General features: G+C 40.5%; 1 protein-coding gene across 4 annotated transcripts; it reads right to left on the bottom strand.

The window, feature by feature from the left end:
• Nucleotides 1-51,658: 51,658 nt before the first annotated feature.
• Nucleotides 51,659-55,882, bottom strand: LOC147605659 (pentatricopeptide repeat-containing protein At4g14050, mitochondrial-like). 4 transcript variants are annotated; one of them, XM_086793352.1, is made up of 3 exons: nt 55,332-55,882; nt 55,142-55,218; nt 51,659-54,984 (listed from the first exon to the last, which is right to left on the bottom strand). In XM_086793352.1, exons 1-3 carry the CDS (start codon nt 55,486-55,488, stop codon nt 52,663-52,665), a joined length of 2,556 nt encoding a protein of 851 aa, XP_086649478.1. In that variant the 5' UTR covers nt 55,489-55,882; the 3' UTR covers nt 51,659-52,662. The 4 variants fall into 4 exon arrangements, with proteins under 4 accessions (XP_086649478.1, XP_086649479.1, XP_086649480.1 ...); XM_086793353.1 differs by having other exon boundaries at nt 51,659-54,986; nt 55,150-55,218; nt 55,332-55,864; XM_086793354.1 differs by having other exon boundaries at nt 55,142-55,206; nt 55,332-55,864.
• Nucleotides 55,883-72,089: the final 16,207 nt, after the last annotated feature.

Genomic DNA, 72,089 nt, shown 5'->3' with positions numbered 1-72,089 from the left:
AATTCCTCATTATTAAACTTTACTTTATGCATGAGGGTTTATATGTGTGTGTGTGTGCGCCTTTTACATTCTCAGAGCATAGGAGCACATCTTTTTGTTAGGGACCCATTGGGTGGGACCTGCCTTTTTCCTTGTATATTGAATCTTGAAGTGGGTAAATTAGACCAACATTGGATTCTCTACAACAAAAAATAGCTTTTAGTGACATCTTCAAAAATAGCTTTTGGATTCTCTACAAAAATAGCTTCTAAACTAATGGCTTCCACAATTCACTAACCCTCTTTTGCACTGCTTTCATACACCACTTTGGTCTCCCATTAGCACCCCTTTCACCTTACCTTCACACCATAGAACTCCATCATGCCTTGTTTAGTTCTCCCATATCCCCCCATAGAACTCCATCATGCCTTGTTTAGTTCTCCCATATCCCCCCATGATACTTATGTGTAGCCTTCCCATATTTTGCACACTTTTGCACACTCTTTCACACATTTAAGCCATTGATTGTAATTGATAGCCTAGCATCTCTTGAGAAACATAAGCACTTGCATAGAAAGAATCAAGCATGGCCTTTGTAAATTGATAGCCTAGCATTTCTCAAGAAACATGAGCACTTGCATCAAAAGAATCTATGGATAGGTTATTTGTCACGTAGTCTAGGTAGACAAGGATGAGTGCTAGTTCACATCATTAGGAGTAGGAGAGTGAGTAATGTTTTGGTGAGTTGTACCCTTCGTGTGTGGTCACCTAGCTTTTGTCTCACATTGAATGCATCCAACCACACCACATGTGTGGGCCCTTGGGTGCTTGTGCATATTCTCCACCGCTATGAATGCATGCATGCCACACAACCTTGTCATGTGTGCTTCTAGTTTTGCACATGAGCCCTTTGTATGTGTCATTCCACATCCCTAACTCTAAGCATTCCACCTTCACCAACACCCCCTTGTAACATCATCTACAAAGGGTGTCATATCACCCACATGAAACTTACCTACGCCTCTGTATGTTAAGCCAAAACTCCATGCCCCACTAAAACACAGCCCCATGGTGCAAACCTTAGCTCCTATCATGTGACCCATCATGTGAAAACACTATTGCAACCAACTCATGCACCACCCCATGGTTACTCCATCTTGCATATATGCTTTGCAACCAGTATTCCATGCAAGACACATAGGATCCCATGACCCCACATTTTGCTTTCATTGTGCACTGCTACCCTATGGTTCCGCACATGCTATGCATTGCCCTCTGCCATCACCCTTGGCCACTCTCAACCACCACAACCTACTAATTAGCATAATATGTAGGCAACAAGAGGTAGGTACCCAACATGACAAAAATCAAGTGCTTGGAGAACTCAGGGGGATTTGGTGCAAGGTCTGTGGGGACACTCTGCAATACGATGATGTGGGCCTTTGCATTAGAAGCGTTGCATTAGTGGTGGGGTGGCTAACATACTGTATTGTTGGGGTCTCTCGCTCTTTGTTGCACCATGACTTCGAACATAGAGGCATAGTCTATGGGTGAAGCTTGGTCATGGTACCCACAGAGATCATACTTTTGTTATTCATAAGACTCATAGCTCTCTTGTTTGTGTGTTTCTATCTTTGATGGCAAAGTCACTGAGTATTGTTGTGTTGGTGTGGTTCTTAGAGGAGGAAATGGTGGAGGTGGTAGTATCAAAGTTGGATAAGGCAACTGTGTTAGTCTATACATACCTCTCGGTAATAAAGGGTTTCGATATGTAGGGACTGGAGCTTGTGTTTATTGAGGAGTGACAGTGGCGCTAGCAAGGCTAATGGTTGGCCTTGGCATGTGAAGCATATATCGTGGTGTCAAAGTCCACCTTGTTGGGTTTCCTTGGTACTAACAATGAGCCGGGTCATGGTTCCCATGGCATTGGGCAACGAGAACAAAAAAATGTTGCTTTCTTGACCTTAGCACTAGACACGCTTGTATGATTTCGGTAGAAAATTGCACATTAAACCACATCTCTAAGAGCTGGTTTGGGGCTGGCCTTAAGGTTTCCCTTGGGGCTATTGCTAGCCTAAATGGAGATTTTCTACTCTTGGTTCAGGTGGACAACTTCTATATCCTTATCTTGAATATTATCTACTAGGTCTATTTCCTTATAGTGGTGGCAACACGTATTGATAATGTAGACTCTAGACCTATAGAGATAGTCATGAAGCCTCTTACCCTTGAGATTAACCATAAATTGATCGATGAGATATAAGTCATCTAGTCTTTTATGGGGGTTGTATCTCATTGAGGATGTAGTTTATAGACCTATAAAGATGGTTGTGAATCCTCTTTCTCTTAAGACCAATCATAAATTGATCGATGAAAGATAAGTCATCTAGTCTTTCATGGGGGCTACATGTCATGTGGAGATATACTTGGTTCTAGTGTTACAGTCTCGCATATTATCTCTCCCTCCTCTTGCTTGACATTATAGATTTGTGTAATGGGGCTCCTTTTGGCTCCACTGAGCAAGAATCTTGGGCAAGAATCTTAAAACACCATATTGGGGAATATGGGAATTTCCCATAAGTTTGGGACACGTGGTCAAAACTTTGGATTTGCCATAACTTGAACACCATTACTCCAAATTGTGCGCTTTAAAGCTTAATAGATCCCTCTTTTCAAGCGCTTTCCAATGATAGGTCACATGATAGGGTTTTGAGAAACTTATAAACATGTTAATCGGGTCCCACCTTTTTAGTATTACAAAAATGGGACTTGGGAGATTCCCAAACTCACGAATATGGTGTTTTAAATGAATATGTGTCTCAAGACCTCGTGGCTAGCCTTTTTGAGTGGGTTTAGAGACCTAAACCACTAGTTTGCTGAATAAATCTTTGTGGGATCATCAATCCTTCCCATGGCCTCACAAATTTGATCGAGCTTCTTTAAGTACTAAATAGGATCTCCAATTCCATAAAATTTGCTCATCATTCTTGAGATATGGATTGGCTTGGTTTTTCCCAACTTTGAGCCTCAAGGTGTTATGTTTATCATAGCCCCCCTTCCCATTTCAAATGTCATCCTAAGCATGTCTCTTCATATTCACGTGGTGGTGGAGTGTAAGGGAGTGGTTGCACAAAACTCTCTATTTCATGGTTTGGGATATCTTACCCCATAGGGTTGGCTATGAGGTTTCCAACCTTATGAATCCCTTGGGTTTGAGGTAGTCCCAAACATTAGCTCTTTACCCTTACCCATATTTTCCTCATGTTTCTTGTTCGGACGAAGAAGAACTAGATCTTGGCTCCGTGGTGAAGAAGCTTCTATTGAGCTCCTTTAATAAGAAGGTGGGACTTCTACTTGTAGTATGTGTGCTTGCTATTGGGTGTTCTATGGAATACTTGTCCCTAATGGTATAATAAAAGAAACATGTCTTGATTGCTATAAAACGTGGTTATTGCTTGAATTTGAGGTAATCCTAGACATTAGCTCTTTACACTTCCCCGTTTTCCTCGTCATGTTCCTTGCCTGAACAAAGAAGAATTGGAACTTATAGTTCCATGGTGAAGAAGCCTATTGAGCTCCTTAACAAGGTGGGACTCTTACTTGTAGTGTGTGTGCTTGCTGTTGGGTGTTTCATGGAATACTTGTCCTCCCCAATGGTACAATAAAAGAGATATGTCTCGATTGCAGTATATGTGGTTCTTAGGATGCTTGGCTGTGGTCAGCCTTATGATAAACCTAGCTCAAGATCGACACCAAATGTTTAAAACATTGTGGTGTCTAACATGGTTTGATCACTTATAGAGGGAGAAAACCTTGAGGTTATTGGTCTTGCTCCCACTTCTTCATCATTGGAGCTTCCCAAATAGAGTTGTTTAATGCTCTTTTATCATGAACTTTATGGTGTTGATTATAGAGCCAATTGGAGAATCTGGAGCTATGGCGGCTCCTATTTCTAGGTGTTTTGATTGACGTATGTGTTCAGGTGGCTCATGTATTCCAAAAGCTCCTCGCGTGAGAGTTAGATCCAAAGGAGTTTTGCCTTTTTAACATGGGATCACTCTATTGAGTGACTCATCATTTGTTGGTACTATGAAGACTTGGTGGGACTAAGGAAGTGTGGTTTGATATGCTATAGTCCACTATAATATCATTTTCAATAATATCACAAGTCTCTAGTGCTCCTGAAGCACGTCTGAAACTGATTTCAGATGTGTTTCTTCTACTTAAGCTACAAAAAATAAGTCCTTTTTTTAAGTGAGTTTTTTAATTTTAAAAACTTTTTTCTTAAAACTAGGCTCATGTCTTTAGGTTCACGTCTCTATAATAACATATATAGGCCCATGTCTTTAGGTTCACGTCTATATACTAAGGTCTGCAAGCTCATGTATGTAGGCTTACATCTCTATACTAATGCCTGCAGGCTTATGTATATAGGCTTATACATGTTGGCTCACGTTGTGATAGGATTTTTGTGCTCTATGCAATCATGATGAACAGGAAGATGTAATGTACATATGTTGGTTTATAATGGGCTTTTGTTGGCCAAGGTAGTCGATGTAGTTTGAAATTAATCCAATCCACCTAGATGAGTGGGTAGTCATACAAGGCCATACACCTGCTAAAAAGGGAAGCTATTCGTGATGCATGGAATGATCCAAAAGAGCAAGGGTGTTGAAAAAAGGAAAGAGAAGGGATAAGATCAAACATATCGGGCAACAATCCTTTTTGAAGAAAGAAGGTAGGAAAAAGTCATCGCTTTGGTTTTTTCTATAAAATAGGCTTTAGCTGAGGGTCACAGAGGATACAAGGAGACCTAGAGAAAAAAAACAGAGTGAGAATCATGTCAGAGCAGTGTGAGTAGGAGAGAGAGTGAGTGAGTTAGAGGGTCAGCTAAAGGCTGCAAGAGTTAAGCTCAAGATCTCTATTTGAATCTCTATTGGAACTTGGTGCCACCTGGGACATACTCAACTGCAGGCTGTGTTTGAAGAAGAAGACTGAGAGAGTGAGGAAAAGAGAGGCAAAAATCTGCAGAAGTTGGCTATAGGATACGACAAAAAGATTTGAGGATGTGGAGATGAAGATGAATATTTGAAGCGCTGCTCTACATAGAGTTATATGTATAGGTTCCCTTAGTTTTTATGTTTTTTCTTGTTTGAGCCTAGAGTCTCAGGGATGTTGAGATTGGTTTTCATTTTGCAAATATGAAAAATACAGAGTGCTTAGATTTGAACTTGTTGTGAATGGAGTGCTGAGTTCTGGAATATGGTGTTTTGGTTATGTTGTTTTGATTGAGATTGTTGAGAAGATCATCTATGAGTGATGTCGAAGTTAGTGTTGAGAGCTGGCTAGCTAGGGACATGGTCAGCTCTAAGGGTAAAGATAAGTCAACTGAAAGTAAAGAAGGGTAGTAGGGTCAAGTCTGACAGCCAGAAGACTATAAGATTTAGATAGAGTTTTGGTGAGTTGGAAGTCAAATGTCAAATAAGGAGTTGTAGTGCTAAATCATTGTGGGATCTAAGTGTTTGAGGGTTTGTATGAGTCAAAGGACACAGAAATAGGAAGGTCTGAAGTGAATGCTGAATCAGATAGTTAGTTAAGTCAGCTGGAATCAGACAAGGAGTCAGTAAAATAGTCAATATCACTTATGTTCAGCTTTTGTAGCTAAATTCTAGCATGAGACAATGGCACAAGCTTGCAAGTGTTAAGAGAGTTAGATTTAAAATACATGAGGCTAATGCAGTTCAATTGAGAAAGGTTTCTAATGTATTGCCTATTGTGGATGTTTGGGTTCATGGTAGGAAAATGATCAAGGTTTACATTGATGGGGGATCCCAGGTGTGTGTCATAACCAAAGAGGCTATGTATGATCTTGGATCATAGAAGTCTATTTTTAGTGTGAATATGGCCAATAGTTCAAAGGTGAAGTGTCTTAGTGTGGTCAAAGATATGGAGATGAATGTTCTTGGGCAAAAAGTAGTTAATATGCATGTGATGCCAGCAGCAAGGGTTGGGGCATATCCCATCATTTTGGGAAGGCCCTAGCTAATTGCTATGAAGTCAAGATAAGATTGGTATAGGGGTTGTATTGACTTGTTTGTTGATAGGCCTAAAGAGAAGATGATAAGGTATGATTGAAAGACATGCAAGATTTTGGAGCTCAGAGAGAAGTTGGAAATGGATACACGTGCTGATTCAACCTCTTTTGATAGTTATGATGCTTATTCTATAAGATCTTCATATGAATCTAATGATGACATAGAATTGGATCAGAGCTTGCTGGAGCTGGAAGGGGACATGTGTGGGATGCATGTAGGTGAGATTAAAGGAGCTAGTATAGCTAGTCATATGGCTGAGAAAGATTATGTTCAAGATATAGAGACCAATGTACCGAAAGCTAAGCTCATGGAGTTCCATGATAGTAACCTGAATAGTAAGGAAAAAGAGCAGTATGGGGATTTATTTGACAGGTATCCAAAGCTATTTGCCAAGGATTACAATCAAATGAGGGGGACTTCAAGTGTGGTTCATGAGATAAAGCTGAAAGAAGTGTTGGGGAAAACATGCGGTGCTCTATGTAGTCATGATAGATAGGAAGATGTAATGTACATATGTTGGTTTATAATGGGTTTTTGTTGGCCAAGGTGGTTGATGTAGTTTGAAATCAATCCAATCCATCTGGATGAGCAGGTAGTCATATAAGGCCATACACCTACTAAAAAGGGAAGCTATTCGTGAAGCACAGGGAATGATCCAGAAGAGCAATAGTGTCGAAAAAAGGAAAGATTAGGGGAAAGATCAAAGATATCGGGCGGTAATCCTTTTTTGAAGGAAATAAGGTAGGAAAAAGTCATTGCTTTGGTTTTTTCTATAAAAGAGGCTTTAGTTGAGAGTCACGGGGATACATCAAGGAGACCTAGAGAAAAAAAACAGAGTGAGAAGTCTGTCATAGCAGTGTGAGTAAGTGTCGGCGGCAGGGCCAGAGCAGAGAGAGAGGGTCAGTTTTAAAGGTTGTAGGAGGCAAACTTAGGATCTCTATCTGAATCTCTATTGGAACTTGGTGCCACCTAGTACATACTCAACTACAGCTTGTGTTTAAAGAAGAGTACTGAGAGAGTGAGTAAAAGAGAGATAGAAATCTGCAGAAGTTGGCTGCAAGATAGGCAAAAAGATTTACGGCTGTGGAGATGAAGATGAAGATTTGAAGAGCTGCTGCTCTCTGCAGAGAGCTATCTATATAGGTTCCCTTTGTTTTTATGTTTTTTTCTTGTTTGAGCCCAAAGTCTCAGGGATTTTGAAACTGGTTTTCATTTTGCAGATCATCTATGAGTGATGTCTAAGTTAATGTTGAGAGCTGGCTACTAGGGACAAGGTCAATTGAGGGTTATGATAAGTCAGCTAAAAGTGAAGAAGGGTAGAATCAATATCTTTGGGATGAGAGGAAGTCAATTAGGGTTAATTCTGATAGCCAAAAGATTGTCAAATCTAGACATAGTTTTGGTGAGCTGGAAGTCAGCTGATGTCAGATAAGGAGCTGTAGTGTTGAATCATTGTGAGATCTAAGGTGTTTGAGGGTTCGTACGCGTCAGAGGACATAGAAATAGGAAGGTATGAAGTTAGATGAGTTAGTGATGAATCAAATAATTAGTTAAGTCAATCAGAATCAGACAAGAGTCAACAACAATCAGTTGGGTCAGCTGGGTCAGATAAGGTGAGCGAGCAGATTATAGGAGGTCAGCTGAGGTGTTGGGGCAGAAGATCAGGGTGGTTGAGAGTAATCTAATGGTGGCATATTAGCTATAAGTTCAACTTCCACTTCTAATCAGGCCACCATCTAGACCATTAGTGTGCAGTCTGGAAATATCACACCACTCAATGTCATGACACGATCCCAGGCCCAATTGGGGGACAAGGAAAAGAATCGAGCAAATGTGACCATTTCTAGAACTGGCCGGAGAAGAAGAGTGAAAAAAATGGGTAAGGGTGACACCAGGGTCACAATCCAAGATGGATCCGAAGAAGATACGATTGACATCGGAGATTGACATCGGATCCACCCAATCAAGAGAAGAAGGAGATCAAGAGATCAACCAAAAAGAGCATGACCTAGAGGAGCAAAGGGAAAGACCATCAACCCCTAAAGGATTCGGTGAGTACCCAAATGTCAAAGAGGAGATAAGGAAGCTCAAAGACGCCAGGGCCTTAGTAGAAGAATGTCAATGGCTTCATGAAGCCAAGCTAAGGGCTAACCGGGTCAGGGGTACAATGTATCCAAGAAACGAGCCAAAAAGAAAAAGAGGATTGGACGTACCTACTCCAATTCCAGAAGAAACGGAAGAGGGATCTCAAGCAAACACAATGTCCAAGATGTTTGAGGAAAATGTGCAGGGTGAGTCCATCCATTCATTCCCTAGGGATGGATACGAGACACACACATGGAGGGACCCCTCAATTGCTAGAGAACCCTCAATTGCTAGGGACCCCTCAATTGCTAGAGAACCCAGAGACATAGGACGCCTCGTGGCTATACTGTCCACGTCTGTGCAAATTCCATTGGGGCACCTGCTACGTAAATCACCAACACTATGGACAGACATAAAGGAATGGGTAGATGGTGGACTAAGGCCAGTCGACACTATAGAGGATGTTATGCCACCTTTGGCAGAAAGAACCCTAAAACACATAAGGGAAACCAGAGTCGTTCAAGATACCACTTAATCAATTGGGATGCTATTACGAAAGTGACGACACAAATGCTACAATTCCGATTCATCATAAAACGGGTACCAAGCAGCACTGGCTATCCTGGATGGTAGGGTGGGAGTTAGCATCATCACAAAACATTGTTGGGAAAATTGGGGAAAACCCAATGTAAAAAGAGCAAATCTAATCATTAAAATGGCAGACGGAACATCTTCAAGACCCATTGGACTTTTGGAGAATGTGAAACTCAAACTCTTTACGTTTCGCTACCATCATACATTTGTGTCTCAAAGAATGGTATATCCAAGCAAGGTCTTGATCTCTTGGAGCTACCACCACCCACTAATTACAAAGGTGTGCAAAGATTTATGGACCACGTTGGGTATTACCACTGCTTCATAATTTGCTATGCTGAAATCGCTAGGCCATTGTACAAGCTACTCATTGTCTTTGAATGGACTGAGGAATGCCAGGAAGCATATGATCGATTGAAGTAGGCACTGTCTAGCGTGCCAATTCTAAGACCCCCCAATTGGGACCTCATATTTCATGTGCATATCGATGCATCAAACTTTGCTATTAGGATGCGTACTAGCACAGCCTGACGAGTTCGAATTGGACTATCCAATCTGCTTTGCTAGTCGTCAATTGAATGATACAGAGGTGAATTACACCACCACAGAGCGAGAAGACTTGGCCATGGTTTACGTTGTCAAGAAGTATTGACATTACCTATTGGCCAAAAAATTCGTATTCTTCGTGGACCATCAGGCCTTATTATACGTAGTGAACAAGCCTTGCACCATGGGAAGAATCACATGCTGGTTGCTATTACTATTGGAATTTGACTTTACAGTTTACGGTAAGGAAAGGGACACAACATGTGTTGGCAGATCATATGTCAAGGATTCCAAATGGGTAACCAGCAAAACTGGTGGTAATGATGACCTCCCTGATGCTTGTTCGTTCAAACTGGACATGCTGCCCAAATGGAGCGAGGAGATATCAGATTATCTAGCTTATGGTTTTTCGTAGGAAACACCCTTGAACAAAGATAAAATGCGATAGCTTATCAAGCTTGCTCTGCACCTTATCAATTAATTGCGAGAGAACTATATAAGCTAGGTAAGGACAATGTCCTAAGAAGATGTGTGAGAGAAGATAAGTTCGTCATAATACTGGATGAAGCTACAGCCGAAGGGAATTTTGCTGGAGAGATTATGGCTCGCAAGGTACTTCAAGCAGGATTATGGTGGCCTACATTGTTCGGGGATGCCATAGAGTTTGTCAAAAGGTGCGAAGAATGTCAGAGATTTGCTATCCCACAACAAAGGAGCAGGATGCCGCTCACCCCTGTTATTGTAAGACAACCTTTTGAAAAATGGGAGATTAATTTTGTTGGGCCCATTAGTCCAGCAGCACATCCACGATATGTAATCATGGCCACGGACTATTTCACCAAATGGGTAAAAGCTAGAGCCTCAAGGCGAGTTGATGCACGAACAACATCAAAATTCTTATATGAGCAAATTATCTCAAGATTCGGCTGTTAGTTAGTGATCGCAGTTTACTTTCATTTATGAGGTGATTGATCATTTACTTGCCGGATTCTTAGTAGTTCATCAAGTCATCACCTTATTGTCCACAGGCTAATGGTCAAGCAGAGAGTAAAAATAAAATTTTGTGTACTATCTTGACGAAAACTTTGGAAGCAAGTCGAACGGACTGGGAGCATAAGCTGATAGTAGCCTTATGGGCATACAGAACATCATATAAGGTAGCGACGGGATGCACTCCCTTCCGTCTAGCTTATGGTGTTGAGGCAAAAATGCCTATGGAATACCTAGTTATGAGCTTAAGGATTGTAGTGCAAGGACTTGAAACTAGGGTTTGGGCATGGAAAGAAGAGATATGGTGGGTGAAATGTGAAGAAAGCCATAGATTAGAGTGTGGAAATGTTGCTAATGACAAGGATGATGGATGATTAGTGTAAAGCAAGATGATCACGACTTGGATAGGGTAGAATGCACACTCTTCTCATTACTTGAGGCTCTAATATAGCCAAATGGTTACATATCATGTGGACTCCATTGATGCCACCTCATCCAAGCAATATCTCAAATATCTCATCTCCACTAGAGGCTATTCACACACCCCCCCCCCTTGATACATATTCCTTGTGCATCTAGGCACCACATTTTTAACACCCCCCCTGGTGCCATCTAGGACACATCTAGGTGTGAGGTACACATCATAGGCATCTTGACCTAACATACAACTAGGCATCTTGGCCTTTACATCATTCTACCATGGCTACATCATTGGTGCTAACAGCGGGTAGAAACAATACAAAAAGATACAAGGGGTAGTGAAAACTCCATAGCTTCAAAAAAGTGCTTCTATATCCTCCTTTGGAAAGGAGGCCTCCATCACCTTCACTTATTGAGGTTGATTCTTTGACTAGCAGTTGCTTTCCGTGTGTCCGAGTTTCCCATACACCATACATCAAGCTTTGGTTTATCTTTGAACCTGCATGTGTTGAATGTGTGGCCTAACTTGCCACACAATGATTGCATCTAGGCTTGAATTCCCTTTTACCAGCATAAAGTGCCAAGTTCTTTTGATGAGGACGCTCCATTTTCATATTTTCTTTTCATCTTTTGCTCATGTTCAAGCAATGAGGCTTGTACATCATTCAAGGTTAGAGTAGAGTTGTTAGATAAGATTTCAACTATATTGGCATACTCTTCTTTCCTTTCACAGCTAGGAAGAAAAATAGCCTTAGATTCATCATCATCAAGTGTTTTACCAATGGTGGCAAGCTATTGCTTAATGCATTTATACTTGTTGATGTGACTTGCTAGATCATGGCTAGCACGTAGGTTGAGTTGATACAATTGCATGAGTAAATGAACTTTGGAGTGTTTTGCCTGTGTACCAAACAACTTGTTTAACTCTTCCCATGCATCCTTGGCCTTCTCAATCCCAGTGATATGATGAATGACCTCATCATCCAATGCAAGTGCTATGAGTCCCAAGGCCCTCTCATTCTTCTCATTCCATGTAGTTCCTAGGCTTGCTTGAGTGTCCCTCCCTTGAATTATGCCCCATATATTTTTCTTCATGAGTGCATACATGATCTTTGATTGCCATGTGTGGAATCCAATACCACTAAACTTGATGATTTCATCATGTGCCATGATGAGTAGGGGGTCTTACCAAAGTCCCTGTCTATGCAGTGGTACTTGGCAATGTCTACCCTTTACACTCAAGAAGACTTATGACCACTTTGCCTTAGCATGGAGGATGCTTACATACATGCCACATTCATTACTAATTTTCAGAATGCCTCAACTCATGTACATCAATGATGGAATGCATACACACATCAATGAAGGTTTCACTAGTGAGATCTAGGCATTTCAAGGTAACTTGGACATGATTTCTCATGAGTTCATGGGTGCAAGAGGGTATTTAAGCAAACCTTCCACCAAACAACTCAGAATAGCTCAAAATATCACTTGTACTTGTGCCTAGATTAAACCTGAAGTACTATGATTAAGATTTTAATTAAGTTTCTTCACAATACCTCAAGCTTTTGGCTATGGTAGCTAGGGTACCCTCTGCTCTTTCAGCCAGTGTGGATAGCTCCTTGCCTTGTTTGAGAATCCCTATGGTGAGCTTCTAGAGGTCCCCTAGGCGCAGCCTCCCCTCAATGGAATGGTTGTGAAAGTTGCCGTGCTGGCCACGCTGAAGATTTCCCCCAAATCGTGTGGTTTTGACTTCTCTGCTAATGCCGTCGGCTACAGGTGTCCATCGTCTAATTGCTCTAAGTTGTGGAGTTGCCCTGAGGTCTGCTAGCTCCCTCTAAGAGGGTTTGAAGAGAGATGCCTTGTGGAGGGAGAATCGATAGAAAAACCAGTGCGTAGTCAGGCTGCCATGAGAGCTTGAAAGGGATAAGATGGAGATTAAAGCTAGATTAATGAGGAGATTAGTGTGAAACCTCAAGTGAATGATTTTGGGGAAATGATGAAGGGGATGCAAGGATTATAAGTGCTTTGATACCAACTTGGGCCTGGAAAGAAGAGCTGTGGTGGGTGAAATGTGAAGAAAGCCATAGATTAGAGTGTGGAAATGTGGCTAATGACAAGGATGATGGATGATTAGTGTAAAGCAAGATGATCACGACTTGGATAGGGTAGAATGCACACTCTTCTCACAGTACTTGAGGCTCTTAATATAGCCAAACAGTTACATATCATGTGGACTCCATTGATGCCACCTCATCCAAGCAATATCTCAAATATCTCATCTCCACTAGAGTCTATTCACACACCTTCACACACCCCCCCTTGATACATATTCCTTGTGTATCTAGGCACCACATTTTCAACACAAGAACGTCTGACTGAGAATGTATTAGCTGAAAGGCTAATCGATTTAGAGAATCTTGATGAGACTAGACTAATTGCATTGCATGGACTCATGGTCGAGAAACTACGTAGAAAGCATTGGTTCGACAAAAACTTGAAACAAAAAAAAACTAGAAACAGGGGACCTTGTCCTCATGTATGGTGTAGGAAGCACCAAGAAAAAGAAACTCAAGTACAGAGGCCTAGGACCCTTTCGAGTGTTGAGATCACACCTCAAGGGTCGGTTAGAATTGAGATAATTGACGGCGTATATAGATGGAGGGTTACGTCAATGGGAGCAAACTCAAAAAATATTAAGAGATACTCTGGCAAGAACATCTCTTATAACAACAAAAGCAGCTCGTAAAGGAAAAAATCCAACAAGCTCAAGAAGAGGCTACGGCAAGGGAGGCCAAAGCCAGACAATTACTCCAGAAGAGAATGTTACACGTGAACATGGCTTCCGTAACTCCCCTGGACGAAGAGGAATTGAACATTGAGTTAGACTCAGGGTGGAACTCTCTATGGCTAAATGCCATGCAACCAGCATTGCATTAATAGATACGGGATCAAGTCATAACCTGATCTCATATGAAACATGGGTAGCCTTAGATAAACAGCACCTTGAACCCAGCAATGCACAAGTACGCAAGTACGTAGTGTGCACTTGAAAACTACAAAAGCTGAGGGATTTTTAAGTATTGATATTTCCATAAAAAATAATTCCTTGGTTGGAAAGGTGTTTGTCATGCCTGCAGGTTCCATAGAAGAAGAAATGATCCTAGGACGATCTTGGATTTACACTAGCAAATGTAATATCCAATGGGAGAAGAGGACATCACTACTGAACGTGGGTGATAATGTCATGTCCGTACCCTTATGGAGCCCGACAAACATAGGGAAGTAGGCCATGATTGAGGAGATAGCAACACCAAGCATGGTGACATCAACTCTTGAAGCAAAAAAGGCAGCAATTTCGTAATCTCTTCGCAAAAAGCATCCTAAGTCACACGATACACATCAATGGGTGCCCAAGGCTCAACTTAGAAACCAACCCCACAACAAGGAGGAGGTTAATAAGGAAACAATAAGAAGGGTTCACAAGGGAGTCAAAAATCAGAAATGGCCTTTACAAGCAGGTTGGTGGTACTCCAGACAAATCAACACTCCACAAGGCATTCGTAAAGCAATGGATCCAAAAGGATTTGCTTATGGCACAAGGTTACTACCAACAAGGCAATGTTGAGATATCGAGCTCATCTAGTGAGGCGCGGTGGACACTGATGACCCGCCTGGGGGGATAGGCCCCAAACTTACACCACTAGCATGGTTGGTGAGATCATGGGTGATATGCGGCCAGTGGGATGACAGGCTGTGTGACAGCCATTCTAGAGACCGGCATAGTTATAGTGCCAGCTCATTTAGTTGGGTTCACACTATCGAGAACCTTATTATGTATTTGGTTGAGTACCTTTCATATTGTGTGTACTCTTATCTTTGTATATGGTGTGTTGAGTGTTGTGTGAAGAAGAAGAAGAAGTTCAGCCTCTCACCTTGTGTGTTCTCTTTTAGGGTTTTGTGAGTGTGTGTGTGCTTGCAAGAGGTCAAGCTCTCTTCTCCCCTGCATCTTTTCATGGTATTAGAGCCTGGTTTATGCTAAGGGCTGAGCTGCAAGCAAGAGAAGCACAGGAAGCGGTACGAGGGTAAGAGCTTCATCTACTCTTCCCTATTTGTGTTGGCGACCACATCCTTGTCGGGATCTCTACGGGAGGCACCGACAAACGTTCTCTGATTGAGGAGCTTTCTTCATGGGAGTAAAGCTATAGGGCTACTATAATGTCCTATCGGACAGAAATTTTTCAGGCCAAAAACACGTTTCGGGCACGTTAGGACCTCCATTTTTCAGAAAGTAGGCAATTTCAAGCACTACGGGTAAGTCATCGATTCTCTACAGAACTTTGTTGTAAGAGTTGCAGGAAGATAGATTGGTTGTACAGACATTGTGTGTGCTACAAGGAGGTCAACAGTTGCCATTGGGTGTATGTATGCACATTGAGGTCACTGGTTATGACATTGGAGTGTAGTACAGTACCACTGCAGAAAATACAGCAGTTTGTACAGGACAAACCAGAGTGTTGTTTCTGGTAAATTTGTGTGTCTGGCAAGATGTCAAATGATGGCATAAACCAGATTGTTTCTGAGAAGCTTGATAAGAATAACTTCCATGCTTTGGAGGTTCAGGCTAACAAATTTCCTGATGGGAAAGGGTTACTGGGACTACATAGAAGGTGAGCACGAAGAGGCACCGGAGATACCAGAGATCAATTCGACTACTGCAGATATGAAAGAGTTCAAGGATTAGAACCAAGGAGCCAGAAAAGTTATGTATTGGCTCTTTATCAGTATACACAGGACACCATGATTGAGCACATACAGGATGCCAAGTCCCCCAAGGAGGCATGGGACACCTTGGTAAAACTCTATGAAACGAATACCAAGGCACGAAAGATATAGTTGAAGAATTAACTTCATACTGTGGAGAAAAAGAGTATGTCTGTGAATGACTATGCATTGAAGATCAAGGGTATTGTGGAATCCCTTGCATCTATTGGCGTTTCGGTAGATGATGATGATAAGGTGGAAGTCTGTCTACGTGGTCTTGGGCCACAATACAAGGCGTTCAAGACGTCTATTCAGACTCGAGAAAACATTCCCAATTTCACAGATTTGGTATCTATGTTGATTATAGAAGAGAAGAGCTTGGGTGAAGACCAACAGTCTTCACAAAACAAAAATAGTTCAGAGCAACAGGCCTTCTACACAAGTTCAGGAAGAGGACGAGGTAGAGGAGGCCGTGGACGCGGCCAAGGAGGTGGCCGAAGAGGTAATCAGAATTATGGCCAACAATAGCAACAATAACAGTTCCAAAATTCACAACAACAACAACACGCAGGTGGAAGAGGCCAATTCAGAGGTAGGGGGAGTCAAAGAGGTTGTGGAAATTGGCAAAGGCAGTATAATGATACACGTGGATGCTTTTATTGTGGTAAGCCTAGACATGTGCAGGCAGATTGTTATAAGAAGCAGGCTGACATGAAAAATGGAAAATTGCAGCAAAACAACTATGCATCCTCGAGCAGAAACAATGAGGATAATGAAAAGTTGTTTGTTATGCAGCATGTCGTTAATGCCATGTTTGAAAATGTTGAAGTAGCACATAAAGATGATGTATAGTACGTTGATTCAGGTGCTTCGAACCACATGACAAGTCATGGGGAGTGGTTCAAGGAGATGAAAAACCTTAAAAGACCAAGTTTTGTGGAAACAGGGAATGACACTGCTCATCCAATTGCCCATGTTGGAGATGTGCCATTGTCTTTGCAGGATGGCAAAGTGAAGTACCTTGCAGATGTACTTCATGTTCCGAACATAACAAAGAATCTGGTTTTAGTTGGCCAGATGATTGAGCAGGGTTTGCAGGTTCGGTTTAACCCTGATGGTTGTTATGTTGAAGACTTTAAAGACAAGTGCAGGTTGGTTGCAAAAGGCAATAGAGTGGGTAGAATGTTTACGTTGCCTGAAGTGAGTGCTGCGATGTTTGTAAATGGTTCAAGAATTGTTGTAGACACAGACATTTGGCATAAAAGAATTGGACATGTGAATGTTCAGAGAATGAAGTCTATGCAGACTAAAGGAATTGTGATTGACAGGGCTGCCAAAGTTTAAAGTTGAAGGTATACAGAAAATATGTGAAGCATGCCAATTTGGAAAGCAAACAAAGCATGTATTTTCACGTGACAGAAATGTGAGCAAAAATAGAAGAGGAGATACAAAGCTAGATCCAACAATTATCCTTAAGTCTGAAGGAAGCAAAAAGCAGAGCTACTCACTTGCAAGAAGAAAGGGAATAGACAAACAAGGCACATGCAGAAAAGGTGAGAGCCCTTAATGATACCATTAGCACCAATCAAGTTGAGATGTAGAGAATGGTGATAGCACACCAAGAGGCAATGGCACAAGTCACCCAACAGTTACAAGATAGTCAAAGACTGGCTGATGAAAGACTTCAGAGAATCACAGAAGCTCAGGAAAGAGAGGCTACCGCCAGACGTGCCTAGGAGGAATCAACAAGGTGCTTCGAGGAGTTGGATGCTACACCTCGGATGGTGTGAGAAATAGCCATATCAAACCCCCTCAGCAGCACACCAATGACTCCCTTCTACAAGAATTGGAATGCCAACTAGCCATATAGGACCAGAGTCAAAGACAAGAGCCTACAGATGAAAGGCGCCTACTCCTTGAGCGAGATAGGTCAGTTGTTGTTGCCAGTAACTCCTCGGGCCCCTCCTCAAACTCTTACTCTATTTTTGTCTACACTAACCCTCTCATTTTTATAATACGATATAAATCTATATGAGGACCTAAGCCTAGGTGAACTAACCCTCATTAAGCAAAATATTGAGTGTGATGCTGATCCCACTATCATTATGGGAATTTTGCAGGAAGATATAGTATTAACTAATCCACTTGATATTTACTTTTATCCATTGCACCCTATTGTGTTAAACCTTCGTAGTTATGTCGGGTACTCCAAAACTCTGAAATCCTAGACAATAGTGTTGAAAAATTAGACTTGTTTGTTCTAGATGATATTCTCAAAACACCAGCCAACTACGAGGTGGTAGCACAAAGTTATCAATGGATTACTCACCATCACTTAAACTTATGTGAGTCTTCTTTATATCACCCTTTTGGTATTCTAAAACTATACCATAATATTTACAAACATTTAGAATCCATGTTAACTAGTGTCCTTTACACTTTTGATAACAACCATATTGAATATCCTAACATAAGTCTTGAGAATATCTCCGAACTTCAAGATTTTATGAAATCCCACAAACCTAGCCACCCACCCCCCAACTCATGGTCAAGAAGAGACACCAACTTTATCTTCCATCTCCACTTACCCAGTATATTCTAATGTCGCTAGTAAACTACTTAATCCATATCCTAATGCACCGCCTACTAAACGAGTCTCAAGCCGACTACATTTTTTCTACTTTCCCTTCTCAACATATAAAATTTCCCACTAACACTCTCATCCCCAAGGAGATACCGGCACATGACCCGTCTCCCCCACGACAAACTCAGAAGGTATGCCATACTCTCCCCCAAGACAATATTGAAGCTTTTACTGATGATACTATTTTGGAGTCATTGTGTCGTGCAGACTATGAAAGGCTTCATTCGAGCTAGCAATCCACTACTAAAGCCAAAGCTAATGTTCAAGGTGTTAATGCAAATAACACCATTTGAGCCAACTTGAAGGATTCTACCCGAGGCCTACTCCGATGTCACGCCAACAAAACAACATTATGTAACGTACCCTCTATACAAGCACCTCGCCCATATTTAGAATAACTACTACCTTTGGCTGGAGAGGATACATTGTGGTCTAATGTGGCATGACAGACCAAATTAGCCAATCCACAATTGGTCGGCCTACTAGGAATTTGAGTAGTTACATTTATGATCAGTTAAGTTGCTTCCACAGGTGGAGAAAAGCTCACCCAGTCCACACACGAGGGGGCTATGCAACAATCATCACAGATGATGCACACCCCAAGTTAGAGGATTTTGGAATACAGCCAGACTGGAGAAAGGAATTCCTAGCAATTATAAAATATAGCCATGTCTATATGTGTGCGCCACCAACTCAATGAGTTGACCCCTTATACATGCCACGAAAGAGAACCCGCTAGAGTTTCAAGAGGCCAAGCAGCGTGACTCGCATGTCTATTATAACTTCCCAATCTTCATGCCAACAACATTTATAGACATAAGGGAGCAAAGAAAACAGATGCTGACTTGGATACAGGCATGGTGCCGTATCCCGAACCTAGCAATAATTGCCAGTGTTAGATTCTTAAAATTACTCATGGTCCTAATTAATCAACCCATGGAACCCATATGATGGATATGAAGCTGAATAACTAGAATTCAACATCAATCAAGGTCCTTCTGATAGGGGCATGATGATGTACTATCATCCCCTATGATGTCTTCCTGCCTGCATGCATGTCACATTTGAGGACACGGTGGACATAGGGTTTTGGCAATCACACTCAGCATTTAGAAGAACCCTCAAAAAGCTTCCCTCATGAGTTCGGTGACTAGGTCTTTCGACCTCGATAATAGGTTCTGAGGACAAAACCTTTTGGATTAACAAGTATGCTCCTCCAATTGAGGACATTAATAAGTGTCATGATTGAAAAGGCACTATAAAAGTTGTACATTATGAGATATTGGCTACCCAAGGCCTTAGTTAAGTAAGTTTTGGGTGCCCAAGTGTGGATAAGGACCAAATGTATATAAGGCATTTTCTCATAATGAAAAGACACAATCCCCCTTTGTGCTATTGAGAGCTCTTCTTTGTGTCTTGAGAGAGATTAAGAGAGAGCATTCTAGCATTTGTGCCTCTTCTATGCTTGTATGTTTCATGCTTGTGTGGGAGAGTGATTGCCTTATGTGATGGTGCGAGCAACTCTACGGTGATAGCGTGGAGGTGGAGCTTGGAGGTTTGGAGCATAACAAGTGAGCTTGGATGCCTCCAGGGGCTCAAGTTTGAAGCATTAGTAAGTGCCCTACAATAATTGTGTTCTATTGCTCTTCCTTTAGGTGAATGCATTGAGTTCCCTCTTGGAGGCGTGGTAGCCCATAACAAGGCAACATCTCTGCTTACTCGCATCTCATAAGTAGTAGGGTTATAACATCTAGAACCTTTTTTCTCTAAAGCATATCGAATGAAGATGTTTTTCTTGGACTTTGGATCCAACCTGGTTCTCACTTCATCGAAAACATGCACATATGCAATACATCCAAACACTTTCAAGTAAGATACAGATTCTAGTTTTATATCTGTAAACTTATGTTCTGGTATCATGCCATGAACATAAGTAGTGCGGGTCCAGTTCATTATGAAAACAACAATTGTCCCATGTTGCACCTAGCAGTAGTGCAATGGTAGCACGCAGAGTGGTCAACCTAGAATGCATGATGTGAGCACCACCTCGGTATCATGTGTGAAGGCTGACTGCAGACTGTAACCACCGTAGAGCCATTGCACCTAGCAGTAGTGCTAGTGCAATGGTGGCAGAGTGTTTAACAACCCAGAATGCACGATGTGAGCACCACCTCGGTATCATGTGTGAAGGCTGCAGTGACTGTAACCACCGTAGAGCCATTGCCAAGATCAAGAAGGCACAGTTTAAAAGGGTGACCAACTAGTGGAGAGGATATATAGAGTGTGTGTGTCAATTCATTGTGTCTGAGTGATGTGTGATGAAGTGTAGTTATGTAAGCTCTCAATATTAGTTGATAGTTATGTCATGAAGCTTTATAGCATGTTAGGATCTTGCAAGTGGTGATCTGTATTGGGCATCTATTTTATATTACTCTATAATTCTTCTAGAATGAAACTAAGAGCACACTTATAGAGGATATATAGAGTGTGTGTGCTGACTCATTGTCTGAGAGTGATTTGTGATGAAGTGTAGTTATGTAAGCTCTCAATATTAGTTGACAGTTATGTCATGAATCTTGATAGCATGTTAGGATCTTGCAAGTGGTGATTTGTACTGGTCTGTGTATTACTTTGTAATTCTTTCGGAATGAAACTAAGAGCACAACACTTGCCACATTGCTTTTATCTTTTGTGTCACATGTTACTCTATGATGTTTGAACCTGTTATGTTTCTGCTTAAGTATGCATGTTGTGTATGAGAGAATGTGAGTGTGACAAGAAAAGGAGTGATGCACACTAAAAACTAGAAAACATTGTGCTTAAGCCTACCTATCAGAACAGAGACTGGAATGTTCCCCATGACCACGTAAGGATTGGTGTTTGAGTCCAAAATATTTGACAGGAGTCCACATGTCTCCCACGGCATTGCATGACTAGTCTGATACACCAAACTAATGTCTTGCCATTTTGCTGATAGGGAAATCAACAAGAAACACTTGGTGATTTTGCTGGGGACAAACCTCTACTGGGTAGCATTCCACACTAGTGGGTAAGGGAAAGTGTGAATCCATTTGGGAAAAATCCACGGTGAAACCACAGTATGAAAGGAATTTTCTGAAAAAGTAAATATGAAGAGCCTTTCACCACACAAACCAGCCAGATTCAAGCATGCTTCTTGTATGTTCAAAATTCTAGAGAAGATGGAGAGTAATGCCTTCCAAGAGACCCTCTAGGAAGCTCACAGTACTTCGCACTGTCATAATCAAGAAGATAGTGCGGAAACATTTGCTAACCCGCACGAGCAAGAGGAAGCATCAGAACTTAGGTACAATTTGGACTAATAAAAGGAGTGCCAAGAACAAGAATTAGTGCACAATGTAGGTACAGAAGACCCAGAAAGGGTGGAGCAACCAAACCAAGAAGAATAACCACAAGAAAACCCCTATAAAAGGTTCAAGGGAGCCATGGCGTCATTAACCAAAAATTTCATAGTGTTCTCAAGTGATAAAGGGGAAGAGGCAGATCTACATGTGAGGAGGTTTGAGCAATAGTGGAAAGTGGCTAGACCTTGGGATTTAGAAGAATGAGAGTGAAATGCGCAGAGATGCCTTCATGAATACCTTCAAAGACAAAGCCATGGAGTGGGTGTCAAGATATTAGGACAACCATTTCCAAACCTATTAATGGGAAGATTTCGCAAGATCAAGTCTGTAACTCAACTCTGTGTGATCAAATGAGAGAGCTCCGACAAGACGACATGGATGTGGAAGCTTATGCAAACAAAGCTATTGAGCTTGAGACAGAGAGTGGCATAACAAACCTGACACGCAATGATGTAAATTGTTGCTAATTGGTTTGTCCAAGGACTTAAGCCGGACATCCATGCAGCAGTTCAGCACAAAACAAGCGAAAACCGAAGAAGAGTTCGAGGACCTAGTGGAGGTACCCAAAAGGGTGAAAAAAAGAAGTCGAGAAAGGAGACAAAAAGAGGAAGCCCAGGAAGAGCGTCACCACTGTGAATGTTGCCACCAAAGAAACCGCATCATTGGGATTGGGCCTCAAGTGGGAGCCCATTCAGTACAACATAAGAATGACTGACAACATGATAGTGGTACCTAAGGGAATCATAAAAAAAGTCTTAATGAGGATCAAACAGGTTGATTCAAGGTCAACTTCGTAGTTATCACCACAGAAAACCACACCGAATCTTACCAAGTATTATTAGGAAGGCCCTAGCTGAGACATGGTAAGGTAAAGCAAGACTGGGGCAGGAACAGAATCACCATCAAAAGGGGAAAGCGGAAGATGCATGTGGAGGTGACTGATACAAAGAGGCCAGTAAAACCTGCTCAGAGGCCAATCCATGCCAAAACTTTCAACATGTCAAAAGGCTTTGATTATGATAAAGAGACCAAAATACTCCTTGAAAATCCAAACTTGGTGCCTTTGTACATGATAAATGTGGATGAAGCAATAAGGCAACATACAGAAACAAAAGGCAAAAACATGGAAGTAGCAAATGAACAAAAAGGAAGAAATTAAGTGGGCCCGAAATCTGGAGCAAAAAGGAGAGATTCACGAGATCCGAGACTGGGTGTAAAAGCAAAAGGAGAACCATGAGAACAATGCAGCTAAGGTGAGCCCGAACAAATTAGGGAAACGAAGAAAAGAATGTAAAGATCAGTCTAGAACTGGAAGATGAATTCAAACAGGAGTTAGTATCCCTGCCAAAGGAATACCAAGATATCTTTGCTTGGTCATATGAAGACATGGAGGGCATCGACCCTAAGTTCTTCAAGCACAACATTAACTTAAAAGAAGGAGTTATACCTTTCAAGCAGCAAAGGTACAGAATGAACCCAAATTACAAAACAAGTGAAGGAAGAAATTGACAAATTATTGGGGTAGGTTTCATTGTACCAACAGAAAAAGCTGCCTGGATATCTCCTATTGTAGTAGTCCCCAAAAAGAACATGAAGATCAGAATATGTGTGGATTACCACAATCTGAATGTAGCAACTAGCTCAGATCCTTTTCCACTCCCTTTCACGGTCTCCCTACTGGTGGATGAGGAAGCCAGAAAAGAGATGTACTCCTTCCTAGATGGCTTCAGTGGATACAACCAAGTGAAGATGGCTCCAGAAGACCGGGAAAGACTGCTTTTGTCATCGAATGGGGTGTCTTTGTGCAACTGTCATGATGTTTGGCTTGAAGAATACACCAGCTACCTTCCAGAGAATGGTGTAGGAAATATTCTATGACTACCTGATAGATTTCATGAAAGCTTTTGTGGATGATTTCAATGTTTTCGGGGATAAATCTAGAAACATCTATCATTTGAGGTTATGTTTACAGAGATATAGGGATACAAGGCTGAAGCTGAATCCGACCAAATGTAAATTTGCAGTAAAATCTGGAGCACTGTTAGGACACCATGTCAGCCCATGGATTGGCCATAGATCCTACCCAAAATGCCCACTCCACAGAACATAAAGCAGCTTGAAAGATTTCTTAGCAAGGTGAAGGGGCATTCAAGGTTTTTGAAATACCTCGCACATGTAGCATATCCATTATATGCTACATGTAGCATATCCATTATATCTCGCACATGTAGCATATCCATTATATGCACTGACAAAAAATGATGCCAAATATGAATGGAGCCCAGAATGTCAGAAGGCATTCCATTAGCTAAAGACCATGGTATCACATGCATCGATAATGATCAATCCGGAAGAATGGAATCTGATATTCCATGTTTATGTAGATGCTTCAATAGAGCAGTAGGTGGTGCACTCATGTAGGAGAAACAAAAAGGGTATATGTAGCCTATACATTATGCCAACAAAGCCCTCACAAGATTGAAAAGAAACTATAGCATAACAGAGTGAAAGCTCTCTCCATGATCTTCACTGTGAACAAGTTCCGGCACTATCTCTTTAGAAACATATTTGTTTTCCATGTGGATCATCAGGCTCTCATCTATCTGGTGATTGAACAAAGCCTTCCTGGTAGGGAAAATGGCAAGATGGATGCTCCTACTTCAAGAATTTGAGTTCATTATTCAACACATACCCAAAAAAGAAAATGCAGTGGTGGCAGACTTTCTTTCCAGACTAGATTTCGGAGAACCTACGTCTTTTCCAAAAGATACTGTAGACAGGAAGAAGAGAATCGCCCTAAGAAGTCGAAATTTCACTATGATTTCCGGGTAGCTCTACAAAAGAAGCATAGATCAGCTTCTATGCAGATGTGTTCCAGACCATGAGCAATAAGCAATGTTAAGAGAAGCAGACCGTGACATCACCGAAGGACACATGGGTGGTGAAATAATAGCCTAAAAAATTTTGCAAGCAGACCTGTGGGTGGTGGCCGACTATCATGAAAGATGCCAACATAGAAGCAAAGAACTATGATGTATATCAACGGATGGATCAACCCAGAGATTCCAATAGGTTGCCCATCACACCCATACTACCGCTATCACCATTCATGAAGTGGGGATCGGATTTTGTGGGACCAATCAAGCTACCCACAAAAGGCAACAGATGTGAGTACATCATTGTAGCAACAGATTACTCCACCAAGTGGTCGGAAGCTAAGGCTATGAAGAGAAACTCTGCAGAAGAGGTGGTGAAGTTCCTCTTCAAAGACATCATTGCTAGGCATGGGTTGTCGGTGGAAATAGTCAATGATCAGGGGACACATTTCATGAACAAAGGAAAAATACCTAATCAATCACAAGAAGTCCTCACCTTACTACCCATAGTGCAATGACCAGGCAGAATCTACCAACAAGCTACCAACAAGGTGCTGACTAAAATTCTAAAGAAAATCATAAATGCCAACAAAAATGATTGGGACCAGAAGTTAGATGCTGCCCTATGGGCATTCCATACATCATTTAAGGTTGCAGTTGCACAAACACCATTCAAATTGGTTTATGGTTTGGAAGCAGTCATGCGTAAGGAGTATGTGGTACCCAGTCTGAGAGTGGCCATATAGGAGAAGCTTCCAATGGAAGAGTCCTGGGGACCATAGAATACAGGAACTCCTAGCCTTAGAGGAGGAAAGGCAAATCAGCTCTTTAAAAGCAAAGATAGTGCAATGAAGTAGAAAGGCTTGGACTGATAGGCATCTCAAGTACATAATTTTTGAGAAAGGGGACCTTGTATTAGTCTACAATGCCAAGTTGGGACCTCATCCTGGAAAATTCAAGATCTGGTGGATAGGACCATTCATAGTGAAAGACCCAGTTAGCCAAAATGCTTTTACCTTAAAAAACTTGGATGGTACACCTTTTCCAAAAACAATCAATGGCTTTAGGAGGATGAGGAAATACAAAAGCCAACTAGTGGAAATCCCTTGGAAAAAGAAGGAGTGGAAGAACAGGAGTCGGTCATCTGGAGCATATGCTGTGGCCTGATCTCACTAGTAGAGGTCGACGTGGACAAAAAATCACAAAACTATGGAAGGGTGGCAGTCCACACGGATGGCCAGACCACCAGAAAAGCCTTAATTGCTGCAACAAATCAAAGCTTGGACGACAAAAAATCAAGTTACCAATGAGCCACGTCAATAATGCAAAAGGCCACATAAGCAACTGCATGAAGGACAAGTGTCAAAAAATCTACTTGCAAAAATGGTAAGGCGGGAAGATAGCAAAACGCCTTAATACCATTAAACTAAAAGGCGGGGCATGATGTAAATAGAAGGCCACATCACATTGAAAATGGGGAAGCCAAAAATGATAACACCCTAAAAGAGGAAGCTAAAAAGAGAAAACATCGAAAAAAAGAACACAAACACTCACATTCTCATTCTACCCATTTGCTTGAAACACTCTTACCCATTTGCAGCACTCTTTCAGAAACTAGCACCATGTCAAAGATCAACAAGACGCTCCAGGACCGGCAAAAAACCAGAGAAAAGTCTCTACATGCCCATGTTAATCCCGGACATGAGGAAGAAGGAGCATCAAGAATGGGCAAGAAGGTACGGGTTTGAAAAACTTCTCAACCATCAATGGGAAGAGCTGCAGGACCTAGAAGGTGGAGGAAAATTGATTAGTCAATTTTCATAAACCAACACTATGCATGTGGAGGGGAAGGAGCCAATAAAAATTTCAGAAAGCGCAGTGCATCATACACTGTGATTTCCTACTAGAGGGATGGAGCTCTCGACACCAGCTTGAAGCCAAGGGTGGATGAAGAGATCCCTAAAATAGGTAACATGCACCAGGTGAAAGATGTGGCAAATAAAACCCAACGTGAACAGTTTATCTTCTTCTTACACAACATCATGTTCATGGGAAAGCTGGAAGAATGTATAACAAAAATTATAGATTGCTCAAGGAAGTGGAAGCGAGAGCAAAGATAAATTGGACGGCAATTTATAAGGAGAATCTGGTCAAGAGAGCAGCCACCTGGGCTAAGGAAAAACAACACACTATGGTACATGCAAACCTAAGGGAAATTGCCTAAGTGGTAAGATTGATGGACCATGGGGCAGGTGACGTCTCCGACAAGCAGTAACACAAAGAAGCCGTAGGATCGTTGAAAGCTCCCAAAATGACCTTTAGTTCGTTTGAGGATGACATGGATGATGAGGAGGAGTGGCAAAAGATCACCTAGAGAGCCAGCAAAAAGAGAAAGCGCAGTGCAGACGAAGAAATGATGCCTGACTTAGAAGAGGTCAAGAAACAAAGGGAAGAAGAAGAAAGGAAAAGGGAACTTGAAGAAAGAAAGAAACAGGAAGCCACTTTGCGAAAACTGAAAGGAAGAAGAAATCTAAAGAAGCTGAAAAGAAAAAGAAGGAAGAAGAAAAGAAAAGGAAAGAGGAAGAAGAGGAGAGAAGGGGAACATCAGAAAAAGAGGAAAGAAGCGGCACAAAAGAGGAAGATTCCTGCAAGAATGGAGCTGATCATACCAACGGTGGAATCGTAACCTTGGGTAACATCACTGGTGCAAAACACACAAGAAGGCCCAAGTCAGAGGGACAAATTGCCCGGAAACTTGGAGGCAGAACTTCCCAGCTAGTAAACAACACATGGACAAAGGGCTAATGTCTATGGCCCAGAAAATTCTCTCACTCCCTCTTCAAGAGAGGAGTATAAAACAAAGGCCCAGAGTACAATTAATCAGTTGAGTGCACTAAATCATAAATAGTATGGTATGATAATGAGTGCCACAACCAAAACCAAGGAGCTAGAGGACAAATCACAATTGATGGGGGCGCAACAAAATGAGGAGCTGCATAAGAAGTTGGCCATGGTTGAAAGGCCCCTAGTAGACCAAAAAGAGATAAAGTGAGGGAAAGATCATAACTCTCATTAGTGAGAGACAAATGCTCCAAGCACAAATATAAAGGTTGCAAGCGAAGTTAGAAGAGGTAAGAAAGCCAGCAAAAGTTTGGGACGACACAATCCAGGGTTTAAAGGATGAAGTGTTGTACATCACAACAACTTTGGCAGTAGCCCAGTTTGAAATGCAAGTCCTAAAAAACCAGGAAGAGGAGGAAGTTTTGTGCCTTCCGCTAGATGCCAAAGCAGTGGTAATTAACACAACAAAGGCCACAGACTCAACAAAGTATGGGATCATGCGCTACAAGCTCTGGTTGAAATCCATGAGCAGATGTGTTGCGAACCCCAACAGGTCATCCATGACTTGGACAACAATGATGATGGAGATGGGGAGCAATAGTAACCACAACAACAACACCAACAACATCAGTAAATAGCAACAATAATAATAGTAGCCAGTGGGCCAGGAGTCTCCCAAGACTAGCGCTTCCAGAAAAGAAAAACAAATAGAAAGTGAAGACCAAAGTCTGATGTGCAAGCACTAAAGGCCACTACCTGGAAAGTAGAGCATTGGGAAAAGGAAGCAAAGAAGTTGGCTAAAAAGAACAAAGTATTGCAATAGGCAGTTGTAGGAGGCCACATCCACCCAAGAATATGCAAACATATTAAGAGATGCACTCCATGAAAGAGATAGGGCAAAAGATCAGGGAGAAGAGTACAAGAAAAAGCTTAAAAGAAGCACAAAGTTTGAAATGAGTTAAATTTGCAGCAATGTGATGAGCTATGGTGGATCAAATGCAAGGATCAACATGATTAGCAAGTAATTAGAAGGTGATTAAGATAAGATTAGTGCACAATTAATCTAATAGCTTAATGTAGGCATGGATACTCAAAAACCAGCAATGTCTTATAGGCCAATGCCTCAATTTATAGATTTTACATCCACAAGATGCCAAGCATCTGATCCCACTATTTTCTCCTTGATTTGTGCCACCTCCCCTATATCTGGGGACACCTTTTCCTAGAATCTTTCCACACCCCTATATTCACTCATGCTACCCTTGATTCTCTCATTCAGTAGATTCTTCTCACCTTTTCACTGCTACCCACTCAATTATAGACTCCCTTTTACAGTCTCTAGCTAAGGGCTTGTTCCTGCACACACCCATTCACTTGCATATTTCAACACCTCCCCTCAAGTGAATAATTCTAGCACACCTGGACCCTATACCAAGTTTCTCTCTTACTTGGTAGCCCGCGACGACCAATGGCTCAAGTCCCTAACTCATAGTCCTTGACTCCCTCTCTCTATGTGTCCAAGGCTACTAGAAGTGCCTGAGACCTTGACTAAAGTGCTCACACATACATCTACCATATGGCCTACATCATCGGTGGCTCAGAGGTGGTTTTACTCTATTGGGGAAGATTACATTGGGTTGTGGGGTTTCTCTCTCTTTCTCTCTCAGAAAAGATGTCTTGAATCCTCTACCTTAGGAGTCTCTATGAAGTTTGCCGATGCCGATCCTTCTTCATTTGGTTTGCTGTAGCAGTCTCTAGCCATGTGTCCTGGCTTCCCACAGTTGTGGCAAGTGAAGGTCCTTCCTCCTCCCCTACCTCTTCCTCGTCCTCATGCTCGTGTGAGGCCTCCTTGGGTGTAGAATGCTTTCTCCTCTCTAGTTGTTGGTTCCAATCCTTTCTTCTCTTTGACCTTGTTCTCTTGCCCTAGTAGAGCTCCTTCTATCTCATGTAGCTTCAAATCTAGTACATTCTTTAAGGTTGCCACAATGTTCTCATACTCTCCCTTGTCCACACTTTTTAGAAGCACTGCTAGTGCCTTGTCATCTTCTACTTTCTTCCCAATGGCTGCAAGTTGTGCTTAATGCTTTTGTATTTGTTCAAGTGTGTGGTTAGAGGTTCACTTTCTTTCATGTCAAGTTTATAGAATTGCATTAGCAAATTTATCTTTGAATTCTTTGCTTGAGTGCCAAATAATTTGTTAAGTTCATCCCATGCATCTTTAGCTTGTTGTATCCCTGCAATGTGGTGAATGATTTCATCATTTAAGCTGAGTGCAATGAGTCCTAATTCTTTCTCATTTCTATTCTTCCACTCATTCTCCCCATTCTCCACTGGACATTCATCTCTTCCCTCAACTAGTTCCCATGGATTCTTTCTCATGAGCAAATACATGGTTTTTGTTTGCTATGTATGGTGGAATTGCTCCCCGTTGAATTTAGTTATTTCTTGTGCAGTGCTCATGAGATGATGTGAAGAGGATCTTATCTCTTGATCCAATTCAAGATTCAAGGGCAGTGTCTACCCTTCTACAACTCCAATTTGGTGTTAAATGATGATTACAATAGATTTACAAGCATGAATACACAAAAAAATTACATAAGGCCAAGGATAGTTGGTTTTTGTACTGGATGGTAGGGACATCAAACCAACTTCAAATTGTAATCTAAAGTGATAAAGATCTATATCAGATACCCAATGGTAAGTTTGAACCATCAATTGTACCAAAATATAGTGATTAGTGCTAATTAATCATTACTAAAATTAATCTCCTATTTTGTGTGCAAAAAATAGAGTGTACGGGAAAATTAATCTCCTATTTTGTGTGCAGAAAATAGAGTGTACGGGGAGGCCAGATCTGGTGCCTTAGAGTTCAAATGAGCTCAAATCCTTTCAAGGGCATCAATAGCAATTAGTCTAGTAGAGGATCAAGCCCAAAAACAAAAGATTTGACCAAATATTGAATGCTTAATCTCTATTTTACCAAAGTCACTTCAGATTTGATGCAGGGCTTGATGTAGCTTCTCCTTGATGAATTTCAAGATTATGAGGCTACCAGCATGTTCAGAGCACCCAAGAACTCCTTAGGCTAGCTCTATTGCTCTCAATTCCAAGGCATGATGACCAATTTGCACTTTTACTCAGAAAAATAGGCGCTAGCAAAATTGCGATTCCCGGCTGCTCCTCTCGGCGGTTTGACTAATTGAGTTGATGAGCTGATGCATGGGGAAGCTGGCTAGGTTTAGCTAAGAGGATTTAGTCTAATGTTAAGGTTGGAGGGAGATCAAGCCCCTCCACCAGTTGGGGGCACAAAGTGTTAGTTGAAAAAAAGACTAAAAAGAGGATTAGTTCCTAATCATGACTAGCAAGGTGATTAGCTTACAAATTAGCTAAATCCTAAGCTATGGCTCTGATACCAAGTTAAATTTATAACAATGTGATGAGCTATGGTGGATCAAATGCAAGGATCAACATGATTAGCAAGTAATTAGAAGGTGATTAAGATGAGATTAGTGCACAATTATTCTAATAGCTTAATGTAGGCATGGATACTAAAAAACCAGCAATTTCTCATTAGGCCAATGCCTCAATTTATAGATTTTACATCCACAAGATGCCAAGCATCTAATCCCATTTCTCCTTGATTTGTGCCACCTCCCCTACATGGGGGAACCTTTTCCTAAAATCTTTCCACACCCCTATATTCACTTATGCTACCCTTGATTCTCTCATTCAATAGATTCTTCTCACCTTTTCACTGCTACCCACTCAATTACAGACTCCCTTTTACAGTCTCTAGCTAAGGGCTTGTTCCCGCGCACACACCCATTCACTTGCATATTTCAACAAAATGGACACCATCAATGAGCTGAATGCTCTCAAACTAGAAATGCAACATTGTATGGAGAATGAGAACCAACTCAGAAAAGAAGGGCCCAAAGACTGGGAAAATTACAAAGCTACCCTACAAATACAAATAGAAGAAGCACGGTGGCAAGTGGCCGAAAGGGTACATCAAACTCGAAAAACAAGGTTGCAATGGAAGTTAAAACCGAAGGAAGCAAAGGAGGAAATTGCCAGACTCCAAGCAAAGCTCTGAAAAGTAACAGCAGATGCAGAACTAGTCACAGAAAACACATAGATGCTGTCGCCCAAAGTACTCAGAAAAGAACAAGGAGAATTGCTAGTTGAGGTTCGGAAGCTGCAAGATGCCAACCAAGCTTTGCTCAAGGAAAATGAACGCCTAAAAGACTCACTGGTTAACAGCTCTTCTACTCCATGGGCCAATTTGGACAACCCATTTTTTGAAGCCTCACATGTGACGTTTTCTGAATTGCTGAAGGTGAACATGGAACTACCACAATATTTTGAAAATGCAGAAAGGATAAAGTCCATGATAGCCCGGCAACCTCTTCCCTCGGAGCATCCATGCTCTCAATTTTTGTTTTCCACAGACACTGAAGGGAAGGAGGAAGCTTCCACCCAGAATGCAACCACCCGCAATAACAACAAGTACTAGTATATGGAAATGGGGCACCGAAGAACCAGTAGGCAGAAAAGGCAAAAAATTCATCATCAGATAATCCGGAAGAATACGAGGAAGCTGCCAAGGTCGAATGGAGACCCATACCAATGGCAAAGAAAAAGATTCTAGGGCAACCTCCACTCAAACCAGTGGTGGTGAGACTTTTTTATCAAAAGACACCACAAGCAACCAATAGGGGTCTGGGCTATTCAGAAGAGCGTGCATAAAATTTGAAGAGGATCCAAAAGCAAACTACCTACTTCGATGAGGTGTATACATCCCGAATCATACACCCCCAGAGATGTTCTTCAAATTCAAGCAAACATTTGTCAAGGGAACCGGTTCAAAAGAAGAAGCTCAAACACCGGGCAGGCCAGGTGTTGCACCTAGCAATGCAGTGGCAGCGGAAGGATCAGTGGCAGTAGGCGGAGTGATCAACCCACAACGCATGATGTGAGCACCACCTCGGTATCACACGTGTTAAGGTGGCAGACTACTGTAACCATTGTAAAGCCGTTGTCGAGATCAAGGAGGAACAGTTTAAAAGGGTGACCAACTACTACAGAGGATATATAGAGTGTGTGTGCCAACTCATTGTCTGAGTGATGTGTGATGAAGTGTAGTCTTGTAAGCTCTCAATATTAGTTGACAATTATGTCATAAAGCTTGATAGCCTATTAGGATCTTGCAAGTGGTGATTTGTATTGGGCATCTATTTTGTATTACTCTGTAATTCTTCTGGAATGAAACTAAGAGCACACTTGCCATTACTTTTCTCTTCTATGTCACATGTTACTCTGTGATGTCTGAACCTATTATGTTTCTGCTTAAGTATACATGCTGTGTATGAGAGAGTGTGAGTGTGAAAAGAAATGATGCAGACTGAGAACTGGAAAACACTGTGCTTAAGCCTACCTAGCAGAGTGGAGACTGGAATGTTTCCCAAAATGACCATGTAAGAGTTGGTGTTTGAGTCCAGAATCTCTGGCAGCAGGAGTCCACACATCTCCCACAGCATTGCCTAACTAGTATGATACACCAGATTATTGTCTTGCCATTTTGCTGTCGATAGGGAAATCAGTGAGAAACATGAGAAACATCCCAATAATAATATGGCATATTCTTTTCAAAAATCAAGGCACGTGTCACTTCTACAATGTTCCTTTATAAAATACCATTCTATTGTGGCATGCACCCATAGGTATCTCTTGATTCCGTGCTTTCTCAAGAAATCACTGAACTCATTAGAAAATACTCTCCCCTATTTATTTGCATACCTTTTTCCTTCTCAACCAAGGCTTTAAATCTAAAAGTGAGCAAGCACCTCACTTTTCTTCTTCATGAAATAAACCCACGCTTTCCTAGTGTGATTCATCAATGAATGTAACATAATACTTGCTACCTGCAATTATTGCAGTCTTGGTCGATCGCCATACATCATAATGTATAACATCCAATGGCCTTGTACTGACATGCTTTTCATGTGTTTGGCCTACTACCAAGCTAGCATTCTACATGTAATTTATGCATACCATCAACCTTAAACTTTGATAAACTTGCAAATGATATTTTGGGCCCACATAGCCTTCATCCACTATATATTCACATGACCAATGTGCTTATGCCATATGCCAATATTTGTAATGATACTTATTCTATATGCAAAGATGGTTGCCTTCATCTCAGGCATGTTAACATCTTACCATTTTTGTTACCCTTTACAACCAAGCGGCATTGATTTTTGAAGTCTTCCACAAAACACCCTTGAGGATTGAACCTCACTTGTAGATCGCGCTACTCAACCATCTATCCAATAGAAACCAGGTTCTTCGTCATGTTTGGAACATGAAGTAAATCTACCAAATACTTTATTTTTCCAATCCACATAGACAGTGTCACTTTACTAACATGTGCAATAATGGGGTGTGCAGTAACATCACATGTTCCTACATAATCCTTTTTTTGCATATCTTTAAATCATGCACCATGATTGGTCATATGGTTAGAGGTGTCATAATCATGCACCATGATTGGTCATATGGTTAGAGGTGTCATAATCTGCATACCAAATATATCCCAATCTCTAAACCACTCACCAATGACTGGTTATGTGGTTAGAGGCACCATAATCCACATACCAAATATATCCCAATCTTGACACATCCCTTATCGTGGAGCTGAGCATATGGTCCAACATAAAGAATTGCTCACTTTTGTCATCATCCTGTTTACTTATGAATGATGATGCATAGTTGCCTTGCTCTAACTTTCCAGTTTTGATATCATTCTATTTTTTATAGCAATCCTTTTCCATGTGCCCTAGTTTTCCATAGAAATAGCACTTTATGTTATTTACATTTCGATTTCTTTGGCCTCTTTGGCTCTCCTTGTCTCTAGAGTGAACTCTTCAACTTGTTTATACATTAGATTCCTTTTGTTATTACTTCCTGTGTGTTTTTTTTCCCAAAAATGTCTTGCACCTTGCCTCTAAATGATGCTCTACCTCTATCTCTACCTCTACCTCTACTTGTATCTGAGTAGAAGGCTTGCTCATATGAATTTTTAGAGGATGAACCTCCCTTAATATTCATCTCCCCACATGGATGAGAAGAGAAATCAGTTCTTAAAAATCAAGAAAGTTCTCTTGAACTCCAATGGAGGTCTGAAACTAGATGTATTTCTTACCAAGGCCGTTTAAGGTCACCAACATCATATCATCATTTATTGAGGTCTAAAACTAGACGTATTTCTTACCAAGTCCATTCAAGGTCACCTACTAATGATCTATTGATGACGCAATAGAAGCAAGGGCATCTGTAAGCCCTTTAACCTTAATTGAGTAAGTTATACTTACTCAGCTTTCCTTTGGATGTATTTCTTACCAAGGCCATTCAAGGTCACCAGAACCATATCATCATCTATTGGTGATCTATTGATGATCCAATAGAAGCAAGGGCATCTGCAAGCCCTTTAACCTTCATTATACTTACTCAACTTCCCTCCTCTAGTCACATCATGTAGCTCTTACTTCAGCTACATCTTTCAAGCTTGAGTGTTTGTGGTGTTGTACATCTTCACCAAGGTGTCCCAAGCCTCCTTAGGTGTTTGTGCATCTTGTATATGCACAATCATGTGCCTATGGTATTAACAGACAAACCAGTATAGCGCCTTTCTAGCTCTTTCATACCATGCTTTATATGCGTGCAGCTATTGGTGTGAGGGGTAGGATTTTCTTCACCAATCTCTGGCTTCTTTTCATCACGTGGGTGTTTTTTCCAGCCCAACAATCATAAATTTATCTGTAATCTTGGATAATTCTATTAGGATGTCATGTGTCATCTAATTGGATTCCTTATCTAGCCATATTCATAAACCAATTTGTCTATGATTCTCACTAGTGCTGCAAAGTGCAAAAGTGTAATCTTGTCAAGGGGATGTCAAGAATAGGATCCCACTTAGGATCTACTCGTACCATTTGGCCCCCACGGAAAACAAATTGATCACATGTAGGACACCCTTCTCTTCCTGTTTCTTCCCATTCTTACCTTTCTTTCTAGACTGCATACAATATATGCAAGGAAACTCTACATTTGCTTCAATTGACACACCAAACATACACTTCAAAGTTTTGAGATCTCCAGCAAGGTGCCATTCCACTAGCTCCTAGCAAAAAGGGGCTAGCTATTCCAAAGTAGCATCCTGTTCTGTAAGAATTTTCTACCTCTAAAAAGAGGATCTCTAAAGTGGGAGAGAATATAGCTTCTCCCATCCCACTTGAAAAAGTAACTCAAAGGAGACCCTCCTCAGGAAAAGTGCACCAAGGGACCGAATTCCCTAGAAAATAATGTTTGATAAGATTTTATCATTCAACACAAAGGGGTTGACAGACCCGAACAAAGCTACAGTAATCAAGAATTGGCTTTTTGGTGAAAGAATGTTTCTTGACTGTATATGTTTATAGGAATTAAAGGTGGCTGGGGATGTGCTTTTAGCAAACCTCAACAAAATCTCTAAAGATTTTGTTGAGGTTTATAGGAATTAAAGGTGGCTGGGGATGTGCTTTTAGCAAACCTCAACAAAATCTCTAAAGATTTTAAATGGTTTGCTTTGTCCCATGGGCAAGGTAGCAATGGTACAGTGATAGGGATTCACACCAAGTGGGCCAAAGCCACCCACGATTGCATACGGGACCCTTTGCATAGATGGGTGGCTATTAAAAATGATCACTGGGTTTGAATGGTACATAGTCTCAGTTTATGCTTCTAGACCTGTTGGATCAGGGGTTGAACTATGGCACTCTTTGAGGCAGCTTAACTTGCCTATTGTCATGGTAGAGGATTTCAATATGGTGGAGGATCTGAAGGACATATACATGGGTTTAGGGCTCGACCTTGAAGAAAAGACTCTGCCTCCTTCCCTTAAAGCCTTTTTGGAGAGGGACATTTCTCCATAAGAGATTAAAGGGGCTATTGATTCATTAAAAAATGGGAAAAGTCCAGGAATGGATGGTCTCCCTAATGAGTTTTACAACACTTTCAAAAGTTTTCTGATTCATCATCTCCTAGTTATGTGTAAGGAAGCTTTCTCATTTAAAACCCTCCCTTCCTCCATTAATAAAGGGGTCATTAAACTCATTCATACAAAAGGATGCCATGGATGAGTTGAGGAATTGGAGATCTATCACCATGCCCTCTTCTGCTTACGAAATATTTGCTCAAGTCTTAGCTAGAAGGCTTTCTAAGCATCTTAATGATTGGATCAAAAAAGAACAAAAGGGGTTTATTAAAGGGAGATATATTTTGGATGCCATTATCAGTCTGTGGGGAGGCTTTGAACATGCCCAACAATCAAAACAAGACTTTATATTCTTAAAAATTGACTTTGATAAGGCTTATGATAGATTGGAATGGGATTTTGTCCTTCAGTTAATGCATGATATGGGTATAGGGCCAACATTCACATAAAGGCTGTCCATACCCTATTTGTTTGGTAATGCTATGATTAGGGTAGCAGTAAATGGGGTTTTATCTAAACATTTCTCCCTTAAAAGTTCTATCAGACAAGGATGCCCTATGCAATGGGAAAGAATCAACTTAAAGGCATTTCTTTACGGGGTGGTAAGAAGATGTGCCTTCAATAGTTTGCAAATGACACTAATAGTATGGTTAGGAATGACCTCCAATCTATCAAGGCCTTCAAGGAGTGCTTGTAGGCTTTTTGTATTGCTTTTGGTTCTAAATAAAGCACTAAAAAACAGGGATCAAAACTCTAATAAAAAACCCACCTCTTTGGCTGTGCGATCGGGGGTGTGAGATTATCCCTGAGGGGAGGATTTTCAGACTGTTGGGCATTCCTATGGGATTTGGTGTCATAAATTACCAAAGATGGGCCTAGGTGTTGAACAAACTTAAGGTAAAATTTGATAGATGGCTTTAACGGAGGACTGGCACATTTAGATTTCTGGTTTTAAAGCATATCCTAATTCCCTCTTGCATATATTTGCTCTCCTATTGGAGGCCATCCAATGCTGACATCAAGACCTTGGAGACTTTATGCAGAAGCTTTATGTGGAGTGGAGATGCAGACTCCTTCAAAATTCCTAAAGTTTCATGGAAAGTGTGTACTATGCCCAAAAAAGATGGTGGTCTTGGAATTCTTGATATAAAAGAGTTGGCGGATAGGATGATTGGAAAGTGGATCATTAGAAGCCTGGCCCATGCTGATGAAGAATGGACCATCCTCTTGAACCGTCACACTTCTTCCTTTTTTGGTGGTTGGGCTACATAGATGGAAGTTATAGACTCCATTTGGTTCTCGACAGTGCTTCAAAGCTACATAGGGAGGGATCTGTTTCCAACCGCTTACAAGCTGCACAACGAGGGTTTGCATACATGGGGTAATCTTTGGGAGTATAACCATCAGAGATGGTTGTCTAGAAGAGAGTTGAAAGAAATGTTCAAATTGAATGAATATGATCTTGACACCTTGTTTAGCAGGATTGCTCTCTAGAATAGAGAGTTGTCTCAGTGCATTCAACTGAGAGGTCACTTCTAAGTCAAGGCCATCACCTGCTCAAGATATAACAAGTTGTTGCTGATTTCTCATTTTACAAAGATGAATTTGTCATCTGTTCTCAACAAGAGATGGTTGATTAGCTAGAATAACCACCAATGGTGTTTTAGATTTGAGAATACTAAAGTTGTCCCCCCAAAAAAGTCATGCCTTCTATGGCTCATTCTACATAAGGTCCTTTGGAGGACTAATAGTAGACTTTGAAGTGCATGAGGGACATTGAATACATTCTTCACATCTCTCACCTGTGGGAAAATTCAAGATACCTTGCTATTTCTCCATCAATGTGTTAGACCGGTTCACCCATAATTATTTCATGGAAAGAAATTCTTCTTGGAGAAGCTCCTAGTTATTCTGCATGACTATGGGATACTATCAGAGCTGGTTATTTATGGTCTATTTGTTTATTCAGGAATCTTCATGTCTTTCAAAACAAACAGTCCAATCTATTGGCAACTGTGAAGTTTCATATGCATGTGTAGATCAGAAATAGTATGCATTAGGAAAAATTTGGACTCACAAACTGACCCTCTAAGGGCTTTCTCTCTCTTCCATGAATCAAGGAAAAGAGCAAAAATAATGTTATACCTCTTAGAACTAGGCTCAGTAGAGCCAGTAGGAGGTTTGATAAGCGAAGGAATTACAACAAAATTTCCTTCGATAGCATGAAGATCAATCTTCCCAGTGGCAAGGCCTAGGCCAACTAGTGAATGAATCTTCTCTCCACGCTGAGCTTTGAACAAGTATAGGAGCTTGCAGCGCTTCACAAGCACCACCTTCTCTAAGCTTGATTTCACAGGCATGGACTTGAATGCAGCACCCTTTGTTAAAGCCTTGATCTTCATGAGAGAGACTTGTCCATCATGGGAGCATACTTTTGTGAAAGACAATAATGTCAAAGCTGCATCCTGGATTCTTTCTCTATCGCCCCTTGTTCCAAATGCAAACTCATTGACATAGACAATTTCCTGAAGAAAATATTTGCATGCAAAAATAAAATATAAAAAATTATTCCAAAATACAATTGCATGAAAAAAAATATTTTCAAATGAGATGAAATTGTCTGTGCGGGGCCTTCTCAGCCTCATCATTCTGTTTCCCATCCGATGCATCTAGGTCTGCCCCAGGGATCGCTCTATCACCATGTACAAGGTTTGAGGGTCAATGCGTGGTCGAGGTCCAAAGAGCTCCTCCTGCAGCCTCTCAAATTCTTTTGGATGTGGATGTTTACAAAGACATCATCCATGCTCGTGCCATTGTATCGCCAATCTCAGTTACTTGTGGAGGGACATCCACAGTGTCAAAGTCAATGAGTTCTTCATCAACATCTTGGACAAGGTGGCAACAGAGCTCTTCCTCCCTCAAATCCAAGACCTCAAGGACATCCTGCATGAGCAAGTACTCAACACCATCTATAGTGATGGCACTCAATGATGCAAGTTTTGTATTCTCAATACGATGGGCTGCCTCTTGGTGGACAGTCGACAAGTCCAAAGACAAGCTACATGCCTCCTCTTCTTGCTTGTCTAGGACTGTCTCCTCTGGCTCCTTCTCTTCATAGAGTGAGAAGAGGAACCACTAGCTCCTCATCATTCTCCTCTTCAAAATCAGAGCATAATATATAAATAGCAAAGGCAATATCCCGCTCGATGAGAACGATCGGGTTTGCCTCCTCAAAAGTGAGGGGCACAGAGGTAGATCAGAAGGGGGGGAGGGGAACATCTGCAAGTGCTCTTTGCACAACCTTTCTATGGTTGTCACCACTCTTCATCATGGAGAAGAGGAACTCTAGGGGGGGTATCCACCGAGCAATTAAAAAATGTGATATCATCACATCCCATGCAAAAAATGCAAACACTGAGCTATTGGGCTCTGGAGTTACTTATATTATTATTTGCACTTAAATATATACTTAAAGTTATATTTATTTTTATACTTATATCCATAGACTTAAAATTAATGGCACTTCATTAAAATATAAGAAATCATAAATCATATTTATATTTCTAGGATAATTAATTATATTATTGTTTACACTTAAATATATATTTATATTTATATTTATAATTTTACTTACTTATACTTATCTTTATTTTCTTACATATTAATGGATTCGAAACACAGTAGACTTAAAAAACCACTATAATTTATGAAAATGAAATAAAATTAAATTTATAACACTTTTAGAGAAATAATTTTTAATATTCACTTGAAAGAATAAGAATTACATAGACTCTACAATTTCAAGGATGTGTGAAAGCAACACACTGCTTGCATGTTTTGCAATGTTCACTTTGACTCCCAACCTTCCTACCATCCAACTTAAAATAAAAATTACAAGGGGGATCATTGGACACATGAGTAGAAAACTAAGGGGCCAATGACTTTCTACATGACCCTCCCAAAGAATATTCACATCAATGAGTGCTAAATGCATGCCATCTCACATGTCTTGGTCCAAGCTGAGCCACTCCCCTCGTAGAAGTCGCCACCTCCTATACTTGAAGCAAATGCACAAAGTTTATCTTGCAATGAAGTACCTGTGCTGAATGCGTGCCATCTCGCATGTCTTGGTCCAAGCTGAGCCACTCCTCTCGTAGAAGTCGCCACCTCCTATACTTGAAGTGAATGCACAAAGTTTGTCTTGCAAAATGAAGTACCTGTCATGAAAAACAAACAACCAATATAAAAACATAAAATCAACAATCATATCATCGTGGTGAGTTCTCTTGAGATGCCATGACTCACTCCCAGTAAAACTGAGTCATCCAATCCTCAGATAGGCACTTGCATTGATAAGTAATCTTAGTTTTCTTAACTACTTCATAGGATCCAAAAAATATGCAAACAAACCAAATAAAGATTAAAACAACAAGAAATAAATAGCAACTTACTGCTTTGATTTACACAACCTTGTTGCTACTTTGATTTACACAACCTTGTTGCTCCTATGAAAATAAACATAAACACATCAAGACAAAACATTAACAAACCCTAAACCTATGATCATTAAGATAAAACATAGACAAACCTAAACCTACTATCATTACTGTTTATTTTATGCCACTTGAAATCATTACTGTGCAGAGAAGATTATAATAAACAAATAAAGATGAAAAAAAACAAGAAATAAATAGCAACTTATTGCTCACAACCTTATTGCTCTTGTGAAAATAAACAGCAACATATCGAGAGAAAACATAAACAAATCCTAAACCTATAATCATTACTGTGGTATTTTATGCCACTTCAAATCAATACTGTGCAAAGAAGATTAAAAGCAACAAATAAAGATTAAAAAATAACAAGAAATAAACAGCAACTTATTGCTTTGATTTACACAACCTTGTTGCTCACAACCTTGCTCCTGAGAAAATAAACAACAACACATCAAGACAAAACATAAACAAATCCTAAACCTATGATTATTATTCACATCCAGACAAAACATAGATAAACCCTAAACATATGATAATTACTCACAAGAATTTGAAGCCGCTTCACATCAAGAAAGCTATCTGTGGTGCAGAGAAGAGAAAGTTCATGAGAAGAAAGAACCAGAGTCGCAGAAGATATGGCGAAATTGAATTTCGCTAAAAAAAAGGAGAAAAATGAAAAGGTAATGAAATGCAAAAGGAGAGAAAGTAAAAAGTTAAACATAAAAAATAAAAAAAATAAAATTTGATTTTCAAACTTCCATGTGCTGACCACAAGGTATATCTGACATAAAAGATATGGAATCTGACATTTTTTTAAAGATATAGGCTCTATTATTTTATTGTCTTAAGAGATTTGGGAAAAGATATGACAAAAAGATCCATGTTACATGAATCTAGAATCCCAGCTCTCTCATTGGTGAGGCCAATCTTTTTTTATTCACTCCTTAAGGGGCAAAATGGAGAGTCCATATTTTTCCTAATGAAAGAAACTAGCTGCGAATATCCAAGACCTCAAACTATCTCAACAATATCTAATTGATGTGGACAACTCCAATGCTATTGCATCCTCTATAAAATATAGGAATCGAAAAAAGCACATTTTGAAACTTGTGCAGCTTCAAACTGAACTAGATGACTACGCTAAGCTTTTTAAATAAGGTGGCTGTAACATAATGGTGGCTTACCTAGTCTTTCTATAAATCGAAAAGTACTGTTGTGTTTTGTTTTTTACTTTTAATTTAATTTTAAGGCTCGTTTCAAAAAATCTCATAGAATATATTTAATGAAAATGCAAAAAACATTTTGGTGCCGTATTCTTAATGTACAATTGGAAACTTTGGGCGTATTGACACTTTGTATGCATATGCACCATATGCATACGTATGCATATGCATACGTATTGACACTTTGTATGCGTATGCACCATATGCATATTTAATGTGGGCAGTGCATTCACTTATGGGGTGTTAGAACTAGGGCTCACAAAAAACTGGTCTTTAGTGTATTTTCAACTGCTTGAAATTCAAATTTCTTGGAAAGAATTTAACTTCATCCTTAAGAAAACAGGTGATATTTTAACATATTTAGTTATAAAACCGACTGCGTTTGCGACAGTCTACTGATGATGAGATAACAAGTGACAACTCAGAGGACTCCATCTCAAAAGGAGAGGTGGAAGGGGTTGCATTTGGGCAGCGGGATGATGTTTTTGGACTCTACAATGATAGTTTCTTGCTAATTGGGAACAACATTTATGAGCGTTGTGACTGGATGTTTTAGCACACAAGCATGGGGGACCTTGGATTAAGCCCAATTAAAAGAGATTAAGCTTCTTTTTCACACATTGGAGTCTTGATTAGGATTTAATTATAGCAACTTAGGCTCCCACTAAACCCAAAATTTTGCCCTCTTCTATGAGCTTTCAAATTCTTAATTTCTCCTTAACTTAAGTATAATCAAAAACCTTCGATTACATAAATTTTTAACAAATTTGGATACCAATTGATGCACTATTAAGCACACAGAGTTAGGTAAATGTGGCTCCATTTGTGCACCGAGATGCCAATTGATCAAATTGGGTGTGTTTAATCATGAAAATGAATGCTAAACACCCCAATACACACACTCCAAAGAGATCAATGGTGGCCCATTAAGCTCCTTTTTTAACACTCCAAAGAGATCAATGGTGGCCCATGAAGCTCCTTTTTTAACACTCCAAAGAGATCAATGGTGGCCCATGAAGCTAATAAGTAAAAATTAAGCAAATACACCCTAGATTACGCTAAAGCATGCATGCTTAGGATCTAAACTGTGCTACACATTCTTATGTATTAAAAACACAAGATTTAATCTCTAAAAACCACAAGATTTAAGCTTAAATAAGAGATTTAACTCTAGCATTAAGTTAACCCCTCTCTAAATGCTCTAAACTATGCAATTTTACTCCTCTAAATCAACTCGATAATGATTAGAAGAGTAGAAGAGGTACGTAACTCGATAATGATTAAGTGTACCAAAATGAAAGTACGCTTAACATGTAACACACACGAAGTGACTAAGGGTGTGTTCATGTGCATGTGGGAAAAACCTCCTCCCAAGGAGAGTAAAACGTACCTTGGCTATCCTACGGTGTTCACACACCACTTTATGTGACATAGATGTCAACAAACCCTCATGGAGTGATGATGTGAACACGTTGATCAATCCCCAAGAAGCAATAAGCCCAAAGCTTTGCGAAAAAATTCAAACTTTTCATGAGAAAGAGCCTTCGTGGAATAAATCTTCCATGTTATCATGTGTAGGCACATATACACCAAGTTGATCTCCCTTGTCACTTCCTTGACATAGTGATAGTGCACCTCAATATGTTGAGTGCGAGTATGAAACACTGGGTTTCTTGCAACTACCAATGCGCTCTGACTGTCTAAGAAAATGGTAGTGAAGGACAACTGTCTAACACTCGAATGAAACATAAGATGTCTAAGGCAAACACACTCAATAGTAGCTATAAAAGCTCCGATGTGCTCAGCTTCACAACTAGAAGTGGCCACTGCTGTGGTTGCTTCTTGCTGAGCCATGATATACATAAATCACCAAGATGAAAGCAAAAGCTGCTAGTAGACACTCGTGTGTCATAACATCCAGCAAATTTGAATCTATAAAGACATGCAACTATGAATCACCCCCCTCCCCCCCCCCCCCCTCGGATATGAGGCATTCTATAAAGGCATGTAGTTGTGAATCCTCCCCCCCAATCTCAGGAAAATTTGCCAAATACTATGTGTCATTCTTGAGTATGGAGTCATATTCATCTTGCATAGCATGCATCCAATGATCAACTTACTATGCTTCCTCAAAGGAAACAGGCTCCCCTTCATTGCACAAGGTGCTTATGAGAGCATGATCAACAAAGTTCCCATATGCATGGTGAGAACTAGCACCCGTTTTCCCTGGCAAGGGAGCCTCAACATGGTTTTCTCGTAAGGTTTCCAATAGCCAAAGAGGTACAGCTTTATCTTCATACATGGCTATCCTTTCCTCTGCCTAACTAGTCCTAAGCTTTCAAGCTAAACTCGGAGTGGTGCCAGAAGGATTGAGTCAGGAGTTGGAGCACCCCCCTGTGAACCTCTATGCTGCTTTCACCCCCCCTCTTCTCGCCCCCTGCCCGTATGCCCTCCCTCCCTTCAACTTGCGCACCCCCACCTTCACCTTGTGGACCCCTACATCTTTTGTGAACGACCCCCCCCTCCTCCCACATTTTGCCTCCCCCCCCCCTTCTTCACACCTGCGCACTGTTCTCTTCCGCCTACCCCCCCGCTCCCCCTGCTAGCCCCTCTCGCCCCCTCTAACAAACTATGCCCCCCCTTTCCGCCTGCCCCCCTCATTCTCCGCTCGCTCTGCGCCCCTCCCACATCCCTCTCTCTCGCTGCTCTCTCCCCCCCCCCCCCCCCCCCCCCCCTTTTCTTCTCTTTTTTGCTACCTCCTGCCCGCCTACTCCCCCCTCCCTCCGCCTGTGCCTTCTCCCTCTGCTCCCTCCCCCCTTCTCCTCCTCCCTCCCTCCGCTCCCCCTTCCCTCCTCCCCCTTCTCCTCCCTCTGCTCTGCCCCCTGCCCTTCCCCCTCCCTTTCTTCCCTCCCCTACAGCCTCTTCAATCCACCCACCTGCCCTTCCCCCTCCTTTACTTCCCTCCCCTGTAACCTCTCCAGTCCACCTCTGTGCCCTTCCCCCTCCCTTGTTTTCCCCCCTACACTTCCCCCTCCTTTGCTTCCCTGCCCTGCAGCCTCTCCAGTCCCCCCCTTCGTTTCTCATGTGGCTCCGTCTCCCCATTCCCTCTATTTCATCAAGAAATTGGCATTTGCCAGAGTTGGGACATAGCCTCGGGAGTCTGTGCTTATCGTGGTCCGATAGGAGGAGCACTAGCCCTAACCTCTCTCGACTTGAAAGATTCTATGTGGATGAGTGGGCTCGCGGTCATTAGGGCATGATTAGCGGCACCACTTTCTCTGTCCTTGGAGGACCCCAGGAGGTAGGACAGGCATGGGAGCACTAGGATTTCAGAAAGCCTCATACAGGACCCTGAGATCTACAGGATGGAGCAGATATGGGAGGGACTAGATTTTATCTCAGGTTCTATTGCGCACACCTTCGATGCGGGCCTCGGCGAGATCAACAGTTTTTTGCACGAGGCAGCATAGAGCAAATTGGAGGGATTTTGTGAGCAGGAGAGGAGGATTCGGAGGGGTCTTGCTTCTCTTCAGCATCTTCAGGAGAGTTCACCCGATAGCCCATGGTCTGACAGTCAGCTTATGCCTGCACACGTACAAAGATTAGATCCATCGAGGAGAGGAAGGTGGAGTACAGATACCATGCCGGAGCTTCCTTTTGGACCCAGGTTGGAGAGATAGTCACTGGGGACTTCTTTGATATTGGAGTTCCCCATAGGCGGAGAGACGGTATTCACAGGTTGCATAGCCAGGATGGAGCTATCGTTTCTGCGCCCCCCCCCCATGTGAGAGCCATTGCCAAGGCTTTTTTCAAATCCCTCCTCATCACAGGTGCCCCATTATCCTCACAAGTGGTGGACGTGCGAGAGAGGGTCTGGCGGCACACAAGAGGTGGTTCCCCTTGCTGTCCGGACCTTCTTATTGACTCCCTTCACAACAAAGGAGCTGGTAGAGGCATTGATGCCTCTTCGTAGGGGCAAATGCCTAGGGGCAGATGGGATTCCAGTTTTCTTATTTCTTTGCCATTGGGATCTCATGGAAGGGAACCTACGAGCATCCTTCAGTGAGATTATGACTACAAGCACCATGCTAGAGAGGCTTTTCAGAGGGGTGGTGATAGATTGGAGATCCGACAGTGGAGACCCATCATCCTCCTTGGGACCGCCTATAAGATTTTGGCCAAGGCCATCAACCGGAGACTTCATCCTTTCCTCCCTAACTTGATCCGTGACACTCAGACAGGTTTTGTTCATGATCGGAGTATTTTGCACAATATCTTCACTTTCTGGGAGGTGACAGCTTCGGCCAGGATGCAGAATCAGGACCTCATTGTGCTCCTTCTAGACTTTGAGAAAGCTTACGATAGAGTTGACTCGAGCTTTCTGGAGGGCACAATGAACCGGATGGGATTCCTAGTGGAGTGGATCCGTGGTGTTTTAGGCCTCTACTAAGCCTTTCACAGTTAGGTTCTCATTCAGGGAACCCGAGGTGATAGATTTCCCCTTTCTCGTTCGGTTTGGCAGGGCTGTCCACTAGCACCATACCTCTTCCTATTTGTCACCGAGGCCATGAGTAGTTTTCTGCTCAAGAGACAAGGCTCCAAGATTACGTCTCCCCATCTATACTCAAGAGGAACTACTGGATTCAGAGTTTGTAAATGACACATCCGAAGATGTGGGGAATCTCTAGAGATTCATATAGGCAATTGAGATCTTTTGTAGTGCATGAGGAGCGCAGATCAACTGACACAAGTTGTGTGGTGTTTGGGTAGGCTCCACACCCGCCCTGACTAGGCGTCTAGTTGAGGGTTTCCGGTGGATCCCGAGGGGCACTCCAATCCGCTATCTGGGATGTCAGGTGGGCATCGATATCTCCCCGGAGCAGCAGCTCGCTCCTCCAATGGGGGCCAGGGGAGTGGACTTGGCGTGATCCTACTGACCAAGAGGAGACACTAGGTACCCCTTTCTTTGCATACACCATGCGGCTAGGCCGAAGGATCAGATAATGCCCGAGATCGAGGGCACCTTGGCAACAACAGCACACTAGCAATTCACAGGGCCTCTTACAGCATTCTCTTAGATTTTTGGAAGAGACTCTGGGATAGTTTTTGGCCTCAAAAGATCACCCTCTTTCTTTGGTTGTTGGCACATAGGAGTTTGGCAATCGGCATGTAGCTGGCCATTGGCAGTCAACCAACTGCTTGTCTGAGGTGCGGCCACCCTCAAGAGTCTCAACGGCATTGTCTTTGGGATTGCTCAAAGGCTCAACAAGTATGGCAATGATTTCTTTGCATTTTCATGATGGACAGGACCTCAACCCACATCATCTCATGGGGCTGTGTTGCTTGGGTCACTGAGGCTAGGCTTGTCATGGCCTACGAGGAGGAAGGTGGGGGGCTAGCCCTTCAAGTCTCTTACCTTCGCATTTTGGCGATATCAGTGCCAATCCCATCTACTTATCATTGGACTCTAGGTTCATGCCAGAGATGGGAGATCTATGGCATCATTTGCAGCTTGGCACATCTGGGGCGAGCTAGATGCAGGGAAGCCATCGAAGGCATGCACTCTGCGTGTGGAGTCCATAAGGAGCATTTGGCTTAATATCATTCATACCCTCCGCCGCAGAGTGGGGGAAGTTGCAGGGTGGCTCTGACCACATGCGAAAGCAGTGGGAAGCATTCTTGAGGCTCTAGTGGCCTGGTCCTTTTCTCACAGATAGAGGTGGTGTGTCCACTTGGCACTACAAACCACCTATGTGATTATTCCCTCCCCCTCCCCCTGTATGAGATAGCCTTCTCCTCATAGAGCAACCAGCCATAGGAGAAGAGCATCTTTCTCCACCCCATGATTTCTCGATCCTCACTCCACTCATGGAGGTGAGTTTGTATCTAGCCCTTCATGGATGTATTTAGCCCTTCATGGCTATTTTCTGTTAACTAATAGAAGGATCTTTTTCCCAGAAAAAAAAAACATATGCTTGACCAATGGGCTCAACGTCAGGCATGTCTAGTGCTGATTTTCAGCTTGTATGGGCTGATTTCCAGCCATAGGCTAAGTGTCCAAATGCCCAACACCAAGTAAATATGTACCCTACAAAGGAAGAAGAGTATCAAAGAGATCCTATGAGCCTATATGTGGCTGTTTTTTGCGCTGAGAAGAATTCTCCACAAAACCCACATCTCTGCTAACCATAATTTGCTGTAAGGGAGGATGGTAGAAACGGTACCCTTTGCTCTCTGAACTATAGTCCACAAAAATGCATTTTGCTGCCTTATAATCAAGCGTCGTGCGATGCTACTCATGCACAAGTGCATAAGCCAAACATCAGATACACGCATATGTGCCACTGATGGCTTCCTATCATGCCAAGCTTCATAAGGAGTGATGTTCTGCAAAGCCTTTGTCGGACATCTAAAGCTTTGGCCTTTGACCATACATCGTGCCATCTCCATGAAAGACCTATTTTTTCTCTCAAATACACCATTTTGTTGAGGTGTATAGGACACGGGACACTGATGCTAAATGCCTCTTTCTGACAAATATGCATTAAACTCTTTGGACATGTACTGAAAGTGCTTAAAGCACATAGCATAGACCCAGCTATGGAAAGGTCATCAATGAATGTAACGAAGTAGAGATGACCTCCAATGGATGTGTCCTCATCGGACAACATACATCACTATGTATGAGCTACAATTTTCAAGCAGCCGGTCACTAAACCATCCTTGGGAAATGGTGCCCGATGCGTTTTGCTTAAAATGCAACCCTCATAAACATGCTGGACAGGTGCATCAAGCGCCGACAATGCAAAGACCATATCATGCCTTTGCAAGCGTAGCAGACTAGCAAAGTTTAGGTGACCAAACCGAGCATGCCAAAGCTAGTTAGACCATGCATAATGTTTTCCATGCTTCTTGGTTAAATCCCTACATTGGTCCAGCTTTGCAGGATATTGCAAATGAGAAACAACCAGATGTGGTAGACAAAGCCGAAGTCATTGAGCCTGAACAAATTCTCCTCCATAGATGGAAGTATGGATCTGGTCCAAAAGACAAAGACAATTCTACACGAAGTTTTGGAATTGAGGTACCCATGAAGCAATCAAGCTCGACAGAGTTCTTTCCAGAGTATCCCCAACTCCTTCGCACTCCGGGCGGACTACTTGGAAGCGATGAACCTACCACCAAGCTAAGCAAGAGGGAATGTCACATGCACCCTACACTGGAGTGCTATGTGACAACACACTGGCTCTACATCAGTGCAACATTTATACATTAGGATTTACCTTTTTAGGAATATTTGTCACATGTCGTGACCCCATTGTGAGCCCCAACCCACGACATGTCAGGCATGAGCTACGTAGGTCAGTCTCCACAGCCATAAAGAGTATGCATGTGTCAGTCCTCTTACCCCACTTAGAGAATTCATCAAAATGTAGTCAACCATAGCTTAGGACTTGCATCAGTAAGCATGTAGGGCATATGCACAAGGGCAAGATTATGGACCAACCCATAAGGCAGCCCATCATGGGGGTCGCCTTGCATAAGGGTCTAAGAACCCTATGCCAACCCACATGAGCAGGTCAACCATCATAGTTGTCCTACTCAGCACATGGACCATCAACTAGACAAGCATGGAGAGCACTGATAGCCTCCACATTGTTGTCGGCTGCATGAGCTTTTATCCAGCAGTCGGCCATCATCCGGTCCATCAGCAAAACAGACTACCATTCTCAATTCATTGCCTGACACTTATCAGGGCTTGGCTACTACACTTCGGTTGCTCATGAAAGGCAATGCAAATGCCTTTTCTTTTCATGAGCTAGTGTCTTTGCTTCTGCAAGAGGAGCAATCCCAAATGAACAGGTTGGGAATGAGGGTTGGTGGTGATCATGCTTTTGCGGCTCAAGGCAAAGGGAAATGCAAGGCATCTAGTGCCAGTGGCTACAAGGCTAAAGGTGGGACAACGGTCTCTTTTAGGAAGGGTGTAGACAAAGGTGATAGTGAGAAGCCCAAGAAGGGTAGTAAATGTAATTACTGTAGGAAGCCAGTGCACTACATAAATGAATGCAGGAAGAGGCTTGCAAAAGAGAAGTAGAAGAAAGACTCTGGCATGTCTTTGGCCAATGCTTTAGCACCAAGTGCTGACAAAAAGGATTCAGCTAGCTATGCTCAAGATGAATGGGCATTCTAGGTACAATGCAACTATGATCCCTCTTTGCATGATGTATGCATGGCAACTATAGATGTTGATGTATGGTACTTTGATAGTGGTGCTAGCAAGCACATCACATCACAACATCATCTCTTCTCTTCCTTGGAGGATGCTCCCAAGGGGGGTATAGTTACATGTGCAAACAACTCCAACTATGTTGTCAAAGGAGTTGGAAAGATTGTGCTCGCTGCTTCAAATGGTGGGACGATCACTCTCTCTCATGTATTGTATGTGCCAGGTATCTTGTAGCAACAATAGGTTGATCGTCATAACGCGCAACAAAGCCTTCTTTATATCTTGAGTTTATGTGATTCCACTTTGAGAGAGAAGAGAGAAGAGAGAAGAGAAGAGAGAGAGAAGATAAGAGTCCACAGTGTGTTGGGTACCAATTACCTATTGAAGGGTCCCCTTGCAAGCATGAGTATTTGCTTATATTTCTTTGGAGAACTTTTACAATGAATATGAATGATGATTGAGGATTGCCAAACACAAGGACAAAGTAGGCCGAATGGAGGCTGATCCACATGTTGTCCAAGCGCCTTTAAATAGCTCTTCAATGACCACTAGCAAGCCCAAAACTGAGAGATGCACATATGCTGGCTGAATGTCGAAGAATCGGCCTTGGGAATGGTAGCACACTAAGGTGCTGGCTGTTGAATATATGCACAAGAAAACTTGTGGCTCTAGTCACACTCCAGTGTTGTAGATGAATTTGTGAATGGATGATTTATGCTCAATATAATGCGCTTGCTTATATATGTTTGTTTGCTGCTGGTTGGCCCATACAGATGTTGGCCAGTTTATATTGGACAAAAATGCTAGATATTAGCATTAAATGCTACACATGATATTCTTGCTGCCCCTGATGCTTGGCCGACTGGAAAGCTGAAAATTTGCAAAAAGGTTTTGATGGCTTGGTTATGAAGTTCTTTCGCTTTGGAGACTCAGGAAATGATGAGGAATACACCTATGTTAAAAAAATTCACTTCTGAAAATGTGTTGTGCAATGGTGGCACCACCAGCGGCGGCAGGCAGAATTAGTGGCTCAGCCGGCTAATCAGCGTTGCTAGCGAGGAGGCGTTGGCCAAATCAAAAAATTGATTGGGGGCTTCTCTAATTCAGGTCTGGGTGAGTATGCTTCTCTAGGCGGCCAACTGGAGCCGTGGGCGGAGGCGGTGATGCTAGTCCTGATGGGCGGCAGCTACCCTATCTCCAAGATGGAGCTTATGCTTCTTTAGTGAAGGCCTAGCAAGGCCCTTTAGAGCCTTTTGGTGGGACTTCCCAAAGAGGAAGCAAGTCCCAAAGTGAAGTGAGCTCCACGACTCCTTGCCCATGAACTGCTGAAGAGGAACTTGAATCCCAATGACTATAGCCTCTTCTCTGATACCAAATGTTGGGTAGAGAGGAGAGCAACAGCAACACTCACACACACAGAGAAGCAAATACACAATCGTAAGAGGTTGAGAGTAGAAGAGGCACAAAACTCAATAATGATTAAGTATACCAAAATGAAAGTACGCTTAACATGATAAGGTAACACAAACTAAGTGGCTAAGGGTGTGTTCCTGTGCACAAGGGAAAAAACCCCTCCTAAATAAGGAGAGTAAAAAGTGACCCGGCTATCCTACAGTGTTCACACACCACTGCTTGCGACATAGATGTCAACAAGTACTTACCTAGCCTTTGATAAAACATGTGTTATTGGGAACTTTGCCAAAGAGCCACAAATGCAACTTCTCGATGTGGTTGCGTTAGCCTCTTTGTTGGATCTCCACTCTGTTTTCACACCGGAGAGCTCCATAAGAATGGGGTGTGGAGGAAGACCTTGATCCGCCTTGTTGGGAGGCAAAGAAGAAGGATTCCTACACTTTGGACCTCACTCACAAGAGGAAGTAAGAGGGGGGAAGCTCATGAGAGAGAACCCACTAACATTCTCATCCAAATATGCATCCATCAAGCCAGCAAGGATCAAGAGAGCACAATCAAGTGAGTAGAGAGGAGGAGGAGAGCTCAAAGGTATTCTAATGCAAGGAGAATGATTGTGTATTGAACTGGACTTGTCAGCAATTGCAAACAATCCCATCTCTAGACTTGTCTCAAAGTGGCACATCCCAAATAGAATCCATGGCCTCAGATCTTTTATATCTTATATCTATCATCTCCATCAATTGCTGAGTACAAGTTCACACCTTGAGGCTCAAGACCTCTTTTACGGTGTGAACAGAGGAATCAGCTTGTGCAATGAGACAATCACGTCCATCATTAGTCCACTTCTTTTATGATCTATAAATTGATCCTCCATCTAGAGCCCAAGGTCACTTGCATGTCATGAGTCAATGGCTCACTGAACACTTTTGATGAGCTAGGGGATACTTTGACAAATTCTACCCTATTAGACACTTTCACAGATTTGTGTACATCCATTGGTCCTGCACTTTTCATGTACCTATATGATTGGTCCATTGCTTGCCAACAGATCAGAACATATCTCCACAATCACACGACCCATCCTTAAAATGATGGATGCAGCAATTATCTCTAAGAAAAATCTCCCGTCTTTCTGTCTTGGATATAAGTTTGCTTACATTGTGACAATCATTGCACATCCTCAAGTTTTTCGTCACACGCAATGTTTCACCCTGCGGCATGTTAAGTAGCCCAAAAGCTATGGCAAACCTCTCTGCATGTTCACATAACATTGCTTCCTTCTTCTCTTCAGAAATGGGTCCCAAAACCAAATCTAGATTCGGTACATGCCCGCCCTCCTTCATGCGCAAATTCATAACGTCTAGCATCTTTGAAACTTCCTTGCTTTGGTCGTTACCCCCAACAAATTCATGCACCTCCCTGTTCACCTCTATCGTGGCAATGCCAGGTCTATTCATTGCACCCAAATGTTTTCTAAGATGCTCTATTCGACATGCATCATCAGGACACCAGCCAGTGTTTGCATATATGTCTGCCATGAGCAAGTACCATGTAGAATCTTTTGGATTCAAGAGGACAAGCTGCTGAAAGCATCTCCATCCTAGCTCAGCTTCCCCGTAAGTTCTGCAGGCGCTAAGCAAAGCTGTCCATGCTCCTTCAGAAAGGGGACATAGCGTTTCAAGAAACTTCTCCGCCTCATACAGATGTCCTGACCTTGCAAGCATATCAACCATGCAGGTGTAGTGTTCTATGGTTGGTGCAATATCATAACCTTCTGTCATCATCTTAAAATACTCCTTGCCTTTGCATACCAGGCTACCATGACTGCATGCCTTAAAAAGGCATGAAAACGTAATATTATTTGGGTGTACACCTTGTTCTAGCATGTCTTCAAAACATTGTATTGCCATATTACCCTCATGATTCATACCCAATCCTTTTATCATGGAGCTCCATGTGATGGCATTCCGAGTTGGTAGACTCTGGAAAAACTCCTGTGCCTCTGAAATTGAGCCACAACTGGCATACATGCTGATCAGACTGTTGGAAACAGAAGGACATCTTCCAAATCCCTTTTCTGCAATCTGCATATGTATTTCTCTGCCCTTGAATAAAGCTCCTAGGCTGCCACAAGCCTTCAAGACACAAGCAAATGTCACATCGTTAGGTGAGATGCCCTCTACTTGCATCTGTTCAAACACTTTCAGTGCTTCTCGTGCTGGACCATGTTCCACATATCCGGCAACTAGTGCGGTCCAGGACACCACGTCTTGTACTGGGAGCATATCAAAAACTTCATGTGCCTCAGTCATTGATCCAAATTTGGCATACATCCCAACCAAGCTATTTCCAACAGACAACTCTTTTTCAAACCCCTTTTCTATAGTCTCTATATGTACTGATCGTCCCGTTTCTATGGCTCCTATACTGCCACAAGCTTTCAAAACACAAGCAAATGTGCCATCAGTAGCAGGCACACCCTCCAACTGCATCTGTGCAAAAATTTTCAAAGCTTCCTGATCAGGTCCATGTTCAGCATATCCTGCGATAAGTGAATTCCACGAAACAAAATCTTGATCTGGCAGCTGGTCAAAGACTCCCCACGCTTCTGAAAGTAGGCCACATTTGGCATACATGCTCACAAGAGTGTTGCCAACAGGATGATCTTTTTCGCAACCCATTCGTGCAATCTCAACATGGATTTCTTGTCCCTTTCTTATATCTTTAAGCCTGGCACAGGCTTTTAGAAGAGCTACGTATGTGTAGCTAGTAGGATGTACACAAAGCTCCTGCATTCTCTGATGCAGGTTGAGAGAGTGATGCCACTGCCCACATTCACTAAACCCTGATATGAGAGAAGTCCATGCATGCTCATTCTGATAAGCCAACCTGCAAAAAGCCTGTTGAGCGTCGTGCACACTTCCACATTCCACAAACATAGGTACAATATGGTTCCCAACAGCCACATGATCCTCAAGCCCATGGCTGCAGGCATATGCATGTATGAGTCTTGCATGCTGTATATCTTTTCTTTTTCTGCACTTCTGCAATTTCCAGATAAAGTCATCAATCAGAAGAGGCTTGTCTGATGCCAGGTCGAAGCTACGTAGCAGCTCATCTACTGCGAGGTCGAAACTATAGAGAGGCTTGTCAACAATCAGCGTCTCATGACAACTACCTCTAGCATCCAACTGCACTTCAAATCTGTGACCAAACTGAGCCTTTTCAACTGGTGAGACAAAATCTTCAAGATGTGTGCAAGTGGCTGCTTGGCCACTTGCACACATCTTGGCCACCAAAGGATCAGCCCCTACGGATGAAATTGATTCCCCCACTTTTCTCCCTGGTTGCAACTCTTTCTGTAAGCAAACCTGGGGCAAACCAGCCTTCTGTCCATTTAAAATCTGGAGCCTTTTGAATGTATATATTTACATGTCAGCGGTCATTCAAAACCCAGTATATGCCATGATCTTTTCTACAAGATTAAGAGCAGAAAATCGATTGATTCAAATCCAATAATACACTTACACTGTGCTTTCTGTTGCTGCTTTGTTGAGAGGGTTCAGTACAATAAGTGTCCCTCGATGGGCAATCTGCATGTACATCTGCAAGCAGAAGAACATGGAAAAACCAGTACGGAGGGTATCTATTTGCAAGCATGAAAACCAGTATAGAGAGTGAAATTCATTGCAGAAAGTGTGTGGGTGAAGAGGCATACCTTTGGTCTGGCTGCATTCTGGGGGCCTTACCACAGGAAATACGGGCTGCAAAATCCCTCCTGATCCTCCTCTGCTGGTGAGCCTGTTTCCGTGTTGGGGAAATAGGGGTTTGAAGCTTTGCTGAATACCCAATGACTGCATGGTGGCACACTCCATGACTTCCTCTCTATGCTGTTGCAGCGTTTCTCATCGACTTCCTCACTGTGCTGCTCCTCTAAATTCTTGAATTGTGATTATTTTAACATGTATAAAAGCATTGTCTCTTTAGGTGCTTGTATGCATATGTGCATGTGTCTAGTCTGGGTGTGTGTGCAAGCGTGTGTGTATTTCTGAAGGCATGTGTGCATTGTGGGACTCTCTCACATAGACAAATATTTCTCTCTCTCACACATGCGTCTTTGTCACGTGCATAGACACAACCCTCTTACCCTCTCTCACACATACAAGTGCACATGGACTCTCTCACGTCTCACACCTGTCTCTGATAGAATCTCTCTCTCTCTCTCTCTCTCTCTCTCTCTCGCTTACACATACGCACACCCTCCACATGCACGTGTGTGATTGTGTACGAATACGTGTGTGTAGATGTATTTATATATAATAGTATTAATATAATATTATTATATATTTACTATATGTATATTGATTTATATATCATTATTATATTATATTATTGTATATTTACTTTACACATTTTTAATTTTTTTATATCTTTATTTATTAAATATATATTGTATTTTTATGTTAGACTGTATTATTTTTATATATTTATATTAAATTATCATATTTATTATATATTTACAATGTATATATATCTTTAGTTTTCATATTTATACTTATGTATTATATATATAAGAGTCCTCAACCCGCGTGTTGTTGTGGCACAAAAAACAAAACGTTCACTCCTTGACTTACACGTGGTTGTACTCTCCCCCACCAATGTTTAATAGATAATATAGAGTATAGATATAGACGTCATGGACCCACACACGCACCGTAGAGAATGAATGTTCCTACATGTACGTACATCTCTCTCTCTCTCTCTCTCTCTCTCTCTCTCTCTCTCTCTCTCTATATATATATATATATATATATGTACGTATAAATATGTACATATACATATACATGTGCATATATATGTATATATGTGTGTGTGTGTGTGTGTGTGTGTATTTATATATTTCATGTGCAGTATTCTCTCTCTCTCTCTCTCTCTCTCTCTCTCTCTCTCTCTCTCGCTTACTCTTATTGTATGCAGAGCTTACACACCTATTCTGGCATGCAACGTAGGGTCATCACCTTGTTTGGTGTGCACGTACGCATACGTGTGTGTTGAATTCCTGTGTGCACGTGTGCGTGAGTGTGTTGACTATGCAGGTACACACATGTGTGTCGAATTCCTATGTACACGTGCACATAAGTGTGTTGACTCTACACATGAGCATTGTGTGTATGCATGTACATGTGTGCATGTGTGTGTGTGTGTGTGTGTTCACACTGCATGTGAGCGTTGTGTGTATGCATTTGTGTGTGTGTGTGTGTGTTCACACTGCATGTGAGCGTTGTGTGTGTGTGTGTGTGTGTGTGTGTTCACACTGCATGTGAGCGTTGTGTATGCATGTGCGTGTGTGTGTGTGTGTATTTGTGTATGCGCATATGGTGCATGTTCATCTTTATCTCTATGTGTATACATGTGCATATATGCATGCACGTATGTGTGTCTATGGGTGTATCTATTATGTGTGCGCGTGTGCATGTGCATCTTTATCTTTATGGGTGTACACATGCATATATGCATGCACGTATATGTATGTGTGTCTATGGGTGTACACGTGCATATATGCATGCACGTATGTGTATGTGTGTCTATGTGTGCATGTGTGTGCATGTGCATCTTTATCTCTATGGGTGTACACGTACATATATGCATGCACGTATGTGTATGTGTGTCTATGGGTGTATTTATGTGTGCGCATATGCGCATGTGCACTTATGTGTACAAGCATGTGTATGCGTGTGTGTATGTTGTGGCGTGCATACATGTGTTTATATGTGTGCACACTCGAGTGTGTGCGTGTGTAAGTGTGCATATTTGTGTGTGTATGTGTGTACATATATATGCATGTGAGCGCATGTGTATGCACATGTGTGTGTCTTTGTGTGCATGTGTGTGTGTGTGTGTGTGTGTGTGTGTGTGTGTGTGTGTGTGTGTTATTAAGCCTTTAAAATTAAAGCTATATAGCTTATGAGTCCCTCAAACCACGTGCCATGTGCCCCCTTCCCTCTCTGCTGGCAAACTACCCCTAGTGTAAACCGTTGATGTTGACACATGGCAAGGGAGAAACCTATGCTTAATAGAATGTGTGTGTGTGTGTGTGTGTGTGTGTGTGTGTGTGTGTGTGTGTGTGTGTGTGTTTGTAGATTATATATATATTTCTATATTATAGACTATAATTGAAGTAAATTTTAAAATTTTAGGTATAGATATATTGTATCTATATACAAATATTTATATCTATATTATACTTCCATTGCACTGTGTGTGTGTGTGTGTGTGTGTGTGTGTGCGCACACACACGTCATGTATTTAATGTAAATTTTAAAATTCATTACAATATATGATATATGCACAAATATAAATCAAAATATAAAAATATATTTTGATTTATATTAATATTAATATAATTATTATGAATATTAATATTAATTAATATTAATATTTCATATAATTATTATGAATATTAATATTAATTACGACTTGGTGAGGGCTCTTGTCGTACCGGTTCGAACCTCCCCTAGGTGGCATGGAAGCACTCACGCACACAAACACAATAACACACACACAAAGAGGTAAAGAGGGGAGAGAGCGGGAGGAGAGAGAGGGAAGGAGAAGAGAGAGAGAGAGAGAGAGAGAGAGAGAGAGAGGGGGGGGGGGAGGAGAGAGAGCAAGAGGAGAGAGGGAGGGAAGGAGAAGAGAGAGAGAGAGAGAGAGAGCAAGAGGGGGGGAGGAGAGAGAGCAAGAGGAGAGAGGGAGGGAAGGGGAAAGAGAGAAATATTTAAAAAAAACATGTGTCATCATCATAATAAGAGGTGGATGGTATATTGGCTAGTTCACTCCCCAAGATGTGTAGGGGAGTTTACTCAATTCCCAATGGTGTCCCTTCGTACACCCCTACCACGTGGCTAAAGGAGGAGGAGAGGAGATGGTTTTAGAGGAGATACTGGAGAGAGTGACATGTGGCAAGGAAGAAAACTTGTGCGTAATAGAATATATATATATATATATATACACGCACATTATATATATTTCTATATCATATGTTGTAATAGAAGTAAATGTTAGAATTTTAGGTACACACACATATATATATAATTTACTTCTATTACAACATATGATATAGAAATATATATAATGTACTTCTATTACAACATATGATATATAATGTGCGTGTATATATATATATTCTATTACGCACAAGTTTTCTTCCTTGCCACATGTGTGTGTGTGTGTGTGTGTGTGTGTGTGTGTGTGTGTGTGTGTGTTTGCACTCACACACACACACACACATATATTGTATATGTGTATCCCCATTGGTGGGAGAAAAATCACAGGTGCACTAGGCCATGTCACCCCACACTTGGCTACTCGCTTTTTACGAAAGTGGGAGCCGTAGTATATATAGATATTTATATATTTATATTGTACTTTCATTACACTATATATATGTGTGTGGGTGTAATGCTCCTTGCATCAATAGCTTGAGGACTTGTAAGACTAGAACTTTGATTCTCCACCCAACCATATTCCAAATGGACCCTAAACACATGGTTATATAGACCTAGGCGATGCATGACCTTCCAACTTCAGCCCCTTGACCTTTCAATGGCTAGGCATGGCCCTTTCACTATCCACCAATGCCTCCTCAACTCCCCTAGAAGGGGGCACCTACTTCTGTGGCCCTTGGGCTTTCCTTATGCACCATCTACATCCCTTCTACATTGACCTTAATGCCTATTAACCATTCCTTTAGGTATTTCCAATTTGAAATCCCCTAAACCGTATACCGTATTTATATGCAAACTTTTTACATATAAATAATCTTTTCTAGTCGTACCTTATAGTGTTTCCTGTCAGTCTCATAACATTTCCTCCCCCTTGAAAGAAAAGTTTTCATCCTCGAAAACAAACTCAGGAAACCTTTTCTTTAGTGTAGCCACTCAATTTGGAATAAGTTCTCTTTTATAAGTATTTCAATTATAGAAACACTTCCTTTAGTAGAGGAATATTACCTCCTTGTTCATGTGTTCTTAAACTCCCTTTCTACAAGAGAGTATCTTTTTCTTTTAAAAACACCTATTATCCATGTAAGTGTCATTACACCATACAGATCTGACGTGGTGTGTTGAACTTTATGTTACCCTTATAACAATGAGGTTGGCTTTAACATCTTCTTCTAAGATGAATATTTTGTTCTAGTTGATGCTAAACATGAGGACAAACCAATATGATTATGTCCACCAACTTTTCATATGTCCTTGATCAGAGGCTTGTATGTAATTAATGACTTTTCATTGCTCTTTTTTTACTTCTCGAGTTTCATGATAAGTTAGAAGCTTTACCTGGTTACCATCAACTCTTTTCCTAGTGCACACTTGTATACACTAACTAGAACAAATCTTATGGATAACCTCCTTTTCATGAGACACAATTCCCAAATAAGATTATTCTATTACCTTTTAGTACCTTACTTATTAGTTGACCAACCTTGCATACCATAAGCAATGAAGAGTAAAGTAACCATTTACTCCCTTGGCCAATTCCCTTTACTTCTCGACCATCGACTCAATCGAGAAATTCTTTTGGATGAGACAACCTCAACCTTGCTCGGTCAACTCCTTTCGATTACTCGTACATTGGCATAGCATACATCACTAGGCGTCCCATTTCACCTAGTTGCTCCCAAGTACCTTGAGTAACCAATTATTAACACTAGACTCTGCCTTTTTAAAAGTTTGGGCGTTCTTGAATTTGGATCTAGGTAATAACTTCTTTTTCGTTACACTTCAATAAGTGAAACAATGTCCACATAGACATTTCTTTTTATTGGTAGACCTTTTTCAAGCAACTCATTTGCTTGATAACTTTTTATGCATATGTAGAAACAATTATAAGGTTCTTTATGGAATCCATAACCACTCATAATAATGCCTCTCTTTAATATAGTTAACTTTTCTTTTCACAAATGAGTACATGTCATTACTTTCTTTTACAATTATATACTCATACCTTTACGATGTGGCTGTGGACTGAAACAAACATCACTTTACTATACCACCACCATGAGAATTTATAATCTTTCCTCTTTTCCAAGGATTTAGACTCTTATTTATAGATAGACATGTCGCTTTTACCAACAAGAATTAACTATCTTTACTAGGCATTAATGATCTTTTCCACTTTTGACCCTTTTTTAAGTGATTCCTTTGAACCACTATCTTTTTAAGTGATACCCTTTCATCACTAGCAGCTGCATTTTCCTATTTCAGATTTATCTCTTTTAATCAAATAATTCCAAACTACTTGATAGCTAGGGTCATTAGCACATTTTTCTTTTAAGTGAGCTGCAACTCACTTTCTAGTTGAGTAAAACTCAACTCATTTATCATGGGTGCTCGACTTAGAGCATATGCCCCATGACCTTAAATTTTCTTTTTCTATATCTGATTTGAAAATCAAACTCTTTTAGGATTTTAGCCCATTTAGCCTTCCTACCTTTTAACTCCTTTTGAGTACTTAACCATTTAAGACTTTCATAGTCAAACAATACTTTCAAATTGGTACTATACAAATAATGAAGCATGCACAATTGCAAATAGTTCTTTTTCATAAGTTGAATAATTACTTTGAGCTTTGTTAAACTTTTACTTTCAAATAATTTAGATTTTTTTAATAAATAATTTATTTTTCCTCTATAATTGAAATACTTTTCTAAGGTGCTCAATATGTTCTTGTTCATTTTAACTAAAGACTAATATATCATCAATAAAAACCACCATAGATTTTCCTAAATAAAGAAGTAGCGAGAGCATTAGCTAGACCAAAAGGCATAACTAAAAACTGAAATTGCTCAAAAGATATCCTAAATGTTGTTTTTGGCACATGTTCAATTCTAACTTTTACTTGATGATATCCAGACTTCAAATCTATCTTACTAAAATATTTAGCACCTTTGAATTGATCAAATAACTTATCTATCCTAGAAATAGGGATTTTTTTACTTGATGATATCCAGACTTCAAATCTATCTTACTAAAATATTTAGCACCTTTGAATTGATCAAATAACTTATCTATCCTAGAAATAGGGATTTTTTTTGTAATTAAATTTTAATACATAATAATATATGCACAAGCACATATATATGCATCTTTTTTCTTCACTTGGCCTAATAAAGATTTGTTCTAAAACTTCTTTTCAACTTCTTGTGTTTCAATCAAACTTATTCTATAAGATGACTTACTAATTGGCTTTGAATCCTTTAAAACTTTAATGAGATGATCCATCCCTCTATCTGAAGGTAAATTGGCAATGTTTCCGAAAAAACATCTTTAAATTCTTCTAATAAATTGTATAAAGAAGAATTAAGTACTTCACAAATACTTGAATCCTCTAATAAATGGGGCTAATATTGTTACATATCTACAGCATATATATGTCCTCTAAGTAAAACCTTGGTGATATGCATGTGCACTGCAATGTTGACATATGTCCATGATGTTTGCATAGTGGCACATTCCTTTGTCTTAGCATATATGTGTGCCCACCAATGGTGCCCTGCATGCATGGGTGCATAAAGGCCTTTGTGCCCTTTATAAAGTTCCAATTAGCTTGAATTTTGGAGTTGATTGTGCTCTCCTTGCAATGTAATAAATTTTCTTTTATGCTCAAATGTTAGTGTATTATGTAAATAGCTTCTCAAAAGTGTTTTTCCCAATGAAAATAATTCAAGTGTGCATTCCATTAGGCTTATCATTACCATTCCTGGTAAGTTCATGTCCTTGGGACTTGGGAGAATTCCTTTTATCATGTCCTGGCTCAAGACAAGAAAAACAAAGTTTTTCTTTAACCGCTCTCTCAAAATCTTGCTTTTTTAGAAACTTACTAGGATTGGATTTTTTTCTTTTTAAGAGGTTCTTCCTTTTTAAACAAAAAACCCTTTCTTTTTTGAGAGCCAAAATTTTATTCATGAGGCTTATATGAAATTTTTTTACCATTTTCTTACGATTACCATTACCCATGTTATCGTCTGTAAATTTTATAGCCTCATCTAAGTTTTTTTGGCTCTTTGGAGCAAACTTCCTTCTTGTACTCCCTTTTTAGGCCTTTAATGAAACCTCTTACTTTTTGAAAATTGTATATTCCCTTAAGCTTTAAGATAATTTCTCTATAGCAAGCTATATATTGAGTGAGATTTAAATTCTTTTGTTCCATAGAACAATTATCCCACTCCTCCCAATTTCGGTATGATCGGGCACATTTCTTAAAAGATGAAAATCTTGTCATTTTTGTATAAAAATATGGACTGAATCTTTATTTCTCTCCTTCTCTTCTCCACTAAAAGTGGGTGCCTTTAAATCTTTGAATACTATACCCTAGTCTTTAGTTTTGGAACCCTCTTCAGTTATGGTTTCATTCAATCCTTTTTCCAGAGTTTTTTCCCTTCCCTCACCAATGTTATTTTTAGATATTTCTTTTACTCCCAATCCTTCCCCTCTCATTAAGGAGCTAAGAAGACCCATTATTTTCTCAAGTTTATTTTCTATATTAGAGATTTTTTCTTTCATTTCCTTCATCTCTATATCCTCATACTCATTAAGATCTAAATCTTGGATATCTATTTCATTTGTTTTTGTAATATCCGCTTCCATGTGGAAAGAGAACATTGGGCTTTCCCCTTCTCCCCATTTTCATCCTTCCCACTTTGAGAAGCCATTTACTCTAACAATAAGAAAAATGGAAAGTTTCTTACAAAGCCCCAAAAAAAAAAAGATGCAACACAATGACCTTAGATGGTTGGGTAATTATGAATTGTCTCTAATGATGTGAAGAACAATTCCGTTGATTCCTCATTGTTGATATTTGCTTCAATGATTCTTCAAGGTTGTCATGTACTCCACTTGCTTCATGTAAAATCTCCAAAGTATGCCCAATTTATTAGACAAGAAGTATGCTCAATCAATTAGGCAAGAGGTATTCCCAATCTATTAAGCAATAAGTATTTGTATGGAGAAGTTTTGAGAAATATGAGGATTATGAATAGAGAAGAGATTGAGGATTAGCTTATGGAAATGAATAGAGAAGAGATTAAGGAGTAGAGATATGAGTGCTGGAAAAGAAAGAACTTAGCTCTGATACCAATGTAATGCTCCTTGCATCAATAGCTTAAGGACTTGTAAGACTAGAAATTTGATTCTCCACCCAACCATATCCCAAATGGACCCTAAACACATGGTTATATATGCCTAGGTGATGCATGACCTTCCAACTTCAGCCCCTTGACCTTTCAATGCCTTGGCATGGCCCTTTCACTATCCAATGCCTCCTCAACTCCCCCTAGAAGGGGATGCCTACTTCTGTGGCCTTTGGGTTTCCCTTATGCACCAGCTGCATCCCTTTTACATTGACCTTAATGCCTATTGACCATTCCTTTAGGTATTTCCAATTTGAAATCCTCTGAACCTTATTTATATGCAAACTTTTTACATATAAATAATCTTTTCTAGTCTTACTTTATAGTGTTTCCTATCAATCTCATAACAGCGAGTGTACACACACATTGTTGTGGGAGGTTGACATCATGAACCCATAATAATGATTGCAATAAATAAAATATTGAAGATAAATAGTACAAACAAGTTACTCTACACAATATTGGGTCCAATATGCCTCCACACAAGAGTGAGCCAATGCTTCCTCTTGGTGTACTTAACTGTATTCATGGGTGGCCTTTGGGGCTCAAAAATAGTATGCTTTACAAAAATGTCAACTTCTTCAAGATTGGTATTCTTCAAAAGTAGCTTGCTCAAAAAATGGCTTTTTTAATGTGTAAACTAGACTTCTTTTAAAAATAGGTGTGAGTCTTGAACCTTATAAAAGTACACATGTCTTGAAAAATAAAATATACACAAGGAAGCCTTCACATGTTCCAATTAATATATACACATTGCTAATGAATATGAATAGCATCCAAATAAATTAATGGCACTTGTCGTCGCGCAAAATCAAATATTATTTGTCGATATTCAAAATTTGGTCATCTCAAGATATTTCTTGACCAACACTAGCTCACCTCCATTATCCGATCCAATGATCTACACTTGCATCAACTATAAACTAATCACTTGCGTACGTGTAAAGTAAGCTACGATCGTCCGGATTTAGAAAGACGCCCCAATCTAAACCCATCTGGGAGAATTCATAACATAAAAACATGAGAATAAAATATTCCATGAATTCTTTTTTTAAAATCCATAATTACACAACATGGGAAAATATAAAATATTCCGGATAGGCGGCAAGGACATGATCGAGTAACCATTGAGAGTCTTCGATGGGGTGTCCTTTATACTTGACACTGTTTTTCATGATGTTGCTTGACTCGTTGGTAAATATGACATTCAGAAACAAAGTTGGAAACATCATTCTTAATGTTAGGCTAATAAAAATCATCGAGCACAGCTTTGAGAGTAGTAATGATTCCTTTATGGCTAATGTAGAGTGGATTATGTAATTCTTCCAAGAGAAGTTGTCTAAATGGAAGAGTTATGCATAAACTCTTCTCAAAGAAAGAAAATCGATCAAGATATGAATAATTATCAACAAGCAAGTAATTGTTAGAGTGCAGTTTCAACCATACATGATGAAAATTATGATCATTCTCAAAAGTGTCACACATAATATCAAAAGAATGCATATGAAGAACAGAAATGTTTGTAATTAAAGGGCGTCTACTTAGTGTATCAGCTACAACATTTTCTTTTACTGGTCGATATTGAATGAGGATAAAAACTTTGAACAAATGATGCCCATTTAATATGACGATTAAATATCAATGGTTGAATTACAAAAAAAAATTCTGTAGTAACTGCACAACCCTAGAAAAGAACGAACTTCAATCATATTCTTAGGAGTAGGCCATGTCTTAATAGTGTGTCATATTCCTTAAGCTGAGATGACATGACCTAAATATTCAATTTCTTTATGAAAGTTTTTTTTTGATAGATTAACATATAACTGATTTTCTTTTAAAAGGTTGAATACAAAGGCAAGATGTTATTTATGCTCTTCTTCATTTTGACTGAAAATAAGAATGTCGTCAAAGAAAACAGTGACAAAGTGTTGGTGTTTCAAGAAAATATGATTCATCATTCGACTAAATGTTGTGGGTGCATTAGTAAGACCAATTACATAATAAGAAATTTATAATGTCCGGATAGAGTACGAAAAGTAGTCTTGTATATGTCAGGTAAGTGCATTCGAACTTGGTGATATCCAGATTTTAAATCTATCGTGCTAAATATAGATGCACCACGAAGTTTATCTAATAAGTCATCAACACGAGGGATGGGATATCGATTTTTGACATTGATCTTATTCAAACCTTTATAGTCAATGCACATATGATAGGTCTGGTTCTTTTTCTGTACTAGAAGTATTGGGGCACTAAAACGAGGACTGCTACGTCTAATGAGTCCTCGATCTAGAGGTTCTTCTATTTGTCACTGAATCTCAATTTGTTGAATTTGATTTTATCTATAAAGAGCTTTATGAGGTGGTTGGCTACCAGGAATGATCTCAATTGTGTGGTCTTCTGAATGAGATGTAGGTAGTCCTAGGGGTAGATCATCAATAAAAGAGTCTTTGAATTAATCTAGAAAGATTTATTGATTAAGTGATAAAGTATGGTCAGTTGCTTCTATTTCATTTACATAAATCATGTAGGCCTTGTCTCGTTTACGTAAAGCACGTTTAGCTTGTGTGTGTGATAGCAGTGGAAAATTTTCATTTGTGGCATCACTTTGAAGAGTTAAAGTTTTGTTTTGGTGTGTAATCCATATCGTGTGTGTGTCATAATCAATTTGAGGATTGAATTGATGACGAAAGTGCATACCCAAAATTATATCACTAGTGTGCAGTGGTGCAATTAAGAAATCCTTTTTCTCTTTATAAGGACCAATGACAATTTTTAGTTTCCTAATTTCCTTAGTACCTTGGAATGCATATTTAACCTTATAAAGTGATGGGTGTGTTTCTAAGTGAAACTTTTTAGCAACACGTTTTGAAATAAAATCATGCATACCACCATCATCATGCAACACAATAATATTGTGACCATTGATTTTACCCTTCATCTTAAGCAAAGAATAGAATGTAATAGGGTTACCTGGAATATTGATTTGTTTAGGATTACCATTATCATGTAGCGTGTCTTCAGACCAATCTAGAGCATAATTACCATCATCATTTGGGCATCTCTTTGATTTTGTGTGTTGACATGGAGAATCTGATTCTAGAAAAATAGAGAAAATAGAAAATTGCAAGAAAATAGATTATTCAACCCAAATAACTCATCAAGTCCACAAATTCAACATATTCAAGAATTGAATGAATAACAAATAAAAATACATAGCTCAAGATAGCGACTCAAACATTGGGTGTAATCATCTCCCCTCATGTGTGTGGCCTCTCCCCACACATGAGTATTTACATAATTCTTTATTCCGAAATAGGCCATAGCCTCTAAAAATACAAAAAGGTGCTTTTACTTGCACAACACTCTCTTATGCTCAAAATAGAGTGTCCACAAATTGAGGCTAGGGTTAAAGCATATCACACTTCACAAAAATATTAAAGTTCAAGTCTAAGCTTGATAAATCAAAGCTTTCCAAAATAAATCAAAATGTGCACAAGCTAGCACTTGTATATACAAAGCTTGTTTACAAAAAACGTGTGCCAACAAATAATAATGTGCGAATTCTCTTCAATCTTCTAAATCCTCTTCACCTATAAAATAACCAACAATAAATTGGTAAAAAAATATTTCATAAGTATACAAACCATCACCACACACGTTTGCCAGACATAAGTAACCCAGGAATCACCCTTCCATACAAACCTAATGTAACAAACATTGGAGGCCCCAACCATATGCTAATGTATACCAAAATTATTAATATTTATAATGACATCACCCAAGATACTAACATGATTTGGCTTGACGCAAAGATAATCCAAGTGTCCCCAAATTATCTAAGAGGGTAAAATACTATTTTAAATGAGAGCTTAAAATATATTCTCATTCATAACATTCTCTCTTTCTTGAGTTTGTAATTTCCCTCAATTTTGTGTTTGTTGAAAAAAATGGAGGATCTCAGGGAAAGATGAAAGTATTTCTCAGGCACCCATATTTCATCTTCAAACGAGGATGATTTTGGAAAGTTATCAAATATTTGATATGTTGATTTTCAATACGAGTTGATGTAATCTGATTATCAATGATAGAATCTGGAATCAAAACTTCTTCCTTACCCTCAATAAGAGGTGGTTCCTCATACACAATATGAGTGGAAAGTGATCCCTTGAAAGGTTTTAACAAACTCACAATAGAAACAATATACCCTAAGTATTCAATTTTCTCTTGAAAGAATTTTCTCTTTTCAGAATTGACATAGAGCTGATTCTCTTGAAGAAGTGAGGACACTTTTCTAAATGTTGTTCATGCTCTTGATGATTCTTACTGAAAACTAAGATATCATCAGAAAACACTACAACAAAATTTTAATGTTTCAAGAATATTCTATTCATCATTTGAAAGTAGCCATAGCATTAGTCAAATTGAATGGCATAACTAAAAACCCATAATGGCCAATTTGGGTTCTAAAAGCAGTTTTGAAGATATTCCCTTCATCCATTTGAATCTGATTGGTAACTAGACTTGAGGTCAATCTTGCTAAAGACTTGTGCTCCCTTGAGCTTATCGAGCAAGTCATCCACTCATGGTATCAAATATCGGTTCTTAACAGTAATTTTGTTTAAAGCACAATAATTGATACGCATTCGATATGTCCCATTCTTCTTTTTAACGAGAAGACCTGGAACACCAAATGGAGAACCGCTGGGTCTAATCAATTCTTTCTCTAATAGTTCTTAAACTTGTTTATGGATTTTTTTAACTCAAGCATGTTAACTCGATAAGGAGCTTTACATGGCAAAGAGCTACCATGGATTATTTCAATTCCATGGTCTTATGAACGAGATTTGGATAATCCAAGAGGTAGGTCGTCCATAAAGTAGTTAGAGAACTTGCTTGAGTACCTTGAGATGCATCTTTCACTTTATAACTAGAGTATGATGCATCTAGATTAAATGCTTTCAATGCCTTTTCAAAAATGAAGTCATGTGATCTACCATCATCATGTAAAATAGAAACTAATTTTCCTTTTATTTTCCCTTGAATTCTCAATAAAGCATAAATTGAAAGCTTACCTTCATCCAAATAATCAGGATTGAAATCACCCTCTTGCTTGAAAGAATCATTGTCCTCCTCTTCAATAACGTTGAGACGAGCCACATGTGCGGAGTTCTTTTTCCTCTCAGGATAGTCTAGTGCAAGGTGCCCTTCCTTGTGACATCTGAAACACTTAACGATTCGATTCTTGTACTGACCATTAGAGAGTTTGTTGTTGTTGTCTTTCTGAGCATCTCCTTTAACCACATCTTTACCCTTTTTGTGCATCCTAGATTTATTAAAATGACTTGAAGATTTCATAAAAGACTTTTCCTACATTCTGAAATCTCTAGAAATAGTTGTTTCACATTCAAAATTTGAAGTGAGATCCATAGTAGAACTAAGATTATGAGGATGAAACATATTGACATCAACCCTAATAGTAGGGTTAAGAACAATAATGAATTTTTTTCGTTGCTCTTTTTCTTTGACTTTCTCAATCACTTGAACCTGTAATAGAATATCCCAGAATTTGTCGATGTATGCTTGGACATTCTCTTTCTCGACCTGGCATTCTCGACCTGGCATAAAGTGTCCCTTCATTGATGAGATTTAGCCTTGTATATTGAGAAGGTAGAAAGTGCTTCTTTAAGCGTTTTTAGAACTATTTCCATATCATAGGTCGATGTTTACCCTGCTTGATCGCATTCCACCATAAAGAAGCACATTCAATCAAGTGATTACAAGCACACTTAATCTTGTTCTTTTTCGAGAATTTTTCCCTGATTTTCTTTCAAAAGGTTGAATATAAAGGCAAGATGTTGTTTATGCTCCTCTTCATTTTGACTGAAAACAAGAATGTCATCAAAGACAATAATAACAAAGTGTTGGTGTTTCAAGAAAATATAATTCATCATTTGACTAAATGTTGTAGGCACATAAGTAAGACAGGGCATAACAAGAAATTCATAATGTCCGAATAGAGTACAAAAAGCAGTCTTATATATGTCAGATGAGTGCATTCGAACCTATAAACAAAATTTAGATGTGCATGGTGTCCTCGTATCCCGATAGCAACACCATGTAAACCTCATCCTATAAATCACCATGTAAAAATGCATTCTTTACATATACATCATTTAAAGACCATTTCTTAGCTCCATCCATAACAATGACTACTCTCAAGGTTGCCATCCTACCAAGATCTGTGTATATCCCTTGGCTACTAGTCTTTCCTTGTACCTACTCACAAACCCGTGTGAATTCTAATAGACCCACTTGTATCCAATTGCCTTCTTCTCCTTAGGCAAAGATACTAACTTCCACGTCTCATTTGCATCCACCAATGCTGCCATTTCTTCAGCCATGGCATCTTTCTGCTGATATTTACATCTAAGTGCCTCCTCATGGTGCGTCTAGGGAGAGAGCACAAGTGAGAGAGCAACGAGCATCATTTTTTTTTGGGTGTGGTCTATGGGGAGCAAAAATGTACTTACTGGCTAGCTAATGATAGGAAGGTTCAAAAATCTATGAATATGCCCAAGATTTGATGATAATATAAAACATAATTAGACAAAAGCTGTGTACAATGTCAAACAAAAAGGGTGTAGGGAAGAGGCAACATAATTAGACTTGTGGAACATAACTTGGCAAAGTTGTGTACATGTGGAGCATAACTTGGCAAAGACTGTATACAACATGGAGAAAAAAGTCATAGTTGCTAATTATTGGGTTGCTGATTGTTGATAGACCGCACAGCCTTCGTAAGCATGTCTTTCAAGATATGTTGAGATATTCTAGGCTGGTGGATGTGCATGCTATTGTTCACATCTTGCCCAAGAACCATCAAAAAGACATAGTATATATGCTTGCATGGTAGATACTTCTTGTTACTTGTTCTTTCCACAAACTTGGGGCAAGAACATGATGGTTGTCCTTGGATGAATACATCAAAAGGTGGACCATGTTTCTCCTCATGTGCCAGACAGAAGAGTTCTGTAGCACCTTCTTTGTACACATGTTGGTGGACAACTCTGGCCTTCAAATCCAATACTACTTGTATTTGTTCATATGCTACATTTGAAATAACCCTGCGATAAGGTTGTTTCCTGCTGCCAGTACCTTCTTTGTACACATGTTGGTGGACAACTCTGGCCTTCAACTCCAATACTACTTGTATTTGTTCATATGCTACATTTGAAATAACCCTGCGATAAGGTTGTTTCCTGCTGCTGCCAGTACCCTCTTCAACATTGGTTTGTGTGGCATCTGATTGTATCTCGCTTTTGTCTAGTCTCTTTAACTCTTCCAAATTCATGCCAATGTCAAAGCCCGCCTTCACTAGACCTATTGCTTCCCTAGTAGTTAAAGTGATGCCCAATGCTATCGACCATATTAGAGGGACATCTGCTGCTGGTTTATGTAATATATGCTTGCATTGTATGTGTGATGCACATCATTGTTGCAAAAAAAACACATCCTCTCTCTCCTCCACTATCCTATAGCTCGCAATCACTTGAGAAACATGGGACCACATCTCCAGTTTTTAAAGGAGCACCTCACTGCCTTCTAGGCAACCAATGCTGGCACTTTACTCTACTACCCATTGTTAATCATCTTATGGAGCCAATTTGGTGCCATGGATGTGTACCCTCAACGGCAATGATAGCTGCAATATCCTCCTTATCTTTCTCAGCTGCCCTACTCTGTACATCAACACGATCAATAGTGACAGATACATAATCAAGTCTATGGCTACAATTTGCAGCATTCTCTGTGTTCCCCTGGTTCAGAGACCTCTTTGCTCTCATTTCCTTCTTCTCTCCTTTGAACTTGGCTGACATGGTCCTATCCATGAGCATTTACAAATTGGGGCCACTTCCAATGTACCTGCCCTCCATGAATGCAAGTTGTCGAGCACTTTGCAAGATTACATTTATCAGATCAATGACGCATGCATCATATAAGGATATCTTGTGCCTATATCCCTCTCCAACAAGCCAGCTCTCGTGTTTGGATTCAACGAGGTTTGTCCATGGCACCATCGCATTTGCCTTTAGGTCCCCACCCTGAATGATAGTGTCCCCAATGCCCTACACAGTAGTGCCACCAGCTTAGCCAACTATCAAGCTTGGGAAGGCTGCGATCTGCCGCCTTACTAGTGGCCCACCAAGCAGGGATTTTTCTAAATTGAACCAATGCATCTTCACTAGTAGCACATGTTCTCCATTATTCACACATTTTGATGTG

Source organism: Cibotium barometz, chromosome 59, assembly GCF_041138505.1.
Source record: "Cibotium barometz isolate CiBa-2024 chromosome 59, ASM4113850v1, whole genome shotgun sequence".
NCBI lineage: Eukaryota > Viridiplantae > Streptophyta > Polypodiopsida > Cyatheales > Cibotiaceae > Cibotium > Cibotium barometz.
The sequence above is the reverse complement of the archived record's forward strand: the minus strand, read 5'-3'. Positions and strand labels throughout refer to the sequence as shown.

What these genes read in the sequence shown, in the direction of transcription:
- LOC147605659 (XM_086793352.1), bottom strand. Translation starts at nt 55,488, where the DNA reads ATGGAGTGTGCCACCATGCAGTCATTGGGTATTCAGCAAAGCTTCAAA. An exon ending in AGAATGCAGCCAGACCAAAG is followed by an intron (nt 55,219 to 55,331) that starts GTATGCCTCTTC and finishes TTCTGCTTGCAG; the next exon opens with ATGTACATGCAGATTGCCCA. An exon ending in GCAGCAACAGAAAGCACAGT is followed by an intron (nt 54,985 to 55,141) that starts GTAAGTGTATTA and finishes GGTTTGCCCCAG; the next exon opens with GTTTGCTTACAGAAAGAGTT.